The sequence below is a fragment of the Phasianus colchicus genome, chromosome 14 (assembly GCF_987193195.1).
Source record: "Phasianus colchicus chromosome 14, bPhaCol1.hap1.1, whole genome shotgun sequence".
NCBI classification, from domain to species: Eukaryota; Metazoa; Chordata; class Aves; order Galliformes; family Phasianidae; genus Phasianus; species Phasianus colchicus.
This window is the reverse complement of record NC_143449.1, coordinates 9,776,568-9,848,656: the sequence shown is the minus strand read 5'-3', so window position 1 is coordinate 9,848,656 and position 72,089 is coordinate 9,776,568. Positions and strand designations below refer to the sequence as shown.

At 40.5% G+C, this 72,089-nt stretch overlaps 1 protein-coding gene and 1 long non-coding RNA gene across 3 annotated transcripts; one reads left to right on the top strand and one right to left on the bottom strand.

Moving 5' to 3' along the window:
• Positions 1-44,709: 44,709 nt before the first annotated feature.
• Positions 44,710-49,016, bottom strand: LOC149916006 (uncharacterized). 2 transcript variants are annotated; one of them, XR_016471097.1, is made up of 5 exons: positions 48,054-49,016; positions 47,168-47,264; positions 46,317-46,399; positions 45,288-45,502; positions 44,710-45,186 (listed from the first exon to the last, which is right to left on the bottom strand). It is a non-coding gene; the product is annotated as an uncharacterized LOC149916006 (long non-coding RNA). The 2 variants fall into 2 exon arrangements; XR_016471096.1 differs by having other exon boundaries at positions 46,317-47,264.
• Positions 49,017-49,129: 113 nt separating this feature from the next.
• On the top strand, positions 49,130-52,266 carry LOC116229443 (transcription factor SOX-3-like). The gene has a single exon (XM_031593915.2). The coding sequence runs from the start codon at positions 49,325-49,327 to the stop codon at positions 50,273-50,275; it is 951 nt and encodes a 316-aa protein (XP_031449775.1). The 5' UTR covers positions 49,130-49,324; the 3' UTR covers positions 50,276-52,266.
• Positions 52,267-72,089: the final 19,823 nt, after the last annotated feature.

Genomic DNA, 72,089 nt, shown 5'->3' with positions numbered 1-72,089 from the left:
TATGGCCAGGCACTTGTTCCTACCAAGCCTAAGGGTTGGAAGTTGGAGTTACAAGGATAAACACAAAGCTTATTAACAAGCCCTTGGAAATCCCAAATGCTTTATCCTTTCAGATATTATTTTATGCCTGATCTATCAGTAGGTTCACTTTTTTCATCTGGCTTTGAGTGTGCTTTATAGATGACTTAGTGTAGGGTGTTGGTCTATGAACTGCTAAAAATGCACATCAACTTACCCTTGAACAGGTTCACATCAATGTGTTTTGTAAAATTGAACAGTTTACACAATCAGAGAAAGGCATGTCTTTCCCTCCAGTGTCTTTATAATGTCTTCATCAATGCATTATCATGTTGTTATAAAAATGGTAGCATTTTGAATGTTCACTGCATCACAGAGAAGAACTGGAGGACTTTTGTCATTATAACTGTTGCTGTAGGATCCAAAACCACTGTCTGTCTGTAAGCAGTCTGTAAATTCAAACGGGGGCAATTTTCTTTTTGTGTCACTTGTATCACGCTGAAAAAAAGTAAATTGGATATTGCAAGATAGTTGCAACAATTTTCAGAACCTCATCAAAGTAAATAATTGAATGAGCATCAGTTTGTGAAGTCGTCCCAATACCTGTAAGGTCTCCCCAGTGTTCGGGAAGTAAGGACCATTAGACACAGCTGGTTCTTCCTGTTTTCTCTATTATCATATCTCTTCAGGTCTTAATCAATGTTAAATTTTAATTTTAATAGGAGGAAAGAGGAGGAAAGAGGAGGAAAGATTACAAAAAGAATGGAGGGCTTTTCAAAGAAGAAAAAAGACAGAAGGAAAATAAATAAATGTCCAAATATTGAGTAAGAGAGGCATCTGTCAAACCTGGAGATGTGATGTAACTGCTTGGTGTATTACTTCAAATCTTCAGTAAACCTGTCCTTGTGTTTGTTGTGTAGTGGTTGGAGAACCCAGTGTTGCAAAGGTGAAGATGTGGCTCAAAGTCTGCAAGTTGAACAGTTATACAGGAAGTGGCCTTGAAGAGGGTAGATGTATAAGTAGCCTTAGCTTAAGTGCTCATGTAATATGTCTGTGGTCAATAGGATATGAAGGGAATAATTGAATGCTCTTATGGCATAATTCTAACCAGAACACCCTAATCTGAAGTTGTGGAAAAATGAGGTTTGTTGCATCAATTAAAAAGAAGAGCAATCAACATGTGTTCCTCTTCAAGGACGCTGTGATAAAATCTTCAAGTAGGGAAATGACCTTGCTGGTAGCATTTTGAGTGATCATTAGCAGAGAAGTTAGAGCTTGTAGAGCTCCCAGAGTAAATGATTTCTTATTAACAGCTTCCTGTGGTTATCTTCCCTGTGGAGAAGCTGAATTCATCAGCACTGAAAATAATTCGTTCCTTTCTCCTGTTATTTCTCATCTCCTTTCTCTCCCCTTTCCCCTTCAGAACAAAAAGCTGAGCCTCGCAAGCTCTGTTTCAAGAAATTAACAAGTTCAAACATAATAATGATAGCTAATGGGAAGTAAATAATTATCTGTTTGCCATTTTGGAAGGGCAATGACAGACATGTAAATAAGGTAACACAATAGAACTTGACTCAGACTGCTGAAATCAGTGGATCACTATTGGCTTTTCTGCTCCAAATTAGACCTCGGGCCAAGTAATTACATCCCACATCACTGACTGTCTCTTCTGCTGCTAATTGTTACTTCCTGGTTAGCTGAATTATTTAATAGGGAAGCAGAGCATCTTGTTGTATTGTGTTCCTTTTGAATTTTATTGTTTGTTGTTATTTACATTTTTGGAGAGAAAAGAAAAGCAAAAACAAAAAGACCTGGCTGGTAGCAGTGGGGTTATTAACATCAGCTTGAACCTAGCAAGTTCTACTAGCGTAGCTACGCTTTTGTACGGTGTAGGAAACCGTGTGATAGAACAGTATCAGCAAACATGAAAATTGATCTAATGTGAATACATGCTGACAAACAGTGCTTTCTACAGCTTCACAGATATAATTCAGGAAAGGAGTATACATACACCAGTGATTTACTTTTTTTCTATTGGTATGCGCTGCATCTCCACGAGAGGGCTCTCAGTGTGGTTGTACTGTCAGCAAAGTGGTGTCCTGTTGGCACAGAACTCTCATACTTAGTTGAGTTCATGTGTAAACATGAGCACTGGATTCGCTGTGGATGCAGAAGCAGGAAATCATTTTCATCTCTACAGTATGTGCATTCATGAAGTCTTACCTATGTATGTGAGATACCAGCTCTCAGCAAAGCAGGGACTTGTCAAGCCTCACCTATCTGTGCATCTATTCCCTCTCACCTGCCTTCTCCCATCCCATCTGGCAGTTTCATTAAGAGATGTCCTTGGTTGCAAGAGGGTTTGTTTTGTGTTTATTCTTCTTTATTTGCAAACAAGTGTTAAAGACAGACAAATGGATCTAAAAGTTTGGGAACCACTACTCTTGATAGACTGTTCTGCATTTCTCCTGACCCAACAGTCGATCCGTTTTTAACATTGAACTGCTTAAACTATTTTAATTATACTTGTCAAGTCTTTGTAATTTAAATTCCAGTGTCGTGCAGCAGAATTAAGGCTGGTTGTGTTGCTGTGATTTCGTTGCTGAGCTGCTCTTGCATGCAATCATCCAATGTGACCACCAGAGGTCAACAGCGAAACGCCGTGGCGTAATGCCGGCTGCTTGGGGGCTGGCTGAAATGCTGTGAAACGGGAAAATATCTGACTGGATTTTCTGGTTATTTTAGGGTTGTTTTTTTTTTTCATATCTTACGAATTATGATGACACAATTCTTAATCTGTTTTCCTGTGCGTTTGAATGCTGTGTTCTAGAATGCTAGATAAACTCGTTTGCTGTTTGCATTTAAAACAACTTTTCAAAAACTGTTTAAGTGAATTATCTAGAAACGTGTGCTTTCCTATATGACATGACCAGCGTTATTCAGGTGATAACACTTGCCTGCATCCATTGTGTGAATCACAATAGTAGTATACCATTAAAGAGGTGTGTTTTCTTCTAAGTTGTATCTGTCAGAGCTCCGTCCTGCCAAGTGGTCATCAGAGGACAGCATTTACTGTAGCTATTGGTGTCAGTGTAAAGGAAGCACGTACAGGTGTCTGACACTCGACTGGCAATCAGCCTGCACTATCCATGCAGTTGAAGACCACATATTTTCCTCACAACATTTTTGTTCTACATATCAGATATTGATACATAGAATCAGCTTCTCCTTTACAAATGGGTGTGGGAGCTCAGAATTAACTTCTGAATGAAGAAAAGGTTCGCTATGGTCATTTGTGAAGAAGGGAAGCAGAGGTCAGCAAAGAACAGCACTCTAATCTAAAATAAATAATATCTAAAAAATACCTACTGCAGATTGCCTTCTCATTAACGATCAGACTTTATCTGGATGAGAATATACCAAACTTATGGTAATATATCAAATTTTTAGTGGGGACAAGTTGTGCTCAGAGTAGTATTATTGAACTAAAATTACAGCACTGATTTCTTTTTTTCTTTTTCTTTTTCTTTTTTTCTGTATTTCTTTCATGTTTATTTATCTGCCATTGGGATGAAATATAGTCATGATCAAATTTTTCAATATCTGTAATGCTTTCAAATAAGATAAGAAGGAAAGAAGGGAAGCCCCAAACACAATGGGCAAAGTTGGAGGCCACGCATATGTCCCACTGAAGATAGATAGGCATGTATCTGAATTATTTTTCCAAAGAAATATGGCAAAACGTGAGCTCTTGGTGCAGCGACCAACTTTGAAAAATACTTAATAACAGATCAAAGCAAGTGAGGAGAAACGAGGAGTTTCCCTAAATATCCTTACTTTGATTTACATATGGATAAACCCAGCATAAAGCAATTGTTGCAGCTGTTTCCACCCAAACAGCACTAACCTGATATTTACTACTGTAACTAGTAGCTATTGTTGCTTATTTACTCCAACTAAACACGCAGGTAATACAGAAAGTTACTTTTTGGTTTACAAATGGAAAAGCTTTTCAGATATAGCTTTCAGAAGCTTAAAAAACAGAAGATGTTCCGCATAAAGAGAGTTCAATTAAAGGAAGTCATTTCAAAATATAATTGATAATTTTTAAGTAAATGTGGCCTTGTAACAGAATGCAGATGGCAAGCCCACTATCCAGCTGACCCCAGGGTGTGATCGAGAAACAAACAGGAGGTGCAATACATTCTATTAATTATTTTCACTGCTACAGTTGTTTGCTATATAATACAGGTCAACGGGGGTTAGCCTGAAGCTTCTCCTAATATATTAGTAAATAAATTTGAACAGATTTTAATTTGCTAATGGAAAGGTCTGAGCCAGTTGCAAATAAGAGTGGAGCTACTTTGTCTTGCTCATTAGTATGCAACATGGCTGCTCCAGCCATTCATACAAAATGTTACATTTCCATAAAGCAGGGTGTAATTTGTCACAGGGAAAGAAAAAAAAAAAAAGAGCAGGGAGGGAAACAACTCTGTAAACTATATTAGATTAAAGATAAATGTGTATCATGGAGCAATCATTCTTATGGAGTCTGTAAGATAATTACATGTTGAACACCTGCCTCTGAAGGCTTGCCAAGTAATGCAGCATGGGCAGTTCTTGGGAGGAAATACTTGGGAGGAGAAAGTCTGTGTTATTCGCACAGGGTGTAAACAAGAATGGGGAATCACAAACTTAGTCTCATCTAGTTTTGATTTAAAGACTATTTACATAAAACATCAGTATGCACTTGTATTTCCTAACTTGTTCTCCATTAGATTTTCTCAAAGAGATGATGATTTCCATATTTCTCTCGGTATCAGGAGTTTCCAAAAACCAAACCATATTACTGCATGGTGCAGCCTATGTACCCCATGGCCTTGAAGTGCCCACATGGCATCTGCACCTGCACAGAGGTTGCATAAAGTGCCACAAAGAATACCCTCCCGTTAAATACCAGGTTGGTTATGAGAACCCATGTTTCACATGCTTTCTAATGATGTCTTATCTCTTGAAGGTTTGCTGTGTTCCTATTCCTGTTCACGCAGAATCGTGAGATTCTGTGCTCACAGAGGTGTAACTCAGCACCAGATGCCACAGGTTGTTCGACTCTCATTTTTCTCCCTATAATAATAATAATTATTATTCCTTAGGTGTTACTGAACTACTATGCAAACGTTTGTAAATGTTCTCATTCTACCTGTGCAGAAACAGAGGCATTCAAGTCTGTATCTTGCCCAGCATTGTGATTGTTAGCAGCAAAATTGCACAGTGTCTGAGCCCAATAAGCACCATTTCGGTTTTCCTGCCTTGTTCTTTACCTCGCTTAGAAAACCACTGAAAGCAGAGAGAATGACTGCCCTTTTCAAATAATGATAGGTGATGAAGAGCCATAAGCTGTACACTGCTGAAGGGTGATTTAACCCAGCAGTGCTATCTTGTTGCATCGTGCTACTGCCATGTGTGCTCCGTGGCTGTAGCATCTCTCGAATCTCAACCTTTTCCAAATGGATCATGAAGCTTCGTTGGTGTGCATTGCTACCTGAGTGACTTTAACACCTCCCTCCTTCTTGAACTGTAAAACACACGGGCCTGCTCCTTACTTCTGTTTGTCTGCTTAATTCTTTCTGTGTTAAAATGATAAATAAGGCTCTACAAATGCTGGCGTTTAGAAAATCCTCTGTCACTGGTGGTTTTTAAGGAGGAATTCTAAAGGGAAGAATTATGCTTTCTTGTCCGGGAGGGTTTGTGCAGACAGGTATGTGGGGATCAATGCAAAGACAGCCCACGAACTGGCAGCATAGCATTTATGTCCTTGCGTTGTATTTGCCTTACCTGTACACAGAACTTTTCTTATAATCAACTGTTCTCACCGTATTTAAAATCCCTCGTGCTTTCCACTGGTTTATTTGTGAGAACAGGATTTCTGTGGGTTTTTTTAATGGCTTTCTGCTTTTAAATATTCCACCTGTCTGTGTTGCTCAGATGCATGAGCTGACAGGAAGAGCCGTTAATGTTTAAACCTTTGCCATTTTCACCTCCTCTTCTTCCTTTTGTGATGTAAGAAGCGGCACTCGATTTTAAAATGGGCACAAATTAAGAAGCATCTAAGGATTTACTCCCTTAATTACAATAATCCCTAAAGGATTATTCAGAGATTGGCCCTAACTAAAGTTTTAAACTTAGCCATGCATTTTAAATCAGGAACAGGCTGATCTCTGCTCCGGCAGCAGAAGGCGATGCTCAGGTTTGGGAATTCTTTGGTTAAACTTTGAGGTTGAGAAAACAGTCTGCTTCCGACAACACAACCACTGATACGTTGTTTTTATCGGTAAACTGCTTGCCCAGCCGTCTCATAGCAATTTTTTAATGACTTTTCAATATTCAGTCTCAGAAAAGGCTCAGGTAAGCAAAGAGGAGGAGGGGAGGAAGACAGGGGGGAGCTGCTGGCTGCAGGGTCAGCGGAGTGAGATTTCCAGGCAGATTTCTTAACACCATCCCACCTTGCATGTGAGAAGTAGGTAAAGTTCTGCTGTTTTCAGCTGAGGGGATTCCTACCATCCCAGATGTTTCAGCCACTGATTTTACTGAAGTATCGATTAAAATAAAAGATTGTCCAAACTGTATGAATGGCAGGGCTCGTCTGGTTGGCCCTGCCTATTTGATGGCAGCAAGAAGAAATTTCCATAAGCAGTGCTCAGGTTTCCAGGAATTGCATTCCCTGTGAGTCTTCTCATGGTGTGGCCCAAATCGATTCTGACCTGACTGTTCCACAGAGAGGGACGGCAGGAAAGAAGGAAGGGCAGAAGATGTGTGTGGGGTTGGGTGTCACCAAGCGTTCAGCTTCCCTCCTTCCAAAGCAGACAGAACTCCTCCTGTCAAATGGCTGAGCAGTTAAGCCAAATGAAGGATGTTTGTACATAATTCCACCCGGTTTGGCTCAAGGCATGAATAGTAAAATATTTAACAGCAGTATTTAACTCCTCTGCCCTTTTTAACATCCTTCCTTATTCTAAACTACATCTTCTGTCCGTTTGTTTCTAATATTAAGAACATAGGCAGTCATAAAATTGGCTACTTTATTGCTCGTGCTTTTTTGTTGTTGGGAAAGGCAGGGATTCTAAGACTAAATATTTGGTGAGAAATACATCGGCAGCATGTTGCACTAAATGTGGTATTGCAGATGACGCTCATAAAGGTTAATATTTGGAGGAAAAGTATTTTATTATTTTTTCAGTCAGACCACAGTGCTGTTTGCTCTGTCCTGCCACAACTGTTGTAGTTCTTTCAATCTGTAGAACTGCCTGGTTGCCAGAAAACCATTCAGTCTGCGTTGTCCTTCACAAAATGCTATTCCCAACCAAAATAGGGGAGCAAAGAATAATGGTAAATATCCTCAAGTATTGAAACTAATTTTCCTGCTCAGATTAATGTTCTGCTAGGATTCTCTTCATATGCTGCCCTATGTTATGCCAGAGAATTTTTCTGCATTCGTTTCCACCCAGGAATGTCTTTGCCTCGGAAAGAAATTATACTGTCCCTTTGTAGCTGCTGAATACAGCTACAGTTATTATAGAGCTTAAGCTGAGGGCTGTGTATCTACGATTTTAATAACTTCATTGTACAGGAGCAGTTTGTATTTTAGAGGACTTTCTATTTGCATTTCTCTGCAATATTTATGGGTAAAGCAGAGCAGAGAAAGGCAGCCACCTTAAAGTTTCTAAAGTGTCATTGTTGTATCTCAGTTCAATAAAACAGTCATGTGAAAATTAAACACCAGCAGGAATTGAAGAGAATAAAATTAATTTCAACACTGTGTTAAATATTAAGCTTATAAATAATTGTGTTCAGGAAACTATCCTGAGGACTGTATCTCCAATGGAAACAAATCATTGTTTGATCACAACTTTTTAATCACTAAGCTTGCTACATCCTAAACGCTGTGCCTATACACTTGTTCTGCTGCAATCTTGATTAGTTTTCTGCTGCTTTGATTATCTCCTTTGAATGCTTGCATGAAGAGGTTAGAAGCCAAGGATAGCAATACAAATTAAAAACAAAATCTGCACAGCTGAAGCTCAAGAATTTAGGTTTGTAGCTACAATAAATATTTTATTACAGGCTAGAGAGCGCATGAATTGTTTTTCTGAGAAAAGATTAATATGAATGTATCTGATGGTAGATACAACACATTGGAAACTCTTCCTTATATTATTGTACAATAAATACCAATTAGAAATACGGTGCTAAAACACTAAAGCATTTTTTGTGAATGGACTGAAAGTTACGTGCATTTTTGGCTTCTATGCAGGTTAGTAATAGAATTGTTTTGCTTATATTGCTCAAATCTTAAGAGTGAAAGTAATTACTTCGGTAATAAGTTTGAAGGAAGTTATTTTGAATATGAATTGCACATCAGTTACTTATTTGGGGCAAGATTTCAGCCATTGATACTTGAAACTAAGGAAGAATAATTATAGAGAGCATTTCCCCAACACGAAGCAGAAGTGTAGAAGAGAAGAGAAATATGTGGGAAAAGCAATAGGCTCCTAAAAGCAAAGGGAATGGGATTTCCTTGAGGGTTTTGAATTTCCTTGTAAGCTAAACAATAATATTGTAAGACCTTTAGTTCATTATTTTATGTATGTAAAAAATTAGTTACCTGCATCTTTCCCTTACTTAATAAATGAAAAATGCAATCTGCTTTCAGAATCAGGTTATATTTCTATCTCTTACTGGGGAGTTTTCTAGTTTCAATACATAAATATTAAAATAAAGTTAAATGATATCAACTGTGATTTTTTTTAGGGGAAAAAAAAATGAAATTTGTTAATTTTTTTTCGTATACATGTACCTAAAAGATTTTTCTCCATTTTAAGGAAAAGTATGTGGGGAAGGAAAAAAAACAAACTCATTTTAAAACAATGAAAATTATTCAGCCTTTTCTAATCATGCCCTTGCATGTAATAGGGCATTTTACACTAAAAATACATTTACAGGCACAGTATTGAGAGCTTTTCTTCACAACCCAGATTTCATCTCTCTGTTACAAGTGGTTGTTGGTTTTATTTGTCTGTCCAATTGGTGTCTGCAACACGAATGGAGTGGGGGGGAAAAAAGAAAAGTGAATCAAGACACCTCTAAACAGAAATGAAATGTGGATTTAAGCTTTTGGAACTTCCTTGTGAGGGTTACAGCATTGTGTAGGAAACCTGACTGTGATATGCATCCCAGCTGCTCTACCTGGTAGGATGCTCAGAGGCTCTTCAGTGCATTGAAGTTGCACCAGTTTACATTCAGAAGCAGTCAGTGCTTCTTTACTTGAACATACCATATTGAATAGTGTGAAGGGCTTATGGTGTGATTTTAGGACAGGCTCAGCTCTTTGTATCTGGCTGGAAGAAGAGAGAATATTATGTCTGCAGCTGCTTCTCCGCTGCATGCTGCCCTCGTGACCTTAAATTGAGACACTGATTTACAGCTCATCTGTAAGTAGCTGTTCCTTATCAGCAGCTGTATGTGCACTTATGCTGCAATGGTTGTTCTAAACAAGAACAAGTAGTTATAGAAGCAGTCTGTTTATATTTCTAGTGTGGGATACTGTGGAATATCTTCAATATCTGAAAAAGAGGACAATGATGACTGATCTCTTAATGGGAAAGAGAGTATCATCTGTTTTCACTGTGTTTTCGACATTAAACATTTAGAAATGTAGAAAATCTGAGAATTCTGTCACTGTATCAGATTTGTCTGAATTTCAGGAGCACAAAGGGAGCTGACCTGTTGCTTTTCTCTACCTTTTTCCCTTTCACTTGAAACTCCACACATTGACCTTAAGACTTATTACTTGAGGAAATCTGCCTAAAAATCAGGTAGCAGGAAGTGGGCAAGATGAAGAATTTCCATTTCCCAAACAATTAAAGACATTTCAATTATCAGATAGTCATTTGATACACTAGAGAAATACGTAAAATGTTGTGACTGTTATATTCATACTTGGTTCTTGGATATGGCACTGATCTGGGACATGGAGACAGACTTTTGTTCCTGTTTCACTACATGACTGCTGACAAACCCTTTCCCTCCTCGTGTTGGTGCCCTATTTTGCCTGCCCTGCACAACCCATAGGCTCTTCCATGACAGTCTTTCTCCTATTGTTCAATTGTATGGCATCATTCGCAGTAGGATTTGGGTTTTGGTAGGAGAATCTTTAGAAAAACAAACAACAGCAAAACAAATCTATTGTAATACCACTAAGAAGAAGAAATAACATGAAATATGTTAGTCCCTGGAACTAAAATAAGAGGTTGCTACAAATTCACTCCATTCAGATGTGTGTCCTTTGCAAATTGACAGAATACAAATAACACTTTTCCTGCTCTCTCTGACCTATTTTTTAATCTGCTTCTGCTTTCAGGAAAGACATAATAACTGTCTTATTTTTACTCACCTTTCTGACCTTGCTTCATCTGTGCTATGTCTTTTGTCCTCAACAGTCAGCTTTCAAATTGAGAGTGAGTTCTCAAAGAGAGGACATGTCCTGTATGTGTTGCTTTTTCATTCCAGGCTGTCTATTCTATGGGTTATTCTGTGTATGAGTGTATGTCTCCATCACCTTGTCTTTTAGAACAATTAATTACTTTTTTTTGTCAGCTGACATCAGAAATATCAGTGTCAGGATTTACAGGACTTATATCATTTAATGCTTCCCATAATTTTAGCTACAGCAGTTAATTGTCACCAGACTACTCATCTTTTTGAAGGCCATTTACTTTGATGAAAACATCATTATTTCATGGCACTGTCCTAAGTGCTGTGTGTCAATTTCCTCTAAATTTTAACATGTGATCCAAGAATGACAGTAAAATAAATAGGATGATGATGGGTGAAAAAACTCTGAGATGATTCATGAGGTGAACATCAGTGGTAAGACTTGGTCTGCCTTTGTGCAAAGGGAGGATATGCCTTTGTGCACTATTATTTCTATCTGACTTATAACCTATGGATAAAAAATGATTTTTTTTCCCAATTTTCCCTTATGCAATTAATTTTCTTAATTTTTATTATTATTATTGAATTCTAGAAAGTTACTAAGGATGTAGCAGTTGATTCCTTGCTTTGGAGCAAGAGCAAAAGGGTATGAGCAGGCCAGAAAAGATTCTAACTTGAATTTTCTTATGAAAGGTAGATCCCAAAGTACTCCAAACCTGCTGGCTGCAGTTTGCTTCCCATGGGGCTTTAAGGGAAAATAAGCAAAAGACAGAAATGTAGTAACAGCATACAGTGCAAAAGATGGAAGAGAGCTGATATTAAGATGCTTATCTTTGTGACTATCAGAGCTTCGAGGGGGGGGAGAGGGGTGGATATTTTAAAGAAATTTAAACATGGGTGTCACTGTTTCTGCTTTCCTGGTTACTGATTGTCTTTTGAAATCATAGCCTTATTCCTCTAGAAAGCACGTATGAGTTTATCCTTGGTCAGGTGTAAAAATGTGAATGTTACCTCCAAATGGGTGGAGCACAGGACAGATGCTTACACACATTGGCCCATAATCCTATATCCCACACTTTGTGCACAACCTAAGCTTTTTTTGAAGTGATCAACTAAGAGATCAGGTATGTAAATGCTTTGGAAATGGTATTACTTGTCATAGATTAAAACCACTGGAGAGCAATTAAAAGGAGATACCCTAGTTTTTACAGGAGACTTGAGGAAAATTGAAGAAACGTCACCAAAGTGAATTAATAGGTGCCTCATCAGATGCAATACCAAGTATTACGCTTAGGTGAGGCACATTACTGCAGGTGACACTTGAAATTATTTATCTGTAGGCAAAATTGAGGGGTTTTGGTGCTGTTCAGTCCTCATCAGCCCTGACACACTGCTTGTGCTATCTTCAAGTGGAAAGTTAATGGAACTAATGCATAATCCATGAAACCTTTGTACATCATTTCAGAAAGCAAGGCCATCAAAAAGTTCATGCTAAGTAGACTGCTCCATTCAACAACGAAGTCACGTAAAGCAGCAACTATTCATTCAATATAAACACTTAAAGCAGGGGTCAAAAGTGCTACAGAAATACATGTTTTGCTACAAGCAACTATAGCCACATTTTTCATCTTTCACCCAAACCTTTATCATCAGTATGAGTACTATTTAACTGTTATAGGAGATTGGCTCTTTCCTTATAATGTTTTTTCAGCCTCTTTGCTGATGTCAAGAACACTAAGCTGCAATATCTCTCTATTGCACCTTGGAGGAGGTGAAAGACAATAAAGGCTTGGAGTCAACCTCTTCTGGTGAAAAAGAAAAAAAAACCCAAACATACACATTTAAATAACCTTTTATTTTAAAATGATCTGTACTGTACTAATCACTGTAGATGTTTCAATTTAACTTTCCATTTTTTTTACGATAGGATTTTAATTTGACTTTCCTGCACTAGATCAAGTAAAAGAAAGAACTTACAAAAGGACTAGGTGACTCAGAGTTTCAGGGAGGTTTTTTTCTAGGTTTGTAGGATGGAAAAACTACATCTGAGTAGAATAAAAAGCAATTATCTGAAATGTTGCTGTGAATTGAATACCTTAGGTTCTCAGAGCATGTATCATTATGGGAAACCCAGTGTTCCTATACAGAAGCTAAGCCATATTCTACTTTTCACCCACAACACCCCATCAAGTAGACAGGTTGGTCATTTCAAATGTTCTGTTCAGCAATAGCTGAACAGCATCCCTCAGCTCCATTTTTCACATGGAGTCTGGTACCTTTCCCAACATCTTAATTGCAGAGAGAAATGAAGGGGATGCAGGCACTCCCACACTACAGATTTATGGAATGATTAGTCAACATTAATTGCTTTTCTGAATTAGCTATCAGCTTCTTTGATTTTTGCCTTGAGTCATTCATGTTTTCTCAAAATAGTTCAGCAGATATGAAAGAAGGCCCATTTCAAAGGCAGAAGTCACGAAGGAAGTCAACTGGCTAGAAAGAGAATCATCAAAGCAGTTGGATGGACGTCATCTTTGAAAAATTATTTTTCCTATTACTCTCTTAATAACAATAATAGTTGAATAAAATATTTTGCAGTCCTTAAGCTGCCATTCCCAACGCATTACCTAAGCTCTGGCCCTAGGTCAGTAATGCTTGAAAAGTCCTCACTTGTTAGAGTCTGTGCTGTGCCCCGTATAGAAAATGCTGGTGTTCCCAGTTCAGTTCTTAATGGACAGGTGTTCGCAGCACAAAACCCTCCATAACAATTGGCCCTAATTAGCACCTTTATCAGCAGCCTCCCCAGAGAGGCCAGAGAATGAACAGACTCGGAAACTGAGCCGCCAGCCTGGCTCATCGCTAGAGGTGAGCCCTGCAGGTCAAGGTTGAGGGGCAGTGTGAGGAAGATTTGCTGCTACAGCCCAGGCCTAGCTGCTCCATGAATAGAGGACTTCAGACTCAAAACTGTCAATCTGGCACCTTTCAAAAGCACTAAATTCACTTAATTAACAGAGAGGGAAAAAATAGCCTTCCCTAGCAACTCTTGCATCAAATGGTACTTATGTTACCTTATATTCTGAGCACCTAACCCTATTAGCATTGCATTGTGTGTTTCTGTTGGAGTGCCTTTATGTAGACACCAATCTTAACATACACACAAATGTATACTGGGAGATTTAACAACATTTTAAATTAAACCGACATCATCAAGTACAATTTATGTCTTTTTAAAATTTTATTTTCCATTAGCTGTTACTTAACATACTCTAACATACTATAATAGTTCCACAGAGGTTATTTTTCCCCATATTAATATGATTTTTAAGTGCAATTAAAATACCTTCTCTTTTGCATTTAACACTATCCATTAATTTTTTTCCTTTTTTTTTTTTTCTTGTCTTGACCCAAGGCAGTGTTTTGCATTCCTGTTCATGATTTGTCAGTCTATTGTACATTACACAGCACAAAAAGTCTATGCCTTTTTTTACCTTATTTTCAAGAGATATGGGATATGCTGATTTGTACAATTATGTAAAACAGAGATAGAAATGAACCGTTTTTACCCATACCCTGTATGTAAGTGTGCATAGTTGTGCCACTCTTACAGAAGTTACAGGGTTACCTTTATGGAAGCAGGGAGTTTGCACTCCACAAATATGATTCATCGGAGATGTATCTCTGTAGATAAATTGAGTTTCCCTGGTACAAAACTCTTATTTTTCCTTCTTGGTAGATTTTTAAGTTCCTATGTTTATTCAAGTAGATTAGGAAAATGGTTACCATGTGATACTTTTCTCTCCTCTGTGGGATAGATGATTATGCTCTATGTTAGCTCTCAGCTAGCCGAGCTCAGAAATTTTGATTTTTCAAGTCAGAACATTCTTTCACATCTCCATTTTTGTTTCATTTCTTAAAGCTCTCCTTGGATGATCAAGACCATTCCAGGCATCCCAGAAACAACTAATGAGGTCTTTCTCAGCTGTGACCTTTATTATGTTACTTCTTTAATCTGTGTCTCTTTCTCTAGACAAAAAATGGTACCACTCAGGTTTGAAAGTTTTAGGTGAAAACTATTGGGAGCACATAAAGTACTTTTATGAGGCTCAGTGGTCCAGACAGTAGGCATTCTATGAGGTAAGATTTACTGTGTAACTATGTATCTTTGGCTTTTCCTTCTCTGGAGTTTCTTTTTATAAGTTATTTTCTATTGGAAGTTCCATGGAGCAGAAACTCCCTTGCTATTTCTCTGTAGAGGCAGCTACAATGGAGCCTGGGGTCAATGGGCCCTTGGTGTTGTATAACCCAAATTCATCCAGTGGAACAACTCAGTAGATCAGATGAGATGTAACAGATTAGTTACCCATTTTTCTTTCTGTAAGGAATCCAAACTGGCAGCTTACGAGTATATTGTACCAACAACTCAGATATGCTTTTCTGATTTGTGGCAGATGGAGGTTTCCTCCCAAAAAAGCAAGGTTATCTCTCAGATATGTGTGATAGTTTATCTTAAAGATTAAAAAGTAATTCTTTCTCAGTGAAACTTTTTGCTGTTACAGCCAAAAAGCAATGTATTTTTTGCACTACTGTCTTTGATTTGTCAAAAGCTAGATTTTACCTCAAATTAGAGCAGACCTCAATCAGAAACAGTAAAAAAGGAGGAAGAGGAAACACGTAAGATGGCTAACAGACTTGCATGAAAGTTTTCTATACTTATGACTGCCTTTCAGCAAATAGCTCCTGTGTTTTGTGACACTGTCATCACAAATCAAGCAATCTACTGGCTAAGGTCAGTGGATTAACGCTAATACCCTGCATTCATCTGAAGTATCAGTTCATAATTTTAGATATGTCTACACGTGTGCCAGCTGTCTTTATTAATAACACTATAGCTGCTGTTCAGAGGGGACTTGTCAAGTGACAGCAGTCTTTCATGTTCACAGTAGTTGCCTGCATTGCAGCTAGAAATCCAACGTGTATTCCTGACCAAACTGCTCTGGCTCAGGAGCAGCACAAGTGGCTAACAAGTGACTTAGAGATAAGTGAATGAAAAGCAGCTGGGCTGGAGGCTGCACATTGGTGCTACCTTTGTTCCCAAGATTTATTGTTTTTACCTTGTAATACTTAACAAATACCTGATTTTGGGAGGTAGAAGACAAAACAAGGCACACTCATCTGACTGTGAAACAAACCCAGATATACCAGTAGACTGCCAATGAGTCAACTCTGGGATTTGCCTTGACCTAATTAGTCCCTCATTTTATTCCCCTTAATGAACTATATTCATTTTTTCCCCTCAAAGAATATTATATTAGCTGATATATTCATTACAGAGTTTATTTTGAACCAACGAAGAACGGCTTCAAACTATAGCATTACACTGCAGCTGTTGTCACCCATTTCCTTCCCTGGGATTTCAACACTGGAGATGTTACAATACTAAGAACAAAACTGTTTGAATTATACTGCAAAATACCACTTAGTGAGTTTTGGTGTATAATTCCTTAAATGATTCCTATGCCTCACAGTTTCAGTTGATGTTTCAGTAAATGGCTATCATAAGCTCGTTCTGAAATTTGGCCTTGTTACCCATTTATGCTCCAATTTCGTAGCTGATCATGTCATCAATATGTCTTTTGTCATAGAACGGGGTGACAGCAACATTTACATTTGCAAGAGAATGGTCAATGAAGTCTGAGTGGCATGCCGCAGTTTCCCCACAGCTCCCCACATCGCAGGCACATTTCCAGGGGAGGCAGCCAGTCTACCTGCCTTCCCCAGCAGCAGCAAGAGGTATGCATGCCCTGCAGCAACAAAAGATTTCCTGCTGAGTCCGAGGACTTGTTCCCTTCAGGCACAGCAGGATTCCTCTGTTAAGGTCAGTCACAGGCAGGACTTCAGGAAGGTATAGCTCTGCCTTCTAAGATCGGTCTTTTCTCAGCAAGCCCTTTACGTTATCTTCAGGCTCTCAGAGACTGTTTCTCTTATTCCTCGTTGTTTCTATTATTTACTATCTATGCTGTGTTCAAATGGGGCATGGTTCAGATCTCTGTTGCACTGTTTCCTTGCCTCCGTTCCTTATTCCCTTTACTTGCCTTTCACAGTTTTCTTTCTCTTCAGTTCATGTTAGTGAATGATAGTCCTTGGAGTGAAGGAGATAAATTAAGGCATGGAACTGAAAACATTGCTACTATGAGTTTAAAACATAATGACTATAAAACAGAATAAAATTTGCTAAAGACATGGTGTAATATCATTAAAAATCTCAAAATGAGTAATTAGACAAAGAACGGAAAAAGCGTTTTTCTGAGATATGTGGAGGGAAGATTATGAACACAACAAAGAAAAAGCAATGGTGATAAAGCATAGTGTTCTTTACCAGTGTCTGAACCAAAAATATATTAATAGGAAAACTGGAGAATTACCTAATGAGTATTTTTTGATGCACTACCTATTATCTAAGTAGCTGATAAGAACGTCATAAATGTACATAAATGTGGGCAACCACATCAGAGATACTATGTACTTTTGTTTTAGGTTCTTTTCTAAATTGTGGACTAATTGAGAGCATTCTGGACTCAATACCACCAATCACTTCAAGCACTTGAATTTTGGTTAATAGTTTTCTTTGCTTTTAACTTAATTTGTACTTGATGTGAAGATTCTATTTCTAGGTAACGTAATAATTAAACAATAATGTATAGATAAGTTGTTTATTACTAACATAAAATTCATATGAGTGACATAATTGTAGTGAACTGATCCCTTGCATAAAACTGGGAATGATGAGGAAACATTCTTCTAGCTAAAAGCACAGTTTGAGCACTGCAGATCTTGAGAGTCAAATCTTTGCTTGCTTGCTATATTTACTTGGTAAAGTCTAAGCTCACAGATGGTTAAAAGGAGATATATAAATGGTTAACCTAGCTGTTCAAGGCAAGGCATTCTTTTATATCAAAATGAACTGTGGCTGGTTATCTGTATCAAAAGCTGACTGATTCCTCTGTGTATTAGCTCTCCTAACTGTCAAAGACAGGTTACCTCCTAAGTCTGTTGCTTCATTCAGTACTGCAACTTTCAGTAAATTGGGAATGCAGTTGATAGCACAGGATATGTGCATGTTTAATCGTATCTGTACGCTGCAACTTACAGAAAAAGGGGTTCTGATTTATCTCTTGTAGAAGGATTAGCAGAATTCAACAGACCTGCATGTTGCTTTCAAGTGCAGCTCTCTTTTTCTTTAGAGCAGAGCAGAAAGTGAATGCAGTAACTGAATTTTATAACTCTGGAAATTATTAGAACTTTTCTTTAAGCAGGGAAGTCTAAGAGTGACCAATAAAAGATTTTGGAAAACGTCTGATCAGCTGAAATTACTTACAACTTTTGTACTGTAGAAACCCAAGAAATGAGATTTGATGCCTGCTATGGTCTTCTCCAGGGATGAAATTGGATGCATTCTCTGATTAAATGGGCCCAAAAGGAAGAAAATATGTACGCAATTTTGATAAACAGCTTATTCTTAAGTCAGATTTATGAATCTGAATTCACAACTGAAAACAAGGCCGTGCTGTGGGTCTGAAGATGAATATTTAACACAAAGTCAAAAATGGCTTTCTGAAAATAAGAGATTGTTGAAGTTGTGATGAACTTGTTCAAATTGCAAAATATCAGCAAGTCTTCTCTGCTGCAAACTGATCGAAAGCAGCTTTCCTGTTTCCCCAGCAACCTTAAGCAATGCTAACTTGTTTCTTTGGAAGTAAATTAAATGTGACTTTCAAGTAGTTCATTATTTCAGTAGCCACAATGCCTTTCGGAAGTACGGACATTTGATAAATCATGTTAGGATTTGCTGCACTTCTGAAGGGAGGCAGATAAAGGATTTTTGCAAAAACTTGTTTTCAAATCTAGTACATTTTTTTTAGAAATTACAAAAAAAATGTTTTTATTGATTCAGGAAGAAATAATAAAACATGTTTCATGTGTGTTAGTAAAGATAAATGTCTGGTGCTGCAGTATAAGCCAGCATGACCTAAGATTTACATGCATACAGCTGGTGCATGCTGGTGTGTGGCTCCTAAATACAGGTCTGTCTGATAGTTGAAACCTCTGCAAAAATGCTTTAATAGATGCAGTGTCCACACTCAGCCCAAGCTGTACTTTGTCAATATATTCAGAATTCCCCAGCCTCTTTCTTGCCCCAGCCTGGATACGTATCTCTGAACTACAGCACTGTACTCTTCAAACTATCCATATTGTGCACAAAAAAATGGATGTAAGATTTCTGTATTTACTTGTGATTTGCTCCTGAATGCTGAGTTAGAGAAAGATATGTATGAAATACGAAGTATGCAGATGGAGCAACTGTGCCCCATTCAGTTCTCTGCAACAGGCAAACAATCTCCCAGTGACTTTCAGGTGCAAAGGCACAAGCCTCTCCATTTCTTGACTACTCATCTTCTAATCTGTTCAGAAAGACTGCTTTGCATGTCCGCTTGAATATCCTTATTAGTTGCCACCAATCTGTAATTGCTGAAAGTCAAGCCGGTGCAATTTTCAGTTTATTTCACATTTGAATGTGACTGAAGTTGTTTTGGTTCAGCCCTGAGTTCAACAGAACTTGAAGACATTCAGGTTTAGGTTGGAAAAAAACGGGTTCAAACTGGGTCTTGTTTGGTTTAATCGGTTCACCTTTGCACTGATGTTCAGGAAGCTAGCAGAATCATCGTGGTAGAAAGAGAACTATCATGGAACCCTCTGGTTTGGTGCCTGATTTTAGTGCAATAGGAGGCTGTTAGAAACTAAACAGGCTTTCTGGTTTTGTTTTTGTCTTCAACAAACGTTTGTGCTTTGTCTTGGTTGTGCACGTTTGAAGCTAAGATACCAGGTAAAAGTAAGTCTCATTCTGACATGCGGTGGCTGAAGAGCTGTGTTCCCAGTGCACTTGACTGGTAAAATTCGGTCACGGAAATGTCAATGGAAACAGGTTCTCTCTGAATGACACTGACAGGTAGATGGCAGTGGAGCTGCCCTACTCCCTCCCTCACTCCTACAGAAACCCCAAGTCTAGCAATGTCCCAGAGTATGAATATTTTTTCATAGTGTTCTTGTAAGTGATTGCTTGTGGCATCTTTTAGTCTTATCTCAGCTTGTGCAGCTCCTCATGAATATTCTGTACATATGGAAGAGTTTTCTATATCATTGCCCATTAACAAGGAGGATAATCACTCATTCAGTTATCAAGAAGTCAGAGAAGGCCCTTCCTTGAGCCCTCAGTGCAAAGAATCATGGGAGATCAAAGGAGGTTAAATGTAGCTGACGTTCGGATCGTTACTTTCTTCTGTGTAATTATTGTGTTATAATAAAGATGGCTTAAGATAAGAAAAAGGTGTATTGAAGCCTTTTAGAGCTAAAAGACTATATTAGTGACTCTTTACCTTTATTTGCAATGGGACAAAATGCTTATTTTGGCTGATACAAATCAATGAGCATTCTTTCACTGACGGTACAATAAGGTTATAAGTGTACATATAAGCAGTGTATTTTTACAGAATTGATTTTAAGGGAAATTAATCCAAAAGGGAAATGGAAGGTGTAATGATACATCGTTAGTAAAAACAGCAATACTGAACTTTAGGTTTGAGCTGAAAAGTAGCTTTCTCAATTTTTAGAGAATCTGAATCTTTTAATAATAAATTAATTTTTTGGGTTTCTTTTCTCTGCATTTTCTTGGCTATCTTTGTCACAATTTAATCATACTTTCAATGAAAGAAGATGTATTCATGTGAATCAGCAAAAACTCCATGTTTATAAAAGAAGCGTGCCCTATGCATGTGGTATAAATGTGGCCTATGAAATGGCTCCTTTACTCTTCTGGTTGTTCTGAAGGTTATCATCATTGCAGCAGAGCTGCACCGTAGCTGGCTGCCCTAACCACTAAGGGTTGTAATGCAAAATCAAGTTTTCTTTAAATTCTATTGCTTGTTCCCCAAGAAGAGCAATAGTATCTTGTACATAATTATCCTGTAGTTATTCTGCATTTATCTGCAGAAAAGATTTCCATCTTGTGCTTATTTAAATTATTTTTTCTTTACTTGTGAATGACTGAGTAGAAATTCAGGTTTTGAAGTACAGCATTTGAACTCACTTTGCAGGATATCCCTATTCTACAGTCCTCAAGAAATTGTCACAGGATTTTAATTTGATCTCTCGCATTTGAAACAATTTTCCAGTTTACTTCAGAAGACAATAGGCTGCTGATTTCATGAGTCTCCTGCTGCAGCTGCCCACTGCCCACTGTTGCTATCTTTGAGAGCATTCTTTAGGGCACATAGGATATGCCTGATTGCATGATGCATGGATCATGCTGGCAAGAGGCAAATGGGAAAAGACAAGAGACAGCTTGAATTTGCCGGAATTGAATACTTGTAAATAACATCTTGGGGCAATATACATACTATTTCACTGTACTTCTTCATGCAAAGGCTTCAGCTAGGAGAGATTAGTCATGTGTTATCTCCTTTCCTGACATGTGTAGGTTCAGTAAACTCTAACTGCTCATAGTCTCTGTACACTTGCAGGGGAAGTGGATTTTAGTTTTATATTTTGTTTCACTGCACCCAAAGTGCTTTATTAAGTTTCTCAGATTTTCTAAATGTATGTTTTCCTGAAATTTTTCTTCTGGTTCTTAGGCCTCTTCTCTAGTTTCTAGTCTACCATTCCTGATATGAAATAATTCAGCCAATGAAAGAAAGAAATCACTGCTCATTTTCCTGCACATAATAATAATAATGACACAGCAACAACAAAAACCCTTTAGTAAGGTAGCAAGACCTTAGTTCAGTAAGGTAACATTTAGTAAATAGGGAAGGAAAAAGCATAGGACCGTTGAAACTGGATGAGCCAAAAGTATCAGCTGTCATTTCTTAGGAGCCCTCTTCCAAGAGCTCTCATCCAAGAGCTACTAAAACAAAAAAACCCAAAGTGAATATTATCAAGGCTCTTGCCATGTGAATCACGTGAAACAATAATTTTATCAAGTACATTGTGCCAGACATTGTCTGATCAAAGGTGAAATTTTCTGGACTAATAAAGTTATAATTTTCTATGTACTACAATTTTGGTGGAACTGTACTGCCCCTGTATGTATTCAGTCATCTCTCTGATAGAATAACTGAGCACATCGTGCAAGAGCCAAATTTTACAGCAGATTGAGCACTCCTATGCAAACAATTTCTGTTATCAAAATACACCAAAATCAGTTTTCAGAACTGTCTTCAACTTTGAAGATCCATGCATAGCTGATAGAAAATAGGACCCTTTAACCATGTTGGTAAGTAACCTCCACATTTGATATTCATCTGCAAAAAGTATTATTGAAGAGGTTCTTTATAAAACCAGGAAAACATGTACTGCGTGAATTGGCTAAGATTTCTGGCTAGAAAACAAGTACACCTGGACACAATTCCAGTTTGTAATGTAATTATGAGTAACGACTTTCTAATCACCATCATCATCAGATGTACACCTAACCCTATAGGTCTTCATCACAGCACTCTAACATCATATAGGTGAGGCACAGGAGCTAGATTTTTTTTCATTCACATTGAATCTTTCCTGCATTTCTTCACTGTTCTTGTTCTGGTTCACACTTGGGATTGAACTACGTCTCCCATCAAGCTACACAGTCTCCTCCCTGACTAAGGGAGCAGAACAACGGTCACTGAGAAGATTTTTTCAGTTCTTCTTTTATTAGAGATTGGAATTCACTTCAGAAATATTCTTGAGCTCAACAATGTATTTTCTGCATTCCTCTCTCTATTACAGATTTTTTTTCCAGCACGTCTGGGCAGCTACACACAAACATCTATTAAAGCAGGTGAGCTGGTCAGGGAAGCAGAATGGGTGCAACTTATTAATTCTGCCTTTAAAGTTAATGATGACCAGTTGGTATATTTCATGGGAGGATAAGTGCTAGAAAGCATATTGTGACAATGTATGCAATGAGTTTTTCAGTAACACTTCCATGGGAATTATATTTGATCAAATGTATGTTTGTCACATTTAAAATTCAGTAAAATTGCACTATCATGCAAAACTCCTGTTGTTAAGACAGTCTCGGCTGTTTGAAGGATATCCTAATTCCTCCAGTTTTATACCTCACGTTACATAGTAACCTCTGAGAAAGAATGTAATAAGAAAATTATTTGTCAATAACAATTTCATGATTTAGTGAGGATCCATTTAATCATTTATGTTACCATTTCTGTAGCACCAGTTGCTGTACTGTTGAGGTACATTTTATTACTGCTTGAAACTTAAATAGTCTAAACTATTTTCTCCCTATTTTGTCATTATTTGTCTATTTTAATCCTGTTCTACTTCTGCTGTACTTCTGTAACTTTTCAGCCTGCAAGCTGAGGAATACGTACAGCATTGTATGGATTCCTCACCTGCAGCAGGCACTAACTTTCTGGGGAGCTTTACTTTTAAAAGTCATAAGGTGGTGGGGCTGTACTCGTGTAAGTATTCCACGAAAGCAAGACAATCTGATGGAGAGGTCTTCTTCAAATTCTACTTTGAAACGTTAAAAGTTAAGAAACATAATTAAACTGCAACTGCATTAACATTTATATAAAATATAAACCAAGTGCTTATCCTGATTCACCAAACAAATTACAGTTTGAACATTATAGAAAAAAATACCCAGCTACTTATCAACGGCACCATTTGAAATTATTGCTAGTACTACAACTCTAAATGCATAAGATGCCTTAAATACAAACCCTGAACATTTACATACTGATTTCATGAGCAAAGCAAAAGGTATTTGCCAGTAACAGTACAGGACTCAGCATTTTTATTGTCTGAGTAATCCTGGCTCGCTCTGATATGAAAATTCAATTATTTTAGAACTGGCCGTCTCATTAAATTTTGACAAGGAGCACAAGCTCAGTACCAGCTCTAGCTCTGAGAAGCTGTGGGTGCCTGACAGCTCCACGGTGAATTTTAAAATGTAGTATTTTTGCAGGACAAGATTATCTGACAATTTTATATTAAAAAAAGAAAAAATTAATCAAATACATTATAACAACCAACACCGGTAACTTGGCCTTTCTGTAGATAGTTTTATGAAAATGCATTGTGAAAAAAAGACTCCAATGTTTATTACATCTTCTCCCAAAGCCCACCTCCATGTCTTGCACTCTGTAATTGTGCTAGAAAAAAATACTTGTGTCTTTATGTGAGCAGCACTATTTAGCCACTCATTGTTAGTGTTTTCTGCCTTTCTGCAATTGAAATGCATTTGTAATGGTTTTCACAAATACGATTTCTAAAAGCAGAAAAATGTAGCTTATATATTTACCTTTAGTACCTGCAAGGAATCTTTAGACAAAATATTTTTTCATCAGAATATGTCAGTTTGTTGAAATTAAAGCTTTTCACAGGATCATAACATTTTGGTGGCACTAACACTGAAAAAGGCTACTCAAGTTTAAGATGCCTTACTATGGAGCAACAGAGAGTCCCAAGACTGTTGGACTATTTAGACTTAGAAACTGAACCACTTTTATGGCCAAACATTCATGACCGGGACAATTGCAGCCTGACTCTGAGGCTCTTGCTTATTGTATCATAGATTTCTCCTACTCTTTCCTGTTGAAAGAGCTGCACACTTTATAATCCACACAAAGCAGCCAACTGTGGATGGACAACATAGAAAGAAACATGCTGAGGACTACATTTGTGAGGGTGTAAATAATTACATAATCTTTTGGTGCAGAATTTTTCATGCTGTGCTTATATCATTCTCTTGAGTTGTAGTAGATTTATGCTCTAATTAACATGGAAACAATATTTGATTAGTTTACAAAGTAGAGGAATTACAATAAGAAAGATGAAAGGATGCTGTTTCTTAGGCTGCTTAGTAACAGGATACTTACAATACTCAGCTATGGTACAACAGGCTAGGAAAACAAAGATATGAATTAAGTCTCTAGCATATGTAAGTACCCTAATACCACTGTTGCTTCAAAGTTCTGCAGTGTGTTTTTTTGTTTTGGTTTGGTTTGGGTTTTTTTTGTTTTTTTGTTTTATTTTTGGTTTGATAGGATTTTTTGGGTATAGAGGTTGGAGTGGACATTTGGTATTTGTTCTCTCCCAGTCTAGAATGTATAATATATGGATATTGAGCATAACCCCCCTGGCTGCAAATTTCCAACCAATTCCTTATCCATCAAACAGCTTACCCTTCGAATTCATATCTCTCCAATTTAGAGATAAGGATGTGGTGTGGGACCCTGTCAAAAGCCTTGCAGAAGTCCATATGGATGACATCTATCAGTCTTCCCTTGTCAACTAATGTCACTCCATCATAGAATGCCATAGGATGGGTCAGGCACGATCTGCTGTTGGTAAAGCCATGCTGGCTCTCTTGGATCACCTCCTCATCTCGTATGTGCCTTAACATAACTTTGAGGAGGATCAGCTCCATGATCTTCCCAGGCACAGGCATGAGGCTCAGCAGCCTGTAGTTCACTGTGTCTTCCTTTTTCCCTTTTTTAAAAATGGGAGTGATGTTTCCCTTTTTCCAGTCACTAAGGACTTCACCTGAGAGCTATCACTTTTCAAATGTGATGGATAGTAGTTTGGTAACCACATCAGCCTGTTCCATCAGGACCCTGAGATAAATGTTATCCAGTTCCATAGATTTGTACACATTCAGTCTCTTGAGGTAATCTTGGACCTGCTCTTCTCTTACAGGAGGGATTTTTTTTCCTCAATCTTTGTCTAGAGATTCAGGGATGTGACAGATGTGAGAAGCCTGACTGACAGTCTTGATAAACAACTTGTTGAGTACCTCAGCCTTTTCCATGTCTGTTTTGTGCTGTTTCTAACCACTGTAAAAGAATTCAGCAGACCAAAAAGCCTGTAAACTGATTGCTGCTAATTGAAGCTAGTGGAATGAGGAAGATAAATCAATCAATTGCCCTTCAAGGCCAACATAAATTTCCCACTTTAGATCTACCCACAGTGTCTTGAGAACAGATAAAATGAAGTGTCATATGTGGCCTAACAAGAGATTATTTTCTTCAAACATGCAAGAACCTGAGCAACAGAGGGCATCCTCACTCTGACAATCTCTAAAGGGAAATTATTCAAGGGGACCTTGTACAGTAGATAGCAGCTACATTGGACTGTCCCATCTATTAGTTAGGGTCAGGGACATTTGAAATAGAGGCTTCTTAGGAGGAAAAAAAAAAAATCAGACTGCTTTTCTCTATATTTAATTAACTTATGTGAAGGTCATACATATCTCTATCTCTAAAATGCATAGTGTGTCAGTCATTTAAAAATCTGGATATTTTGCATTATCTTACTGTTACAGTCCAACTTTTTTATCCAAAGTTTCATTTTGGTGATCAAATTAAAGAGATGACAAGCTCCTTGTCCTTACAAGCTAAGCATTTTGTGTGTTATACTCAGATATACTGTGTGTGATATAAGATGAGACTTCATAATGGGATTCAATGCAGTTGAGTGCTAAATTATAGCAGGCTTATATCACAGAAAATTATAACAATGAGAGAAGAATTCATATCGTGGCTTTAGTCAGAGAGGAAAATTAAGACTTTGAAATTAAAGTAGTAACCTAAAACTTTAAAATAATTTAAACATTTACTGAATACATGTAATGTTCCGTACTTATCTGGAAGCAGAATTGGAGTTGTTTGAAAGGATCCAAATGAAATGTGGACAAGGTGTATGTTATGTCCTCTGAACACAGATCTGTCATTTTCTTCATTGTTCATGAATACATTGGTATTGAATATCTCTTTCCCACAAATTCACAGGCTCCATGCAGGACTAGAGAGAAAAACAGTGTAATGTTATCGTTAAATTGATGTTGCATACAACTTTATGATAATCCTGACAACTGCAGCTTGTGAATTTGCCAAGAACAACCTAGTAAGTGATTTTCAGAGATGAACGTTGAACTACGAAGTAAAATAATCCCTTCCTTCAGGAGGACAAAACTGCAATTTTCTTGTAGACATAATTTACAGAATTATTACTGACAATTTTAGAATTCCATTGGGTGAAACACTGAGGGCTTGAGAACGGAATTTCTTGTCCTTTTAAGAACAAATTTTAAATGGACTGTGTCTATAACATCTTTCTAATAACACAGAAGGAATCCGACATGGAAAACTAGTGATGGATTCTTTCCTTTATTCAAATGCTCTGCCTGTTAACAAAAGCTAGGGTGTGTTGTGATTCATAGCTTTTGATAAGATATAAAAAGAGCTTAGGTTCATATTCTGATTTCCTCTTGCATACCTTTGGAGCACAGCATATAATACATTTTAAACTAAGTTTTTATGTGAGTACTACTTCAAAAAAAAGTTCTTGCCACAGCCGGTTAGCTTGTTTCCTGTTACTCCTTCAGAAGTTTATGAAATTATTTAGACTACAAATCTCCTTGAAAAGGAATCATTTTAAGTGACAAGAAGGAAAAAAGACTTAAAATGAGATGATGCTTTCTTGCTGAAATTTCTTTTAGCATACCTACAGGAATAAGAGAAACAGCAATAACGTTCAATATAGATATCATACTCCTAGTGACAGTCCTGTAGACTTACAGGTGTGTGAACATCTCACTTGACATGAGTGTTAACTGAAATTGATTGAAGCAATTTAAATGAAGTAAATATAAATATCTTTGTGCAACTTAAACTTGAATGTCAGTTGAAAGAGTCCTTAGTGATCACTGAGTTTCAATCCCAGTGATATGGGCTGGCTGCTCCCCACCAGATCAGGCTGGCCCCATCTAACCTGGCCTTGGGCACCTCCAGGGATGGGGCATTCAAAATTTCTTTGGGCAGCCTGTGCCAGTGTCTTACCACCTTCTGAGTAAAAAAATTTTTCCTAACATCTAGCAAAAATTTCCCTTCTTTTCATTTAAAGACATTCTCCTTTGTCCTGTCTGTTTTAGACTGTGTAATAAGTGGTTCTCCCTCCTGCTTATAAGCTCCCTCCAAGTACTGGAAGATAGCAGAGAGGTTTCCCTGGAGCCTCCTCTTCTCCAGACTGAGCATCTCCAGTTACCTCAACCTGTCTTCATAGGACTACTGCTCTAGCACTTTGATCATCTTTGTGGCCCTCCTCCGGACCCACCCCAAGAGCTCCTCAACCTTCCTGTGCTGGGGACCCCACACCTGGAGGTCATACCAGGCAAGGCCTGAACCCAGCTGCCAGTCCTTTAGAAATGTGTATTCAAGCCTACTCTTCCCTGCTGCCTTGCAGTCTGTGCATAGTCATCTGTTGATCAGTCCTTGTATTAGCCTTACTCACTGGCTCTGAAATGAGCATGGCTGCAGGAGCAGACAGTGTTTGAAGACTCATCATCATCATAGACATAGTGGTATGATCTCTTTTAAATGACTGAATAGAGGAGTAGGAGACAATAACAAAAATATAAATATTTTTTTCATAAGTATAAGAAGTATTTCATATGAATCCATTTTCTGAAAAGATGACAGAAATGTATGATCTCCTCAGCATAGCAGATGGATCTCCAACAGTTAATGAGATGATCTTTCAGAGATTTTTCAAATTCTATAATTTACATTAGTGAATGTTCTATATGAACCATGGAAGGGTATGTTTCAGTGCCAATGTTTAAAACTGCACCTAGACTTTAACAGATGAGGGGAAAAAAAGTCCATGTTTTATTCTTCATTTAAAAGGTGTGGAATTTCAGCTTTGTAAAGTTCAGTTAATTGCCAAGTACAGGGGAATTAAAATGAGAATTGCATATTTACTATCCATTTTTATGTTTTTTCCTTTCTGAACCCAGACTCCAGGCCAGCCTCCTATCCAAGTTTTCCTTCATGCCTTATTGTCTATTCTGTTCAGCTATTTAAAAAATGTTGAATATCAACAATGGCTTTCAGTAGGGTATTGTCAACTTTTGTATGAAGCAATCTTGGTTGAATGAGAAGATCCCAGAGCTTATAGTTCTATCTACTGTGCTGCACTGGGTTTCTGCTTGAATGTGTGTGACTGATAACAGGACAAATTTCTACCTTCGTTATTACATTTCAGCTACATAATTCATTTGCCAAAATCTTTTAGGAAATATCTTTATAACGTATTGCACGAGACATCAGGTAAGTGCTTGCAACATAAGAATAAGTAAAGATCCAGCAAATGCCTTGTCAAATTTGTTTGTTAATTGTAGATCTGCTTCTACTAGGTTGTTTTGCAGACTTGTAGTGTTTCGTGGACTGCTGTGTGCCCTGAGACATTTCTAGCAGAGCATCTTCTCTCACATAAAGAAATTCATGCTGGATCTGCATTGCTTTTAAAATCCAAAAACGATATTCAGAAATATCTGGGAAAAATGTTGCAAATATGCACATAGCTTCTGAATTTTCTGAAGTAACGGATGTTGCCAGTGGTATTGTTAATATAGAAGCTTGTTTGTGTCTAGAATTATAGTACTAAATGCTTTCAGAACATTTTTTTAAATACCTTGTTAGCCTTCGTAGTCTAATATAATTTTATTTTGTATATGTGGGAATTGTAATTTATATGCAGTCAGTCACAAATCTATCTTTGAATGAAAGATAATTTCCTAGATGCTGTTTTCAGGAAATCTAAGAATTCCTCAGCAGTATTCAGTTTATTCATACATTTGACTTAACAGGTGGCAAAACAGGTGAAACATAAGAAAGCATTTTCATTTTTTCAACTCATTTGTTTACAGCTAATGTCACTTTGAAAGTAGTTGAGAGATCGCATCTCTAAATATTTTGATTACTAAAATTAGATGAAGAGATAGTACTGTAGAACACCTCATCCTGCTGAAGAAAATCTCCATTGTAACAAGTATTTTGCTGTGATTAGGAAAGTAGAATCTGGCCCATCATCTTGTATAACAAATTAATTATATCCTTTACTCAAAATATGTTGGGTTTTTTTTTTCACAGAAAAATAAGTGATCTGAGAAGCAGCGTTCATTGAACAAATTTACACTACTGTGTAAGGGAAAAGACCTTCCTTGCCAAAATGGGTAGTGTAGTAATACTAGCTTTGTACACACACACAAAAAAAGCTTAGCTGTTGACACAGCATTATCAATTTCCCATTAATTCATTTACTTGTCTCTTTGTCCCAGTTTCTGGGCTCTTTTCAATGCCTGTGTCCATATTGTTTGGGTACAGTTTGTGGACAAAAAATGACCATTAAATATCTTACAATATGTGTAGATGTGCATATAATTGCAGTCTCTTCAGTAGACGTGTAATGTTATACTTCTTGAGACATACTTACGTTCTTATATTCCTGTCAAATACACTGAAGGTTTCTTTATTTCAAAAAGTATCTCAAAAACTTCTTAAAAATAAATTTATTTAAGCAGAAATCAAAACTTCAGAAGCAAAAACTGTCATTCTTACACCTGTCCTCTGATACTGGGGTGACAACGGAATTTTTTGGAGCAGCGTACTAACAATAAAAGTTTTCTTTCTCCTTTGCTCATTGATATCTGGTATGTTTGTAGTTTTAATAGTATTGAAGCATTATCCAGATGCTATTTCATACTACAGTTACAGAGGTTACTGTAAAAATGCCTCTCGTGTAAGAGGATTTAATGAAAAATTCATTTAAAAAATCTACTCTACCTGGAGGTGTTAGAATTTGCATTACACTAATGGCATAAGCAGTGTGATAGAGTCACATATAGGACTGATTTACATCACAAATTAGGAATTGACATCTTCCAGAATTTGCAGAGGAAAATAATTTAATTTCAGCTTCTAGTTTTGTTGCTTGCATGATTTGAACCAAGCTTTCCCTAGGAAAAAAAAAATAATTATTATTATATTTGATTCTAAAAACTGACTTTCGTTTTATTTCAGTCTTCATCTTTAATTAAAGAAGATTAAAGACAAGAAAGCCTTAGAGAAATGTTTGATGAACATCTTGAGGAAGATATGAAAGCAGCAGAAAACAAAAAGGTACAATGCACAGTACAATCATCAGATTTTTCATACACAATGTATAAAACACTGCCTTTGCACAAATGCCCAACTGACAAGCTAATTGCTACATTTAGTGCAGAACTGTCTTTCTGGAATTAAGTGATTAAGAGATTTACTAGTTTTTGAGTCAATATCTTAGCACTTACTTAGCACTTTGAAATCATTCATGTATTTATTGTAAAATATGGGTTTTCATTTGGTGGTCAGAAGGAAAGACTACAACCTCCCAGTGATACTCACGATGCAATTTTGATTCTTTGAATATTTACTATTTCTGATGTTGAAATAATAGCCTCTTCAATGACCTTCTGCTTTTACTGGACACTAGAACTTTATCAAGAGAGTAATATAGGTGCTCTTGTTGGTTCAGCTTTACTCTGTACAATATAAAATTAGGACAGATTTCTAGTCTGTTTTTCCACTGCTGTAAATCCTTATAGTTGTGCAGTGACAAGTTCATTCTATCCCTTTCAAAAAAAAAAAAAAAGTTCTTTATGTGGTAAATGAAGTTTAGGAGGTATTCAAGTTTTAATTATAAAGAGATTCTCTTGTCTTTGTCTGGAACCCTACGTGTGACCAATGTTAGTTGTCAGGCAATATACTCAAACACTGTTCATATTTAGATGCTACACATATCTAGAAATGATACTGTTTAAACTGTCTGTGTTGCCTCGAATATTACAGAAGTCCATCTCTCTAAAGCCATATAATCCATGTTCCCAGTCACGGCAGAGAGAGAAAATGTTGTATGCTGTAAAATTCCTAACGCTTGCTAAGACAAGGTCTCTTCACCAAAATTTGCAAGGAGCCTCAGCAGGGCCAGTATTGTCAGGGACAGCTTCTGGTATGCTGTGACATTTTACACAAGTTGAGCCAAACTTTTTCTGTTTCTTTTTCTTCTAATTTCTGCACCCTTTGAAATAAATCCAGTACAGTGTTTATTTTCATCCCCAGTAGGTGTGGCAAGCGGGACAACCTACCCACCACATTGTCCTTCTGATGTGGCTGGTCAAGGTTACTGTTTTGCTCTTCTGACACATTATCAATTATCCTGCCAACAGACTGATACCGGACCTGTAGTTTCCTTATAAAATAAAAAACTGAGTTTAATTAAACCATCAGTAACTTGGACCTAATTATTTCAGACAGTATTTAATTAATGTTTCATGGATACCTAATGTAATTAGGGTTCCTTTAGTAAGACCTTCTGTGACATTAAAATATATGACCTTTATCTTACTTATCTACCGTAGTCTGACAACTCAGATTTGTCATTTTCACTAAAAGGTATAGTTTGATTAAATAGAACAGAACATAAAATTAATCTAGCAAATTATACTTGTTTGTTTCTTTTTTTGCTTCTTAAAGACTAATAAGTTAAGTCTTTTAATTAGCAGTGTCGGTACAAATGTCCATTCAAGTGTTTTACCTTTGTGGCTTTTTTTCAGAGTGTTTCTTTTGTATATCAATTTTTATGACAAAAGTAGATAACAACCAGACTTTATTAATCATGGTGAAGGGTTCAATCTTTTAGATATGAAAACTAAGGAGCTATTCTTTATGGTAACAATGAGTAGTAATTGTTTAAGACAATTCTTAACTTTTCTGGTCACAAACTTCTCCAGAATAAGCCTGTGATTTGAATGGGAATGAACATCAGTGAAATTCTAGGTTGGTACAAATATTACGTGTTTGCTTTTAGGACGTACAGGCTCTCTCTCCTTTACTTTTGTTACTTTTTGGTGTAGATCCCATGCAAGACCAATTGTCATCCACAAAACTTTTATTATATTCTCTTTCCCTCGGGAATATTATAAGCTTCTTTGGAACAACACCCATCCAATCTTGTTTCCTCACTCCCTAAATAATTTTCATGTCTCACTTTCAAAATTAGAGTGGCTCTGATGACATCACTCATGTTTAAGTTCCATTTCTGAATAAGAACTTGCTAATGTGTGTAAAACTTAGGTAAGAGTTTTGCTCAATCATAGCACTGACATTCATACTACCATTAATTCAATTGAAGAGAATGATAGCTACCTTGAGGTATTAGACAAGCAGAGTAGAATTTGGCTATTTGATAAGCCAGCATAATTGTTCCACGTGCCTCAAAACTATATGTAGAAAGTGCAGAATTCTACAGAAGAAGTAGTTTCAATTTACTTCTGTTTACATTTTGGTTACTTTGAGTGTTAGATCAGTGGAACATGGATAGTTTCCAACAAATATGTGCCTTTAAAATAAATAAAAAAATTAAAATTTATTATTTTCATTTGGTCAGTTGAAGTTTTAGGTAAATTTATAAGTAGAAAAACAACACAAATCTTAAAATGAAATATAGCACACTTCTTTTATTACAATAAGAAGAAACTGAGGAGTGATCTGCAGAAGTGAAACTACTTATTTAGTTTTTCCTTCCTCTTCTCAGCAAAATCTGGAAGGACAAAGAAACCCCTTGGTGCAGAACCAGTACAGAGGCAGAGGTGGAATTATTTTGTTTTGTTTCCAGTAGAGAATGCAAAGAAATGAGCAGTTTGCTGACTCATACTTTTATTCTCTTCATAGCAGAGATGTTGTCCAGAGAGACCATATTAGACAAGCACTACAGAATAGATTTCAGAAATAGTCTTTGAGAAAGAGTTCTTCTCTGCTTCACTCCTGAGAAGGACACAAACACACGCTGAATTTTAAGCCTGTGAACAATGCCACCTGTGAAGATATTCCTACACTTAAAATTAAAAATGCACTGAAGGATTTTGCTCCACAGACAGGGAACAGACTTAGAGAGCTAGCCGATCTACCCATGGACTGCTGAGGTGATAAGGAAATATGAGGAAAGAGCAGTAGTTTTGGGAATTAAGAGCAGGAAAACAGTCTGAGCACCTAAAGGAATAAAATTCCAAGTTAACTCTGGGTATCTCATTCCCTAGGATTAATTCCAGTATTCTGCCCCAGCTACCTGGAGTGCTTTGCAGTTTAATGTGTATGTAACCCAGAATTTAACCCAAGGGTTATCAAGCACGTTCTTCTTCACATTGAAATTAAAACTGTTATGTTTGGCACAAAGTAAGCCCTGATGTTATATACTAAATAAAATTATTACGTTAATGTAATAAGTTTCAGTCATTACATACATGTTTTTGCTGATTGCAGGCTGTGATAGATGTTGCTAATACAGCCACCAACCAGGACACACAATATTCAATTAAGATTTTTAAATGTAATAAAGCCAGTAACCAAGATTCAGCTCATTTGCAAAAGTTCCCAGTATGGGAAGAAGATGTGAAGGGGTTAAGTTCAGAAATTTATCACTACACAAGCAGGCAGCTGCAGAACTCCACTCCCATTGCTGCAGTGAGTCTGTGCTGAGCAAAGCCTCCCACTGAACAGCATCTTATGGATAGGAGAGCAGAAAAAATATCTCCCCTGGCCCTTTCTGATTCACCCATCTTACAACATTTTGCATTTGATGTTGTCCCAATCAGCTGATGACCTGATGATCCTCTCCTGGCAATTATTTCTTTAATATTTTACATCCCAAATCTTTATAGTCACCACTCAGTTAGATTTCCCTTTTTTCTTCATTAACACGTTGAAAATTGAATTAAAATGAACCTCTATCTGAATAGAAAACACCTAATCGATCCAGAGGTATTCAAGAGAAATACGATTAATATAGAAAAATCTGGTGGATAAAAAAGATCTTGATCCAATCATGTAAAAATAAATTGATCTGATTACACAGATTACTGAGAACTGGTCACCTTGGCTACATTAGGGACTTCAAAAGCAAACACAGATCAGTGAATCATTTTAATCAAATTTAATTTAGATTATACACTTTCACATAAAATCTAATTTAGTTGGAATTACTCGGTCATGACTTGTCTGCTCCCCACAGGACAAGGTTAAAGAGATTACATTTGGGTTCATGTCAGCAGCATCTGCTAGTTAGCCCTCTGAATGCTGATTTAATGAGAGAGGTTATGCTTAGTCTCTCAGAAAGACTTCTGGTTTAGGCAGGTGCTTGAGAGATGTTATTAATTTAGTGTGATACAAGCAGTGATGTTATTGTACTCGGAAAAAACCCTGTATCATTATTTTCATTTGCACAAAATACCCTGGCATTTTCACATCTGTTTAGCTGATTTTGGGGGGTTTTCCTTTAACCTGTCTTTAATATACTGCTTTTGAGAGATAGAAGATTCCATTAGAGAAAGAACAGATTCTTTAATATGAACGATTATCTCAAGACTCATCTACAAGAGGCAGTAAGTGAGCTTCAAGCCACAGCATGAATATACAGAGATCTAGAAGGTGGCAGTTTGTTATGTAGGCAAATACTTACAGTCTCTCAGCTGTGCAGTATGTACTCCTGCAATCAGACCTTTCACAGGATCACCTTGCATACTCTCCTTCTTGCTCTGCAAACAGACTTTTTATTTCTATACATTCAGCTTATGCAGAAACAAATTTGGTCCTCATGCAATGAATGACACTATGTGAGCTTCTAAGTTGAAAAAAGTAGGATGTGTGGCAGAGTTTGATACTACTTGATAAAAAAAAAATTCTAAGGGAGTTCAACCTTTTGAGGGCAATATCCATTCTGATGAAGCACTACTCTACAGCAACAGAGTCTTGGTCACTGCTTATTCTTCAACTCTGCCGCAGAAAATAAGGTCAAAATGACTGTGAAAACCTGTTGCTCAGTTCCCCCCTTCCAATCAGATAATTTCCAATGGCATGGTGAATCACCAGAATTGTCAAAGCTACATCCGTGATTATCCAGGCTGAAATCAGTGAGTGTGCAAAACGCAGTGTGCATTAGGCATGCCTGCTCAGGTATCTGCTGCTGCTGTAGATGTGCAGGTATCAGAGAGGAAGCTGACTTCAGAAATTCCTCCTGGAAAGAATTTCCATAGGAGAGAAAGGACAGACTGAACATCCATGGACATGTGTTATCTTGATTGACTCCCTAACCCAGCAGGCAAACAGAGGACTTGGACAGCTTTAACTGTCCTAACCTAAAGTACCTCTCTGCATATCCAGGAGCCTTTCACGTTAAAATAGTTTTCTCCCACACACAGAAAAGACGAGCTAGGAATTCATTTTGGGTAAATCAGCACCATTTCACTGAAATCAATAGAGTTGCATCAATTTTAGATGTACTGCATGTTTTCTGCTGTTTTTTTAGCACTGTTTGTGGTTTTTCGGAAGAAAAAAGTACCAGAACTATTAATCCCCGAAGTTCTGATAAAGAATTTTGAATAACAATTGAAATTCATTACAAAATTTCGCTATTTCAATGCATAATTTCCCTGGTGGAGGGGCTTAAAACTCTTTCTGTAATTACCATAACAGCATAAGGGTTGAGCCATTAAAATAATCTCTGGCAATTCTGTGTGATTCACGTTATTTATGAAGAATGCTGCAGACACAATGTTCCTTGCTACACTGTCTGTTTCCTGTATGTCTCTCTACTCTTTCTCTTCCCCCAGGTATAAATGGTTAATTCTTATATATGTACTAGAGGGATGTACATCTCCAGAATTAATAAATCCACTCAGAAGAAATAGCATTTATATATGAAGTCCATAATAATATCAAAGAAAACTGGGCAAAATTGAGAAAATGGAGACATACCTTATTGCAATTACCTTCTATTCTAGCATATTTTTCTTATTAACAGTGCAGACAAAAGGTAACCCTCCTATTTTATTTTAAATGAGTCTGATAGAAGGATCTCATCCACTTCATTTTCATATAAAATTGCACTGTGGAGCCTGATCTCCCCGCCTTTCCTCAGCCAGAATGCCTACTGTGGTCCCTTGAAATGGCTGTGTCAAGCTAATGGGGCTGGGAGCTGCTATTTACACTTCTGCCCTGGCTAACCACTGTTACTCACTGCGTTGCACATGGCATTCCCAAATGGCCTTTCAGAGGGGGAAATGTACAGGTAATGCACTGAACTTGGTTGGCCTTTGCTAAGAACAAAGGTAGGCACACCAATGTTTCCTTTGAAACAGCATGGTTCTGTTGCAGTGACAAGATAAACAGGCTGGTTAAGCTCATGTGAACATCAGTTATTTTCTGAGGTGATACTAATGTTGAAATACCAAACACATTTTGCATACAAATCACTAAATTAAGCGTACAGAAGTTTTACATTTGCAGAATGAGAGTACTGAAGTTCTCTGTTAGCATCCTAGAGATAGACAGACAAACGCTTGGCGGGTGGAAATCTGAAGCACCAGCAAGGAGAACAGAATCGTGCTACTTCACATAGAGCTTAGGTATAGCAGAGGCAAAAGCTAATGAGATTTTCTAATGAAATAATACAAGTCTGAATTTGAGAGAGAGTTTAAAGACACGTTGCACAGGCTTAGTTAGCTAACACAGCTATCTAGCTTGGACTGATATGTATGGGAACAAACTCCAGATGTGGTGATGTTTGTGTGATCCTAAAATAAATGAACATCACCTACAGCAAGTCAATGCTGCCCTAAAATGTGCTTCTGCCCCCAGAGTTCAGCCAGGAGACATTCAAACAGACAAAATGGAAGTGAAATGCAGCCAAATTTCGTAATGTTATATTCCAGACTAAAAATCTGATTAACTGATAATCATTTTTGACACATTCTATGTTTAAAAAATAAATTTCTATGTTAGAATATGGAGAACAAAATGTAATAAATAAAGCCAAAATACTGACCCAAACTGTTTGAAAAATGAAGTTCGTACTGAGTTCTGAGCTTCCTGATTTGAATCTCCTTCTATTAAATTAATAGACAACGACCCACACAACAAACACACAGCATAATCCAAGATGTGTCACAGATGCCAAATATTCCTGATTAGTTCACACTCCTGAAGGAAAAATTAATAGCACTGCAGTTTATCAAAATTAAGGTTTTTAGAAAACTGAAAAAAAGTGCTGAGTTTAATTATCCCTTTTAATTAGCTTGCTAGATAGTTATTATATTCCTGTGACTATAGAACAAGTACAGCCCTTTGCATACAGTATTTGACAGAATTCTTCAGATACACAAAAATGATTTTTCCTGCTACTGCATTCATTTTTATTTATAGACCATTTTTAATGCAAATACTGCCCCAAAAACAAGTGCTGAGGAAGCTGGCTGGCTTGGCAATGGAGATGGAGTAGGAATGTAAAGGATTAGAGTGCTTAATGTACTGGAAAGAAGTTTATCAATACTGACAATTCTCACAGTGCTTAATCAAACATTTAAGACAAGTGGAGAAGCAGAGAGTAAAGACTTTGGGGCTTTGGAACAATACGTGCAAACAAACTTGTCTTGTCAGAACATGTCAGTATATGGCGGAATAAAGAAATGCCTATAATTTAGTTACTGTTTTCATACAGATAGCTCGTGGTTTTAGCCAGGTAGTTCGAGTGCAATGCCTGTACAATGACAGTAAGCAATTCCTGAGGGAAATGAAGTATAACTTCTGTTGTCCTATTTTAAATCAAATTTTACTGTTAAGCATCATTTAAAGCTTCAGGAGCTGAAAATAAAGGAGGATTATGTTTTGGTTGTTTTTGTTTTGTTTTGTTTTGTTTTGTTTTTGCTTAAAGTGATTTATTAACTTATTTATATTATTCTTAACACATATTAGAGGGTATTAGGGTCTGATCCTTCAGTAACATACCCTGTGTTACTGATCCTGGGCTTTCCTAGAGCTTGTCCCTCTGCTCAGATGAGGCTGCTCTGCATGTGCCTACAGGTTAATGTGGGTGAGTCTCAGACACCTGAAGCCCCTGTGCTAAGTCTTCTTATACAATAGTCTGCAAATTCCCTGTATGTAATTTTGCTGTTGATTCGGGAGATCAAAGTTCCTGCCTAAAAGGCCTGACTTAAATCTTACTCCAGTTTTGAGTCATATTCTTAGAGAAAATCTGGATTCTACCCAAAGAGAAACAGTCTAAGGTTTCAGATTGGATTTCAGTGGTGCTGAGATAAATGCTGAAGCAACAGCTGAAGCCATGTGTATCTTTGGCCCTGTGCTCATTCCAGAGTGCTCTCTGCATGGCACTGGTACCTGATACCCGTAAATATTTTGAAGGAAGCAGGAGCTCTAAGACCAGGAATGTTAAATTCCTGTGTGATAGAAGATTGTGATTATTCTGCAGACTATGTGAGCAGGCAGAATGAGAAATTGCTTCCTTGGAGTAATTTCAGCAAACGACTGAAAAATAGAAATGGCTGGTTATCAAACTGCTTGTTACATGGTGCCTACTGCCGTAGCATACTTCTCATCTGGTAACATCACTAAACCTAACTCACAGAAGAAAAGTAGAGCAGGACCCTGAGCTATAAAACAGAAAAGGCAATAAAAGATGTTCAGTTAAACGGTGAAATTAATTAGGAAAGAGTAAGCAATTAAAAGGCAATAAAAATTCAAGATGGCATTTTTACTGAGTTTTTCAGAACCTAATGAGTATAACTCCGCTGATCCCAAGTTCCCTGATGTAACCCACAGCTCAAAGCAAATCCCCTGTGCACTGCGCTACCTTCCCACATGGACTGAAGTCAGTGGAAGCCCTTTGACAAACTCCCTGAGAACACTTCTGATTCTGTCAGTGGCTGCCTATGTGACACATGAAGGCTTTGCTTTATTTCAGATACTACTGTTTGCTACTTGACCTTAACCTAGCAGTCAAGAATTTCCTGCTTGTTAAAAGACTGTGCTCCTGTTTGATTCGTGTTTTTCCACAAATTTGTGTGATAAAACTCCAAACATAATAGTTCTGATGCAGTTGATTCTGTTTGGCTACATGAGAAATGTCCTAATATAAAGTATTTTCTCCCAAAGAAAAATGACCAAAAAAAAAAAAGGAAAAAAATGCTGAATTTCCTTAAGGAACAAGATTAAATTCTGAGGCAGAATGCGTATTTGAATTTTCTTGATATTGCTGCCAAACTTTGAAGATACATGTCATACCCATTTGTTCATGGATGGCATGCAAGTTTGCAACTGGGTGTAAGCAGAATTCAGTAACAAAAAAATGCTATTCTGCATTTTGACAACCCAGCAGTAGTTGTGTTTACACCAGCTCTTACAGTTTGGAACTTCATACGACTTCAGGCAGGTCACAGTTGGACCTTGTAAGTACAATACTCAAAACTGTCCAGAATACATAAAGGCTGTGTAGATGTAAGTTTAACTTGTGTGTATATTTTCCATGATCACTTATGCAAATAGACAACGACCTTGTGGGCAGTTCACACCTGCTAATGATCCACACCCATCCACAGTCACAGCAGTTTCACAAGCAGATTCCACACACTGTTGCATATGCACTCATGTCTTGAAGACCCATTAATCCTGTGCATGTACTGCATCTATTGCACTGATGTACTATAAAAAGTAATGCCACAAAACATGCTTATTTCACAGAATTCATACCATGACAGTGACTTTTGCTTTCTTCTGTTCTTTTTTTTTGTTTTTAATTTCTGTGATAGGGAGTCCTATTTTTCAAAGGGAATATGTGAGTGGAGATATCTATCAGTTTAAATGTTTTTAAGCAGTTAGTTGAAGCCTCTTATAAAATCATACCATAAATTTTAACCTCAGTGACTTCAATTGTCATTTTTCTATCCATTTAGATAGAAGCATTGTGTATTTTCTTATGTCGTAAGTTGCAGGCACAAGAAAGTTGGTGATATAAGGACATTTTAAAACTTATGACAACAGAAGATGCTCTCTGAAGGCTCTATGCCATACTATCTGTGGTTTTGATGATGTATGTCTTCAACTGCCCTTTCCCCAGAAGCACAGGAGGGAATAATTCACAACACAACAGAGTCTTCTCAAACTGTCCCACCTCTATGGGGAATGGCTTCAGAAATTATAATGAAAGCCAGCCTGTTTGCAAAACAGAGACTCATAATTGCATATAACATTTCCCTGAATTTGTATTTTAAGTAAAAAGAACAGCAGAACAAAATCTGTTCTGCTATTAATAACAGTTACCAGTATCTGTCATCAACATCTTTTAGATGTTACATGACCTTGAAATATGTAAGCTGTCTTCATCATGACTCTGAAACAACTTATTGGGCAAAATGTGTGGCCTGATGCCAAACACATAATGAATAAAAACCAGAATTTTTAAAATCCTTCTTTTAGCAAACATATAACTGACCAAAAAGGTGGGGGTGTTACCAGCAGAAGCATTTCAGCTCTATTCTAAGCAATCAGCCCAAGGTCAGGTATTTCTTCAGGGTTTCTAAATAGTTGCTAGTTGTCTAACTACCTCAATGGAAAATTGATCGAATGTGTCCCTACAAAGAGATGGAGTACACACAGTGGTAGCAGGGTCAGAAGCTGATCAATGGCAAGGAAAGAATGAATTAATTATAATGAATTAATATTGTGGGAACTATATTTCTGATTTATTTCTGAGTGTGGAAATGTTACTTTTCATGTGTGTGATGTTGACTCAGCAATATGGAAAAATGCCTTACTGGTAACATTTTCAACTTGGAAGTCCTTTATTTCACCATTGATTTAATGGTATGAACAGAAACAAGACATGTGAATCTACACTTTCTTGGCAATTTAACTTGGAAGGCCATTTATGTGTAAGAGAGATATAACACTGTAAATTTAAATATTTTCTATGGGTTGTGATTAATTTTGAACAGGAAAAATAGCAACAATTTTCTCTTGCATGACAATGCTCTACCTGCAAGGAGTGCATCCTGTGGCAGCACTTGAGAAGCACCTGAGCACTGTGGGAAGCACAGAGTGCCCTCTCCTGGGTTAGGAAATAATCAAATCAGTGAAAACACACGGGAGCTGTAGGAGTTTTGCTGAGGAGCAACATCTGGTTACTATTCCCTCCCTCTTACTTTGACTGACACATGAAACTGTAGGGATAGGATGTAGACAGTAGTGTAGATGGGATTGATAACACTTCCTTCACATTCTGGATTCTTTTATCCCAGCATTTGGTTTGGACTTTTTTCAGTGAGTTACAAAATTTAGACCTAAATCTTCCCTCCCCAGAAATTCAGCGTTGCCATAGAGGACATAAAATGTCCCCCAGACTGCATGGTCTCCCATGTGGCTTCTCTTCTCTGCCACTAAGTTGTTCCTTTAGAAGCCTTTTTCTCCTGTAGCTTCTCCTGAATCACACAGCATCTTCTTCCTGAGCTGTACTTGCCCTACCAGAAGAGGTGTTATCTACAGAGTCAGTGGAGATCTTGACCACTTACATAGATAATAGCAGCCTTGAGCATATTCTTATTTGTTTGTAGCTCTAAGCAGTAATTGGTGGAGAAGTTTGATAGTGATTAGTCACGAATCTTTGCATTGTTCAGTGAGGGCAGTGATTGAGCAGCTGTTGGGAGTTACTTTCAATATCAAGTAACTGGCATAAGCTATCGTAGAAATAGAAGTTGAGTGTTGAATAGGGATTTAAATTGTGCAGTTATTTGTGACTCCTGCTAGATCAGAAATGGAGTCTGAGCCATTAAAACAGTCTATATAATAACTAATTCTTCAGTGAATTCCATTTCTGTTACTTTATGCCTATTGTATATGTATGGATATAGGTATATATACATATCTACTTTACAAAAGGCTGCTGAGTACATATTATCCTTATTGGTCAGTGTGTAAGGAAGAAAAAATAGAGTGGCCTAGTGTGTTGTTCTCACAGCCAACTACATCATCACCATAGTGGGCTGGAAAGGCTGAAGGAGTTGCAGGCTCTCCCTGCTAAGTGAGCATGTATTGGTTTCTCTTAGACCTGATCAGTCCCAAGCTCTCCAACACCCCCCACTTATCAACAGTTCACACTTGTACTCAAAGCTCTTTCAGTTCCCTACTTCTGCATTTGGAGCTTTGCTCCAAAATCTTGTTCTGAAACTCTGACAGCTTTAGGTGGCACTCTCAGACTTTGAGAATCAAGGAAGTTCTTTATCCTCCTCATGTTCACAAGGATTGAGGATAGTAGCAGAAGCAAAACACTGCTGTGAGGTCAGGGCTGAGAATTGCTGCATCATTACTGGGTTTTCACAGTTACTCTTCTCACTGATGCAGGTTTTATGTTATTAGCTGCAGAAGTCTCAATGACACTTAAGCTTTGCAAGGAGGGAAGACTTTCCCACTAGCTAATATGATAATAGCAATTTTTCTCTGATAAATTCATTTCAAATAAAATGAAATTTTAACTCACATCTTACAAAACAAATGGAAACTTTGCCACAGGCAGAGACTTGCATTAATTGTTATTTTCTATATACTCCAAAAGAAGGGGGATTTCTTCAAATTATTAGTGACTCCGTTTTGCAAGCTAGGAGATCATTCTTAACTGATTTAACTATTTCTTATTGTACCTATATTCTTATACGTTGTAGAGCCAAAGCAAAATTGAAAGGGAATATTGACACTGAATGAAGAGCTGGCGTTCATCTTTCATATCAAAATCACAGACAAGTATGATTAATTTTTTGGATCAGAGAAAGCAATTTTTAATTGAACACTTACTTGTCTGTGGGTGAGAAGGATAATTATAAAACATGCTAGCACAGCAAAATCAATTTGTGAAATTTGGTCTTCCATTTAAGTGTATATAGTCAGTCTTTGAATTAACCATGGAAACTTGTTTATAAGCAAATAGTTTTGAGGGGGAGACAAATGGAAGGGAAGAGGAAGGAAAGGGAAAGGGAAAAGAAAGGAGAAGAAAGGGAAAAGGAAAAGGAAATAAGAGGAAGAAACTCTGTGATTTCATGTTTTATTTCTAAGGAGATCTTTGTAGTCCCACAAGTTAATATGAGAACAGGACTTGTTCATAATAAAGCGTTGTAGCTGTAACCTGTTCAAATAATCACTGAAAGATTATTTCTGTTACAGTATCAATGAAAACTGTCATCCATTTGCATCATGAAGGTACGAACAGGGAGAAGTTGTGGAGGAGGAAAGGTGTGCTTCCATGTTTTTTTCCTAAGACTCATGGGAAAACATACATTTTATGTCAAAGAAAGAAAAATGGTGTTCAGAAAACAATATCCAAATGAAATAATTTGAGAGAGCATTCATTTTAAAGTTATTGAAGTTACTGTTAAGTTTTAAAATGAAAGTAAAAATAGGATTGCTAAAATAACCAGGATGCCTGAGTTCAAAGCGTTACAAGTCTAAAATATTCTTTCATACTGGAGTGTAACGAAAGAATGAACATTTCAATTCTCGGGAAGTGAAATTAATTTTTCTGTAACCAAAATGCAGTGGTGTTATTCAGCAGTTCATTTTCCCCAAGCTCTTCATTCTGGTTTTGTTTTTTGCAAGGAAAGAGGACAAGGATGTGATGCGTGTTCAAAACACATAGGTGTGCAGTTGGTGTCCAGCAACTCAAAATAACATTCCTTTACTGAATTTTGTCCATCTTGATTGCTTGTTTGACCTAGAGAACACTATACTGAATGCTCTCGGTGTTATAAAATATACAGTGTTCGTTAACTGATTCTACTAAAATGAAAGGAAAATGGGAAGACTCTCCCCATCCTGCCTCGGGCTTCTTGGTGCAACAGAGTTTATATTCCCCATGTTTTTCCACTTTTCTTCTATGAAATGAACAGCTGTAATTGAAAAGCAAGAAGCTCCATGGTTTATAGAGATAGGTGTTGTTAAGAGCCTTAGCCATCTAATTTTCTTCCTATTGCAGGGCAGGCTTCCTATTGTCTGTCCTTTAGAGCTAATTTCTTTTCTGATCAAAAGGCCCACATCATTGAAAAGGTAGTAATGACTATTCATTTGGTTGAAACCTCCATTCTGCAGCCCACAGAGCTTTATTTAGAAACTGCTATTTATTTCTAAAAGGAAAACCTCATTTGTGTCCTCTATAATGTCAATTAAAGGAGAATATATTTTAATTATTTGTCCTGAAAAGAAACCTTTCAGGATCTCTATTTACTGCTCCAGTGATACAGGCTGCAGTTTGAAACAATATATGCCTGCAAAATTGCGTGTCAGAGAGGAGAAATAAGATGTGTTTTGATTTAATTTGCCACTAATTAATAGTTTATTTGCAGCTAATTAGCAAGTTCGAGTTTTGCAAATAATGTCGCATTTCTAATATGACTCATTTAAAAAAAAAAAAAAAAAAAAAAAAAAAAAAAGCCTCACCATCATTGCCAGCAAATGAGGTGCGTTACTGAATCCGAACAGAAAACGCTGCGGGAAGGATTCACCAAATTATCGATGGGTAAAAAACATAGGTGATTGAGTGGGTTTGTTTTCCTGGAGAATGAGTTGTACAACCGCTCAGCTCTCACGGAGAGTGGGGGAAAGGGCCGCGAGTAGGGATACCCCCAACCCACGGGGCTGCTGGGGACACCAGCGGCAAAGGGCGCTGCGTGGGCACCAGGGGCCGCTCTGCTCCGCCCCGTGCCTCTGGGTGGGACCGGGCGGGACACGGACGGGCTGCTGCGCTCAGGAAGAGATGTGGGACTGGGAGCAGCATGGGGAGATGCACAAAGTTCCTGCCGCCGTCTTCAGCACCGGGTTTCGTGCTCTTTTTTTCCCTCGGAGTTTTTCTCGTTTCCGCCGGGCTCCACAGCGAGCCCAGGGGAGATGTCCTGTGCTGGTGGTCCGCTCTGCAGCTCTGTTAATTGGTAACTTGGAGATGAGGGGTCCTTATTAGCAATTCCCCCACCCCGCCGCATCCCTCCCCTCCCGCAGAACCCAACCCCATGAGGCGATTACCAGGAGGAGCCGTTTGTCAGAGGCTAATAAACAAATTCCTGGCGAACACCTGAATGAATGAGCGAGGGCCGGGAGCAGCCCAATTAAGACACGGAGCTCCTGGTTGTTTTTGTGGCGGTGGAAACAATCCGGGCCAGAAAAGAGTCTATTCAACGGCGCTCCGAGAGGTCTGTTTGCAGCCCGCTATTGTTGGTAGAAGCCAAATAAAAGTTCAGCTGGGGGGAAAAAGTGATAAAAAACAGCATTTGCTGCTGTCCCCTGAATGCGCTGGGAGGCTCGGTTCAAAGGAACTGAGCTGCACCCAAACGACTGCCTGGGTTTTATTCACGCTTGTGAGATTTTTGTTTTTAAATGTTACTGTTTATAATGATGTCATCAAAGGTATCCCTCGTGCTTTGGGGCAGATGAGCAGCAGAGATGCTGCAATCGCTGTAGTGCTCTGCAGAGGGCACGGGTGAAGAGGCAGAGGGGACAGGGAACCCGTTTGGGAGTGCGGTGGTTTGTGCCCCCAGCTGGAAATAAGAACTCGGTCCGAGGCAGCTCGAGAGGCTGGTTTGATGTGATACTGCTGGTAGGGGAATAAAAATAATCCTGTCTCAACCTATCGAGATGGGGCTGCAGCACCAGCCCGACGTGACCCACTTGGGAGCTGCGTTACTGTGTGGAAACTTTGGGGAAATCTTAAAACAGAGTCAGAATGCGGAAATATGCAAACCTTTCTTTTAAGCATCACATGGCTATTTTCAGGGAATCATCCAAGTGAGGGTCAGCAGGAACCAAACGAATGGGGCTCAGCTCTGAGTTCAGGCATGCTGTAAAGGCTGAGCCCGGTTGGGACTGATGCTCAGGGTTGGGGGGAATGTTTTAATAATGCGATTAAGCGGGGCTTTTTTGGTGCATAGCATTGCTTTAAAAGCCAGCAATCTAAAAGCCAGCAACCTTCCCTTCCAAGAACTCCTTCCCCAAGTTCTAAAGAGTTGCAATTAAAAGATATTAATGGCTATTGCTTATTAAGTGCTGATCACATACAAAGCAGATCTTCCCTTGTCAGCCATGGACTTTCTCTCAGGTTCAGCTCTCAGCGCGCTGTAAATTCTTGCTTTTGCCTCATGCTCCGTTGTCACCAAAAAGAAAAAAAAAGAAAAAAAAAAAATATTAAAAACCAAAACAGAACTGAGAGCTTTTCTGAGTTTGACAACAGTACTTCTGTACATGAGTGCCTCTGGCTCCGACTGAGCACTGGGGCTCTCAGCCCCAGATGGCTTCTCCTCATCCCAGCCACAGCCGAGGAGGGAATTTAGGAAAATGGCTCCATCCAGCCGTGGTGCTCCCCAGCCCCGCACTGGGCGCTCTCTGCCAGCTCTCCTGCTTCTGCCCCTTCCCTGCTTGGCAGCAACTCTACTCACGGAAAGGATCAGGGACCTGGCTGGGACTGGGATCGGACCTTTGAAAGCGCTCGGCAAGACGTTTTTGGAAATAACATCTCGTATAGCGGCACTTGCCTCGCTTCCCCTTCCTTCCCTATTGTGCCTCAGCAGCAATCTGTAGCTTCCAACCTAGGAGAGCATCCCTTGTATTAGCAGAGGGATGCCGGCAGCGGAACCACAGCTGAACCTCACTTCTCTCTGCCGGGACCTGCGCAACCTCCCCAGCTCTGCGGGACAGCACAGCGCTGAAGGTGGCCTCCTGCCTCTCCTTCGAGAGTTCAAATTGTGGCAGAACCATTACCAAGAGGTAGAGGTTCCGAGCTGGGTGTATTGCTCACTGTTCATTCTGCAAATAGAAAGCGGCCGCATTTTTAAGCATGTCTCATCAAAACCACAGAGCTGTGAGAGCACTTTGTGCACCCGTGAAATCTGGAAATACCGACCTATACTTACACTTCTTATTCATCAGTGAGGAGATGAGTGATGTTTCAAAAGAAACATTGCCTGGCTTTTAATAACATGGACCGTGAGATGCTAAACGATGTGTCTGCTGGGAAAAAACAACAACAACAAGAAAAAATGCAATTGACACCTCAGGCCGCGGGAACACAAACTGAAAGACTAAATAAGAGTTTGAAGCTTGTACTATTTATTCAGATGGCTGACATCGCTCGCAGGGCTGTCGGCATACACCAGTTCTGTACTCTGCCTAGTTGTTCGTTGCAAATATGCGTGCTCGGTCGCTCCGACAAACGCTCATATCAGAACATTTCAGAGCGGCCAGGACACAGATCAGTCCGTCTCCCACCCCTGCTTGGCAAGGTTTAGCCCTGGACCGAGCGGTCAAAACGTTCGGACGAGTTTGAACTTAAAATAGAACTCGTCAAAACTCTCCCGATGTGCTGCAGAAGTTCCTCCCGCGGCGCTCTTTGCGCGACAGCGCCATAAGAAAAACCTGCTGTCTCCCTGCAACGCATTCATTTCGTCCAACATTACTGAGCAACAAACCAGACAAAGCTCCTGTCGCACCACGGCTTGTCCGAGCGGCGTTATTTCCCCCACTGACTTTGTTCAGATGATTTTGTCAGTAAAGAAATGCGTACAAAACGAGCGACAACTTTGCACTGTAGTGCTCCGACCCACTCCGATAAAACTCCCACCCAGCACATCGTGTTGATTCCCCCCTTCCAGCGCGGCCGTTTGTTTGCAGCCTGCACATTTCGCGTTTCCCCCCGCGGGACGCGGGGCTGTCGGCACCGGCCCGGAGCCCCCGGCTGCTTTCCCGTGTCCTCCCACCGCCCTGCCAGCCAGCGCCGTTATCCTTACGCTCTTCTCTTACCGAGGGCTGCCAAACTGCAGCTTCCCTCCTCGCCTGCCCCCCTGGACGGGACGGGGCGCCCAGGCACATCTGTTCCGCGCCCCCTGCCCAGTCCCGCACCCCCGGGACAGTTTGATCGGAAAGCACCGGCGGTGATGGGATCTCCGCCGGCAAAGGACGCTGCCGTGCCTCTACCCGTGCGGAGCTGGAGCGGAACACGGCGGGAGGATGAGGAAGGAGGAAAAGCATAAACAGGCTGCGTGCCTTTCGGAGTTCCCGGCACCGGCCGTGTAGGTGCGGGCGTCCGCGCCTCCGAGGGAGGAAGGGAAGGAAAGGAAAGGGGAGGGGAGGGAAGGGACGGAAAGGGAAGCCCGTGATTGACAGCTGCAGGGAGCTCCTCTCCGGTCACCCCAGCCTTCCCAAGTTTTCTTTCACACGGAGAGAACTTCGCCGTTACCATGAAAACGGTTTTTACAAAGCGCCATCCCCCATCCCCCTCCCTCTGGGGCAGCCGAGTGGAAAAAACTCAAGTGGCCGAGGTTCGGCGAGGGGTGGGGGGCCGGGAGCGTCCTGCCGGCATCCAACCCGGCCCAGCAACACGAAGGGAGGCACAGAGCTGCAGCGGAGCACCCGCCTGGCACCTGGACGGAGCGCCCGGCAGCCGCCCCTGATGCCGACAGGGCAGGGCGGCTTCCCCCCGCAGAGACCGCTCCAGAGGCGAAAGTTTAATTCTCGTCCCCTTCATCCTCTGTGAGTTACAGGAACAGCTGTTCGTACAATCTTCGAGCTGGAAAGCTCATTTCTTTGTGCACACCGAACTCGTGGATCCGCTCGCCGGCTCCCGGCTCCCAGCCCCGCCAGCACCTGCACGATCCCCGCTGCCCGCTCCGCACCCCGGCGAGTGCCCGCTGCAGGTCCAGCACCTCGGGGGTTGCGGCGGGAGGGGCTCGGTCCCGGCAGTCTCCAAACACCAACTTTTTTGCCCATCCCCGTCCGCTCCAAACCGGCCCATTACCGGCGTTGGGGCTGTCGGGAACCGCTCGCTGATTGGCCGCCGCCCGCTCATTTATAGCCCGTCAATCAAATGCCCCCGGGAGAGGTGTGCGCATCGCTCAGCGCTGCCCGCGGGAACCTCTGCTGTACCTCGGGGAACGGCAGAGGAAAGCTGCTTCTTCCTCCTGCAGCCGCCGCCCGGACCGCTTCTTTCTTTTACTTTTATTATTTTGAACTTCCTTTCCCCGAGCTGTGCCCGCCCGTCTGCCACCCTGGCGCATCTCTTACCGGCCCCGGCCATGTACAGCATGCTGGAGACCGAGATCAAGACGCCACAGCCCACGCCGGGCAGCGCCGGGGGGAACCCGGCCCCGGGCGGCAACGGCAAAGGCGGCGGCGGGGCCGGCAGCGGAGCGGGGGCCGGGTCGGACCAGGACCGTGTGAAGCGCCCCATGAACGCCTTCATGGTGTGGTCGCGGGGCCAGAGGCGGAAGATGGCCCAGGAAAATCCCAAGATGCACAACTCGGAGATCAGCAAGCGCCTCGGGGCCGATTGGAAGCTGCTGAGCGATGCCGAGAAGCGGCCCTTCATCGACGAGGCCAAGAGGCTGCGGGCCGTGCACATGAAGGAGTACCCGGATTACAAATACCGGCCCCGGAGGAAGACCAAGACCTTGCTGAAGAAGGACAAATACTCTCTGCCGGGCAACCTGCTGGCCCCCGGAGGGGGCAACGCGGTGAGCAGCCCCGTCGGGGTGGGCCAGAGGATTGACACTTACGCCCATATGAACGGTTGGACCAACGGGGCTTACTCCCTGATGCAAGACCAGCTGGGCTACGGGCAGCACCCGGGCATGAACAGCCCGCAGCTGCAGCAGATGCACCGCTACGACATGCCGGGCCTGCAGTACAGCCCCATGATGTCCACGGCGCAGACCTACATGAACGCCGCCTCCACCTACAGCATGTCCCCCGCCGCCTACGGCCAGCAGCCCTCCACGGCCATGAGCCTGGGCTCCATGGGCTCGGTGGTGAAGTCCGAGCCCAGCTCGCCTCCGCCGGCCATCACCTCGCACTCGCAGAGAGCCTGCCTGGGAGACCTGCGGGATATGATCAGCATGTACCTGCCCCCGGGGGGCGACGCCACAGACCCTTCGGCCCTGCAGGGCAGCAGGTTGCACAGTGTGCACCAGCACTACCAGAGTGCCGGGACTGCCGTGAACGGCACCGTACCACTAACTCACATATAAACAAACTGGCCTCCTCCGGACGGCTCCTCATCGCAACCCCAGCACCGGGACGTGCGGCTCAGCAGACTCGAGACTAACTTGGGAGAAATTTTAAACAGAAAATCCGTTAGTTGTCTTTTTTTTTTTTCCTCCTTTTGTACAAAAATGATTTGGGCAATCTGTTCTTTTAACAGAGCACGACCGCCTCCTAAAGCCCCGTGAAGTTCTTAACCCACGGCGACTCTCCCGGTCTCCGCGGGTTTGGGCGTAGTTTTGTTCGCTTCCAAGTCTTAAAGATGGTGCATCTTCCCGTTCGATTTTAGCGTTGCAATGACAAAACGAAAAACCGACCCGGCGGGTGTTGTTTTCAAACTCAGTTGTTCCGTTGTTTACATTTTCGTTGTGGTTACTGAAAGTGTTGTTCTTCCCACCTTGCCGAACGCAGCTCGGTTCGTGTCCGCAATTCGTAGAGTTTTTGACTTTAGGGTTTTGTTCCTACGGAAAGGGGGCGGTGGGAGAGAGCTGTGCGGGTCGCAAACCCTTTCTTTTATTTATAGCAAGTTGTGTGTCTGGGTTTTTCTTAAGCTGTAAACTTATGTAAATCGGTTTGTGAATTTTACTGTGAACGATGTTTTGACATATCAGACGAAGAAACGTTTTAATTTTTTTTTGTTTGTTTACCGAATTTCTTCCAAAAAGAAAGAAAAAGTTATCGAAAATCTCCTTCCCTGTGCCTGGTTTTCTTCTATCTTTAAAACGAAGAGTCCTCCGTATGCTTTACACGGCGTTTGTGCGGGGCGGCTCCGCCGCTCAATGCGTCCCGTCCCGCACAGCCGCTCCTCGGCTGGGCCAGGGGCTGTCGATCGCCGTGTGACTTCGTTCCTCCTCGGAGCCTCCGCGCCGTTCCCGAACGGACCGCTGGAGCCGCGTTGCTCCCGCACGGCGGCCACTTGTTGCCTCTTCTGCTGACGGGAGGGAAGGGCTGAAACTGCGCCTCGCATCTTTTATTATACTTTTTTTTTTTTTTCTTTTCCTCTGGAGGATTTGCCCAGAAGCCCGAACTCATCTGAAATATTTACGAAAGTAAAACCCGCTGGGGAACTCTTAATTAGGTTCTATTAAAAATAAATGGTTACAGGAGTCCCCAGAGGAAATAAATAATTCAAACTTTTCGGTGTGTTTGACGAGTGTGTTTTGAGTCTGGACAACTTTTATTTTCCTAGCAGCCCGCGTTACCGGGGTGCATTGTTACGGACAGGCTCCGCTCCCGCTGGGCCGCATCCTTCCCGCAGCGCTCCGCATCCCGCCCGGCTCTGAGCACCGGCGCTCCCGCAAAGCGGCAGTGCGCGTCGCGATGCAACTCCCCCCGGTCCGTTTTTGCCTTTCGTTTGATACGAATGATGGTTTCTCTGTTTGCCTTTCTACGGAACGGAAGGAAAACGGAGGGTGTTTTCGCTGTTTGCTTTCGTTTTGCTCCGAGGGGCACCTCCGCTGCCGCTCACTGTCGGGAAGTGGAAGCCCCGTCCTCCCTACCCGCTGCTTGCGGCCTCCCGGGCCGGGCCCCCCGCCTCCCGCGGCACGTCCACCTCGTTCTCCGGCCGAGGTCGGTCAGGTCCTTCTTCCGGCTCCGCAGAGGCAAAACCGAGCGTTCTTCACTCCGCACCGCCAGTCTGTTCCTTGGTGCGCTGCCCGGCTCCCTGTCTCCCCGAGAAGAAGCTGCTGCGGGTCGGCAGCCTCGGGAAAGCCCATGCAGCTGCCACACTGCTCTTCGGCCCCTGTGCTCCCCACTCGGTGCAGTGAGCTGGGATGAGCCCCGGTAGCACACATCTTCCTCTCGGCTCAAGAGTAGCCGTGCAGGAATCCAGTGCGCCTAACACTCTGTTCAGCTCCTTCTTAACATTGCTGGTTACATCTCTGGCAAACTGAAGGCTGTGTTTCCTCGTGTTGGCTCCACCATCTCTTCTCCATCCCTGAGGAGAAGCGACCCTATACCCTGAGATAGAGAGGAGTGATGGGATGGGATGGTGTAGGTGGTGCTGCTGCTGTCCATGGAGTCGTGCAGGGCAGCACGAGGTACCGCAGCATCTCGGCGCCGGGTGAAGCTTTTCCCCAGAGCTCTCCCAACGGGCAGTGCCGGGGCAGCTCCGAGAGAGGAAGTGAGGCCGTCCTGTTCCACCAAACTGCTCTCCCGCAGCATTTCCAGAAAGATGCGCAATGGAAGTCTGACAAAAGCCAGGGCTTCTGGGCAGGTGGGCTGCTGCTGTCTCTGCTGCCTTCAGAGCTGAATTGCACCTGCATCACTCTAAGTAGTTGCTCTCTTCACCTGAGCTCTCTAGAAGTGGATTCTCTGCCACGAAGTGAGAGAAACACTGCTCTTCAGAAGGTTTGCAGCACGTGAGTTCAAGTTATCCTCCTTTCTGTCAGGGCCTAAGGGCAGCTTCTCAACAAGTCCCTGAGGTGTCAGAGGAGATTCCTCTATTTACTGATGTATTCTCTGAGAGCTCATGTCAGCGTGTGGCATGCAGGTGCTTTTCCCGAGCTGTTAGTTCTGAGAGCCAAAGCCACCCTGCAGCTTCCAGCATCCTGAGGCTGAACTTTATCATAATCCTCACATTGGCGGATTGTGAGAAGCGTTGGGAACAGGCACACACCTCTGCCTGGGGAGAGACCTGCTGCAGGCTGGTCCCATGAACCCATCTGTGCTCACAAACACAGCTCCAAACACAAGTGTGTTTTCCATCAGGGAGAAATTACCTGAAAGATAACTTCTTTTCTGAGACCACCACTATGTCCCTTGCTGGGACTCGAGGAATGTCCTGAGGAACAAACACAGAAATGTGCTCTTTCTAAAATTAATGAAGGTATGCTTTGTTTGTACTGCTTTTGATTGCAAAACATGTAGTTTATTCCCGATGTGGTGGGCATGCATCCTGCATCTGTTAAAGCCAAGAGCCTTTTGAGCAGTGCTTGTGAGGGATTTCACACTCCTGCTGGTGTGGGACAAAAGCAAATGGAGCCATGCTGGTGCTGGGGAGGGCAGGTGAGGTGGCAGCAGCAGCAGCCAGGTGCTGTGCATCAGCTCTGGGAAAGGACCTTTCCCTCCAGAAGCCCACAGCACCTGATAAGGCAGAGCTGCCAGTGGGATGCCCAGTTGTTATGTGTGCAAAACCACAAGCAACTGTTTGCACAACTGAAACACTGCAGCCTTATTCTGGAACACTTAGAATAGATGCAAGTGCATCGTTTTTCCTTAGAAATACTGAATTGGTAGCGGAGCTTAGCAGCGTGTTAACAATGTTAACATTTAAGTGTAAGGACAATATTTAGGCTTTTGTGTTCACACTTTTTTGAATGGAAGAGTGGGAGATCACACTTGGCGCTTGTGTTAGGCTGTTGTAAAAACAGCAGCTCTGGTTACACTATGGTGGTTCTTTACCAAAGACCATTAGAGATCATTTATTTCCACAGCAATTGGAAAGTAAAAATATTTTAAATCAGACTTGTGAGGCATTATGATTGGAGTGTCAATTCAAATAATCAGCAGAGAACTTTGCTTGTGTGAATATTTTTTTAAACAATTTTTTAAATTTCCTTTATTTTTTTACTACTTTTTTGCTATTGAAAGACATGAATTTCAAAAAGGCATACGACTGACACAAACACTTTGTGGAAGCTCTGATGCATCAGTGCTTCACTATATCAACGTGAGGCTAAGAAGGTACACTTTCCAGGAACATTAGAAAGACAGTAACATATCTAACCATCTCCCAGTGCTAATGGAAATAATTATTTCACAGGAACAAAGAAAGCTAAAAAGGTGAAGTGATGCTCAGGACTGGATGCTGCTGCAGCAAGCAATACCTGCAAAAGTTAGAGGTTCTATGTGACCTCTTTTCTACTTACATAGAGCTCCTTCCTCTACTTACTGCGCTTGGCTCCAGGTGGTTTACATGGTGCACTCAGATTCTTTCAATGATAATCCTGAAGTGACAAAAAGCAGAAATCTTAGAGAGAGATGTGGCACCTGGATTCATTTGCATTACCATTTCTTGGGAAGGAGAGCTGTTATGGCAGTTCTGCTTGCATTGGGTCATTTAGTGATTAATGCAGATAAAGTATTCCAGAACAGTTTTCTATTGTGACTTTTCCGGATGCCACTGGATGCAGTAACAAATGCAACACAGTGACTTTTAATTCACAACAGAATGTCCTCTGGATGAAGAATTAATTATTCTTTGCTGTGAATACCATTCACTGTGAACTTCTTTGTGCTGCTGGTCAAGCAAACAGGCTTTCAGGTTTGCTTCCTTGAAAGACATCCTCAGAAGCTCTTTAGCCATTTTATACCTCAGTCTTCTAGTTTTTAAAATGAGATCTATACCTGCTTGGTGCAGCAGGGGAGCATAGTACTGAGTGTGTGAGTATGAGGGGAGTACCACCGTGATTCCGTACTTGAGTAATTCCACTCTTGAGATGTATCTTGGATTCAGAGGTGTATCACACACATGTTATTTACATCTGTGTTATTTGCAGGATGCTCATCTGTATGAGAAATCTTTTACTGCTGTTGTTAAGTTCACTTAACCCTTCTTTATCCCTGGGCACTTCAGTTATACATCAGCTAAGAGGAATCCCTCTGCCCACGATCTGGTTTAAAAGATCACGTAACAGAAGTTTCAGATCCATCTCCACACGAGGAAGCAGTTGTGGGGTTTGACACATTACTGCCCCAGAGCTGTTTGCTCAGTTTCTCTCCTGGAAATCACTACATCTCGTTCCATGTTTTGGCCATCACAGCTCACACACTGATGGCTCTGAGCAAATTTTCCTTGGCTGATGGGGAGAAAAGAAGCATGAAACATAAACAAAAGCATAAGCTGCACTGCTTCCAGTGAGATGCAAACTGAGCCAAGTTCTCAGAGCCCCAAACTGCTGTGTGTGTGCTCCACATGCACAGCAGCCCAGAGCTTGATATGTATTAGGCATAAGGGGGGGAACAGATTAGGAATAAGAGGGAAATTAAGCAATGTTAATAACTCGTGAGCTTCTGTCTTCCACTTATCTCTTCTGGGGCTTCTGATTGAGACTTCTGCCTTCTGTGAGCTTTTTTCTTTGTCTCCTTGAAGAATATTATGCGTCTTTTCTGTATAGGCCACAGGAAATAGCATAGCAGTGATTGCACCCAGCCCTCAGGATTTCCCCTTTGTACTAGAGTCAGCTTATTCATTTCATGCACCATCATTCACAGCTTGCTGCACTGATTTCAAAAATTCTATACATCTACTTGACACAAAGGGGAGAGACAGAACATAGAGGTGGACGCAGTTCAGGTGCATCTAACGACTGTTCTTGAATATCATTTGCAAGGGAAGGAATCCTGAAAGTCAGTGGAAACTTGGCCCATTCAGAGTTCAGAATCTGGCAGTTAGCACTGATTCCATTTTCATTGTACTGTGCTGTGCTGCTGAGTCAGAAAAGCTTCTGCACCAAGTTAAGAAAAGGACTTTTACTCTAAATCACTTTTTTTTTTTTTTAATCCTTTAAGATGCATCATTAAATAGCCTGTAAACAGTACACATGTGATAGCAACAGTTCCTTATAAAAAGTAAATTTTACATTCATTATTGGGCAAAAAGTACCTTTCTTCAGACCACTAAACAGGTGAACATTTGTGAAACAGGTGTGGAATTTTTATGAGCATACCAGAGATGGGACAGTAACAGGAATTAATTGTCATGCTCTTAAAGTAAAAGGAAGTGAAGGAGTTGAATGTGCTAAATGGCAAACGTGTGTGCCAAGGCAATGCTGCACAGTCTCTCAGGCATCCAGCAGGTCTGCAGGATGCTGCAGTGAGGATTAGCCCTGTCTGCATTCCCTCAGGGAATGTCCTAAGTACAGCTGAGGGCTTTTTTTTTCTGACTTGGTCTATGTTGTGCACAGCATGCAAAGTTATAACAAAAGGGTTTTATAAACTATTTTCAAGGTAAGGACATTAACTTGGAAGTATTTTTTTTTTTCCAATATGTCTTCTGCTCTTTTTCTCCCAATAGATTTCAGTCTGCAATTGCATTCTGTGGGAATAATTCCAGCCAAGAATAAGCTGTTTTGGTTTGAAAGTCCTGGGTAAGCAGGGACTGATAACTTCAGTTGAATTAATGAAGGAAATAAGGTTTATTCTGTTGCTTCATGCTAAGACATCAGTATAACAAAAAGGTTATTTGAGAAATTAGGCTGTGCTGTCAATGGAAGATCTACTCAATATTCTGAAGTAGGAAATATTACTGGTTTGGCAGCTAGCAGGGAACTGTCCTGTGCACCTGAGAGCTGTTCTGTTACTCTGTTGCTTGATGACTGATGAGCCAATTAATAGGAGGAGTTTGGTGAGCTACACAGAGGAGAATGGCTCTGCCAAAATTTGTAAGATCATGTGGATTTTTCATTATATAGAAACTTCTCCTACAAACTTTTATTCCTTTTTATTCCAAAAAGGATTAGAATTTAGGTCAGCAACTTCAGGATACTGCTCTGATACGCACAGGCTTAAGGAATTTTGTTTATCCTACATTAAGTTTTCACCATGGGAAAGTCCCTTATTTTCTAACAGAACTCCTGATCTCTAGTTTTCATCAAATTACACTTGCAGGCAGCTTTCCCCTCAGCCGTGCTGGTGGCCCTACCTGGGTACCAGCATTTCTGCAGAATGATTTCTCAGATGCTTTCTTCCATTAAGATTAAAGACACAGCTGTCATCATGATGTTGTACAGTGGCACAGGACTTCTAGAGGAGAAAGAGGGACTGACTGAAAACAAGTCCAAGGAGTGGTGTTGGGAAGGCACTGGCAGACATTTGGTGCTCGGTCTGCTTCACTTTCAGTGCAAAGTAGGTCCTCCTGTGCTTGGTCACTTATGGGCAAGGCAGTTTGGATTGAAAGCACAGCCAAGTGCTTTCCAAGTGCTACCCAGATCCAAGTGAATCGGGGTAGGAGCCAGAAGAAGGACACCTCAATATTGAACTGAGGGCATAACCATCTCTGAAGTTATTTTGCGGTTATAACACTTGATTTCCTGTTATGATTTGTGACAAGGGAGGAGGTGAACATGGTCCTTAAGCAAGCAGCAGTCAGTAGAGCAGCTTCCTTGCTGATTTTCAAAATGGAGACAGCTGAGATCGTTACCAATACATGGGAGAAGTTCCTAAACAATAGCTGTTAAGAACAGCTGCTAGCTGTGGGTTTTACAATTTCTGCTTTGGTTTACTGGTAAAAGTACTGGAGAGAGAAGAACAAAATGGAGCAGGCCTTCTTCAGAAAGGAGAGGAAAAAGTCATAAGGAAATTGGAGTTATCACTACAAAGCTAAGAAGCTCAGGTGGCAGGGGGAGGATTTAGGGTTACCTTGCCCATATCATGAGAAAAAAGAATGCTTGCAAAGGGGAAGCAGGTGTCTAATAAATTGCATCACAGATTTTGTTGCCAAAGTAACCCTTCAAATCTTGATTTTAATATGTTTTAGACTGCAAACTTTTCAGAGGAGAAGGACTTGTTTTCCCCCAGCTTCTAAAGCATTAGATGTGATTCTGATAGTCACATTCATATACCTAAGTAGGTTTAATCACCGTTTGTGCCTGTCTTAATTCCAGCTCTGAAGACTGGCGGCCCAAAGGGAAGTGTGGGAAAGCAAATAGTAACCCACAGCATGGGAGGTAAGCGAAAGCAGTGGCTCTGTGAAATGCATTGTTCTGGCTAAACCGAGATCCTTTCTTTTAAGCCTTACAAGGCTGTGTTCGTGCTCTGCAGTGGTGCATCTGGAAGAAAGGAACTAAAGACAACCTCAGTTTAAAACTACATTTCTATAGTTTAATCACAAACATCGTTCTCTTGATATTTGAGCACGTAGATAGAAAATGACACTGTATTTAACAGTACCAAGAGTTTTGTCTAAATCTGTTTAGTGAAGGCTGGGCAGGGAGGTGAGATGTAAAAAGGCAAATGATAAAACTAATGGAGATGGAAGGGGAAGGCTTAAGATAATGGGGTGAGAGGAGTTTATCACCTTGAGATATGTATGTTTCACTGCTGAGGATTACTCAAAATTGTGATGAAAAGAAAATGCAATGTTATAGTGTATTTAAATACATCTGAATGTTGTATTCTTACAGTTACTTTTCAATATGCACATGACCAGAATCTTGCTTATCCTTCCCTTGAGGTGAGAACGCAGCACAAAAATCTGTTGTAGTTAATGAATGAAGAGAAACAATGAAGATCTACTGGCAATTGTTCCCAAAATCTCACTCAAGAAGAGGACAGGCGAACTCTGGGAGGGAGCTAGCTCAGATATGCTGAATTTTGATGAGTATTTATCATCTAGGTTGTCTCCCATTCTGGTTGGCTGCATTATTATTTATTTCATCACTCAAATTGTGGTAGGTGCTGCTTGCCTTACAGTATGAATAACAATCTCCTGGGCTCAGTGGAGTTCACTTATGCAGTAGGAGAGAATAATTCACTCCAGAAACCTCTGGGTAAGATTTAATAGTCTCAGCTATGTCACGGGGGCTAGGGTAAAGAATCATAATTGTTTCTTCTGACCTTAGCATATATAAGTAAGTATACAACAGTGTGTGAGCATATAACAGGATGGTATCCTAGCCTCAGTGATGTCAACAGAATCTGCCTGTGGCAAGATGTGGTCTAATAGCTTAAGAAAGGCACAGCATGCAGCAGCATGACTGCAGCAGATGATGGGGGGAGAAGAGGCAAACTATAAAGAGGTCCTGTGTTTACTTGAAGGTGTCATATAGCACACAAATATGAACATATCTCCTTTGGTGCATGAAGTACTGGTAGATGACACACAAATGTACTACACTTTTTTATGTACACTACCTACATAAATTATTGATAAAGTATAAGCTACTTCAATTGTATCAAAATGATGCAGAAAACAAAAATATACAGTCAGGTCTCTCTTTTATTCTACCATATTCTGCCATATTCCTACTTCTTTGTTCGATGGCATAATTCATTTAATTGTTAAATTTAAGCTGACGAGGGACGTTAGTAAGAGTTTGCTGGTAAAATGTGGCTAATCATAAAGTAAACATGTGAAACATGGGTTCGACCACATTCTCATTCCCTAGGTGCAGAGAAGTACATAATCTTCAGATTGGGATGTATGTCAGTAGGATCAGCTGCTAAATGTTTGGCAATGTTGATATTTAAGTGGCCTTAAGTACCTTTAACATTTACAGGCTCCAGAGTGAAGAGGGAAAGGGAAGATAACACCTAGCTGGTGCTAATGATCCTGACGGCCGAATACCAAAGAACGAGTTAGGATTGCTTTGTCGAGGTGTCTTTAGAGCCAATCGGCTAGGAAACTAGTTTTATCACAAACTTCAGATGATGTAGGAATTGCCTTGCATACCAGATATCTTTGGGGTCTGTGGGTTTGTGCAGCTTTGCTGGCAGGTAGGGAAGATGGCAATTTCACTGCACAATTATCCTAAGGGATCTCTGCCATGGCTGTGCTGGAGGCACTGTACAGGCACAGTGTGCACGTGCTTTTAATAAAAGAAAGCTAAATTGGCTAAATGGCAGGTAAACAGTATAGAGTTTTTCAACGTATCCGTAGCTGGGATATAGCACTGTGTTGCTGCCTCACGTTGCCAGTGGAGAAATTTGAGACTGGAGATTAAAAAAATGTATCTGGGGCAAGAGGTCTCCATGACCTCAGGAGAGATACAAAGAGGTGGAAGGTGGACGAGGTGATGTCCAGTGAAGGGAGGAGGAAGTTTGTATAGCACTTGAAGGATGTAAAAGGAAGAAAAAAACAGTTCTGCTGGGTGGTGCCCTGTGACACAACCAGGAGAAATGGGCTCGATTTGAGCAGGATCTTAGCAAAGGAATGGCAGGAAAATAAAAGACAGGCATACAAGTTTATCTCCAGGAAAATTTTTCAGATCTTAAAGCAGGGCTGTATCAAACACTGTGAACTGTGTGCTGGATGAAGAGAGGCCGGTGTTCCACGGATGTTCTCTGCATGTAATTGGTGTGAGTCAGCACCAGCTTGGTCAGTTTGACTTGGTCAGTTTGACTTGGGCTTCCAGTAAGTTTCTCTGTATTGCTCTCACTGGTGAACTCAGGCTTTGCCTGAATCAGAACACTCTGCCATTTGTAAAAGAATTGATTTGCTCTGACTGAAAGGTAAATGATCAGATGCACCCCTGAATCTCATGGAAACCCAGCAGCCCTGTGCTGGGACAGAAGTTTTGGTTCAATAGTAATTCCTGGAGATTTTTTTGTTGTTTTCTGGGTTAGATCTCAGGGCAGTTTACAAGGGAAATTGGTGCAACTCAGTTACAACCACAAAGATGGACACCCAGTGAGGCAGTGGCAGGGGGGAGAGGTGGCTTCTCTCAGATGGATGCTCTGCCCACTGTTTGGAAGAGAAAAACTCAGAGCAAGGCAATAAGCCTTGCTAGCTCTGTGTCCAGCATTTTCTCATGATGATGGTTCCTCCAGAAGAGATCTGGCATCCTGAAGAAGAAATTGCTCCCAATATGTGTGCCTCTGTTAATGATTGCTGGCCTTGGATAGGGAAATACAAACAGCCAGTGCCTACTAGCTTAAGCCTACTGTTTTTTCAGAGGATTCACTGGGCTGTTTATATGAAAGAGTTAATAACCTTACTGTGCCCTATGGAGTTTGTACCTCCAGTAGAGGGAGAGTTGAACTGATGCCATTTTCTCCCATTTTTCCAAGTGTGGTCTGCCAAAGCAGTGGGAGTGTGTCTGAGCCACTCAGCACTGGATCAGCCTTCCCTGGAGGCTTTGTGCAATGGCTTTGGAGATCTGAAAGATGTGGGCTGCTCTGCAGGCCCCACCTGGTGCTGATAACCCTCCGTGTGTTTGTAGTTTGCAGAAGGTGCTTCTTGCTGCAAGCTAGGTGGGACATCAGAAACCAATTGATACAAAATCAATTCCTTCTCTCAGTAAGCAGTGTCACTTAAATGGCTTAATTTCACTAAAAATAGAATCGGTGTCTATCATGCTTTATTTGAACACAAAAGGCATTTTCTTCTTTCTACGTTTTGCAGTAAGATATACGAATGAATCTTAAAGACAAAGAAAGATTATGAGGAATTGAAGTTTATTGTTATTCTTACAAAATTTCTTTATCATGGGAATTTTATGTAGTTTTAATGTCAGAGCAGTTCTATGCCAGGTTAAGTTGTAGCTGAGTTCGCTTGTTGCTTTGCTGCACGCGCTGAATCTACTAGCAGCTGCAAAATTCCAGGAGCCTGGCCTTTTCATGACTCAGTGACCATGTCATCGGCCATGGGATTTATTCAGCCTTTTCACTCTGTGTAACCTGTCCGTACTGCATCCTACCAACATGTCCTGGTTACGTTCTATGGCTTTATGCTGTGTGTTCTGAATTAACAGCTAACGGTTCAGATTCCACTTCTCTTGCATGTGCAACCAGACAAAATACTGGCTGCTCAGTTGTTAGCATCGTTAAAGCTTTAAAGCATAGAGAAATGGGCCTTCGTAGGGAAAAAAACATCAGATTTGTTTTCTGTGTCTGCTTTGGGTACAGCCTGGAGTCATCTGACATCAGACATTTCTGCAAGCCAGTTACCAAATGGACCATCAAGAATGGACACAAGCATGTGCATAGGCATAAACAGAGAGAAACGTACTCAGACTCCCTGCAAAAGTTGTGACTGTATTATTTAGCAGCATCCATTGAGGGACTGCAAATGTAACTACTCTCGGGAGCCAACTCCCTTCTTTTTATCTGCCCTCTGGCTGGGAGCTGTGGGTGTGGGAGGAATGTGGGATGGATGCTTATCTCTTCATCTCGTTTCTGCCGTGTTTTGAGTTGCTAACCAGAGTGGTGGTGTGAGTGGAGAAGATTGGCAGGGAGAGGTCAGCTAGTGGCTGATGGACACCAGCTGGAATGGAATGGAGGTGGAGATACAATTTTTAAATTGTTGTCTTTTTTTTTTTTTTTTTTTTTTTTTTTTTTTTCCCTAAAAACGTGAAATAACTGAATTTCCCTATTTTCATACTTTGGCACAACATCGTCATGGAAGTGGTGGGTCTCAGTTAGGAATATACCCGGAGCTTATCAGTTGTGTGAGAGCTGTTGCTGCCAGCACTAATGGTCAAGATTTTGATCTCTGCTATACCCACTGGTGTGGAACAACTAGTTTTACAAAGGCGGGGCTGACATCAAAATTTCCTATAGGTTTCACTATCTCTTTCCAAGGCTGATGGTGAGACAGGATTGCAGCTGCAACGTCATCCTGCAGAACTCTGCAAAACTACCTGCAGTGTATTTTACATGTGAGAATTAAGTTGTTGCAGGTTGTTCTGGGAGAGAGGAAAAAGTATCTTTAAATGCTGATATTTTTAATTAAAAACAGAAATAGAAGGAAGAAGTCATATAGATGTTTGGTTCTCATACTTAATCTAAATTTGGGTTGGCTTTTTTTTTTTTTTTTTTTTCTTGCAGTAGAAGTCATCGTGTAACAGTTGTTGCTCACTCAATAAGGAAGAGGTGAAATAGAACGATGTTGTTCCTCCCCTAAAGAAGCACTGTCAGTGTCTGGTGGGCACCGACTGCTGTGCTGTACAAGGGTTGAGGGGTGAAGAGGAGCTTTGCACAGGTCTTTAGTAAAAGGATAAACAGGATTGTAGCTCTGGCAGCAAGCAGGACTGCCTGTATCAGGATGGGGTCTGCCACTCTTTTGTTCTTTTCTGTACTTGTGGATCCACAATCTTTGGTGAAAAGAACACTTTTAACCCTTCAGCCTTCGTGATGGAGTTCTCACAACTGCTTGGTGCCTATGTACGAGACAGTTCTCCAGCCACCATGTAGTGCTGAGCACTTATAAGTGTCTGATAAGCCTGGAATATTGTAATATGGGTCATGTGGAAGGGCTTGTTTGAGTCAAGGCTGAATGCTGCTATATAGCTCTTCACCTCCACCCTTGTTTTCTAATTCTGTGGGCTTGGAAAGGAGGGCAATAATCTATCAACCACAGGAGAGCTAGAAAAACCCAAAGGGATAACTGTAGCTGCAAGGGATCCATTGCAAGATGAAGTAGCTTCATCAGGGAACGCACAAGCCTTGTTATTTTCCCTCTTAAATGGATTTTCAACATTTCAGGGTTAAAATGGCAGACACTGCATGGTGATAGCAGAAGCACAATGGCCTTATTAGCACTGGGGTAACCTCAGGGATGCCAAAGTGCCCCATTAGTGGTAATAAGCACATGAGACATTGAGGGACTGGCAGCTATCAAGTGGCATCCTGCATGTGCATTGGTATCTTAACAGGTTTTGGTTTCCCACATTGCATTCCAGCCAGGAGTGATCTGAAATCAGTGTGCAGACTGAGTGAACTCAGCCTCAAGTACCTGTATTCCCCAGTACCCAGAATCCCAGCACCCTGACAGCATCCTTGCATTAGATTAGAAATATATCACTTTCCAATGGGCTTCAAATTGATAAGCCCAAATTGTTTGAACCTGAATGCATAAGGAGAGGATGTGTAGGTGCACAGAAGATAACTCTGTTTAAGGTCATGCCTTTAGTTGAAGTAATACAACTTTGGATAAACAGCATTTTATTCAACTTCTTTAATAGATCAGGCAATCAGGTTGTTTTTTTTTTCTTTTCCCTCCTACAAAGATAGACTCTCTCTCTCCTTCTCTCCTTCTCTCCTTCTCTCCTTCTCTCCTTCTCTCCTTCTCTCCTTCTCTCCTTCTCTCCTTCTCTCCTTCTCTCCTTCTCTCCTTCTCTCCTTCTCTCCTTCTCTCCTTCTCTCCTTCTCTCCTTCTCTCCTTCTCTCCTTCTCTCCTTCTCTCCTTCTCTCCTTCTCTCCTTCTCTCCTTCTCTCCTTCTCTCCTTCTCTCCTTCTCTCCTTCTCTTTTTCTACAGACGTTACATACATACATATATATGTATATACATATATATCTCACACTTGAGAGCTGGGCAATTGATTGAGACCAAACAAATTTAGCTATTCAAAAACTTTGTCTTCAAAAGCCTTTACCTCGAGCCAACTAACAGTCTGTGACAGATTTGAATTAGAACAGTTGTTTGTTGGCTTTCAGACTCAACATCAAGAACACGATTTCCCTTTCTTTTCAAGTTGAATATATACATATTCTTCTCTATCTTTCCCATATCTGGTGGATTTTCACACCAATCTCAATCATCTTGTCCCCAAAGACAGAAGCCACGTTCTCCTAGGCTCCAAACCTCTGGTAAATGTTCCTCTTCCATTTGGAGGTGACTTGCTTTCTGAGCTTATTATGACAGGTCAAATAGTGATGAAATTAAAATACTGTGATTTTTTTTATGACGCATCAAAGGCACAATTGCAAGACTGTCAACATTTATGTAGTAAACAACAACCAGTGGCTGACTCATTTAAAAACTCTGATAAACGTGATAGATAGTCTTAAGTGCTAGAAAATATGTGAGGAAGAAGCTGTAAATAAAAAAACCCATTTGTCTTACAAAATACATCAAAGTCCAGTTTTTACTTTCTTTTAATTTCCTTCCTCTGGGCAGTAACATTTATGTGGAAAATGAATGTCAAGTATTGCAATGAAAAATATACATGTTATTATGTTATTACAGTTTAAGTGATTAACGATTACATTTAATTGCACAAATATTGACCATATGCAGTGACTCCTTATCTATGTATCGAGCACTGTCTACATCAGGCCAGGCCACCTTTCCTGTTCCTCCACCTGAGGTTGCTGGCTGCTGAGAGCTGCACTGCAGCAGGGATGTGCTCCACAACTGCTGCCATTCACAGCTTGGTTTATTAACATAAACCACCGTTATCCCACCTTATTGTTCACAGACCAGGATATTTACACAGTGTTTGGGGGAAGTGATCTCTGTTGCTTCCACTGCCAAATCCAATCAGAATTGTGTGTCAGAGCCCTCAGGGACGTAGAGCACTTTTTCTAATTCCCAAATGAACTGTGCAGGATGTAACTCTTCAGAGCTTATAGCAACACATAACGTGGATACAGTTTTGTTGTTCTGAAATCACTCAGGAGAGAAGAGTTGGGTGCAGATCTTACTTATTTCATACCAGGCTTTGGAGTGATCATCATAGTGCAACAACTCCAGCTGGCTGCTCAAAGATGTGAGACTTTGACACTGTCACATGGTGCACTGCTGGACACAACCCTGATCTTGTTAATTCCCAGATCTTATGTGGTAGTTCTGTAAGGTATACCATGGAAGAAGTTATCTTTGCATTTTTGATTTTAAAGACTTGGTCCAGAGAAGCCATTAAACATTTCATGGTGTTGGCTTGGATATCAGAGGAAGACAGTGGTGGTATGGCAGTAGAAGTCAAGCTTTCCCACTGACATCCCAGTGCAGCCCCAGCTGCTTTTGAAAATTGCACTGGGAGTGAGGTCCTGTGTGCTAAGTAAATGTTGAGCAGGTATAAAAGATTTTTCTGGCTTGTGGTTTCCATGCTTGGTCCATTTGTGAGATGCTGTTGTTTTCTCCTTATCCAAACACTTAGAAGCACAAATCACAGTTACGATCTGGACGCAAATAGTCCAGCTCTCAAAATGAATTACAGGCAGGATCTGAATGAAGGGAGGCAGCCACGTGTTGATGACTGTTTTAAGTGAAGGGAACGAGGAGGGGATCTGCAGCTCCAATGGTGAACCAGCTTACCTATCCCAGTTGTCCACCCCACCCACATTTCCCAGGCCACGTGACAAAACTGTGATCTCTAAATTAAAAATGTGACAAACCTACTGTTGAGCCCTAAAGCAATCTTTGGTGTTACTGATATCAGTGATGGTTAGAAGCACCCTGACCTGTGAAGTCCCTGTGAAGTGTGCTGGCCAGGATGGGGGAGGTGGAGGGGAAGAGGAGGAGGTGATGAAGGCCCACCTGGTCTGGAGTTTGGGAGGGGACTGCATTCCTCTACTCCCTTCCACCCAGGGGTGGAGCACAGTCAGAAGCAGTGTGTATGCTTTTATCTGCTCTGTGATAAGCAGACAGTATCCAGGTACCCTGCAGCACGCTCCTCTGGTCTCTTCTCTGGAAAGGAGACATCCACAGTTCTTCCTCTACCTGAGATTAATAAAGATATGACTGAGAATATGGAAAGGAGATGCTCAGGTTTGGACCACAGATGATTTAACTTTGCCCTGAGATGCATCAGAAGAGGCCTCTATCTGGTAACCCAGACTTAATTTAACCCTTCACTAAAGTGAGGGAAGGTAGTAAGGACAGATTTCTCTGTAACAAATATATGAGGGCTGCTACAAAATGAAAGCCTCCTATCTTATTGGTCCACCATGTCAGAAGTGGATTTTGGTAGTGTGACAGTAGAGGTTGAATCTTCCCACTGATATGCCATTACATTTTGTTGCCATGTGACAGATGGCAGCTGTGAACTTGCTCTATCAAATAGTGTTATTGTGCTCTTTGTATCTTTTGTAGTTTCCATAGGAGGCATTACTTTCAGAACTACCCATGTAAATGGCTCCTCCCATTGTTTTAAAAGTTTGTCTGGAGACTGACTTGTCCAGTGGCTTGGAAAATAACTTCTTTGAGTGCTATATTTTTAAAGGATCTGTAACCATACTTAAAATCTCTTTCTCTTTTCCCTGTGATACCTAAATGCACAAACTTAGGTCTCTTTGGAAAGTAACAGCCTGGACAGGTGGGACTGATTGAACAGGAGCATAGGGAAAAAAAAAAAAAATTGTGGAGGATTTTGTAGAGCTGCCACTGCAGTATTTGTACAATATTTGTAACAGATAGCTTTTCACGGTGATGTTCTTAGTTTTCACCTCAGTTTTCCAAGGATGAAGATTTTCTGAGTTTGGATACATACATTGAATTGGCATTTTTTGCAAATCATGGGCACCTTTTCCCTATTTTTTTCCCTCCTGTAAGTGATGGTAAAATCACTGGAAGAAACTTGATTTTTTGAGGTCCTGAATAGAGATGTGCATGAATTGATCCAGAATATACTACAACTATTGAACTTAGAGATCACCACTGCACACATTGGGTGGTGTGAGTCCAAGCATAAAGGCATGATATATTCCTGCCTAATACCCTTGAATTTTGGCCTGGAGTTTTGTTAATTATATGTGATATTATGCTGCCTTAAAGTTCATGCCATGGCAGTGCTTGTTGTTCTTCTCAGAGAACAACAAGTCCAGTTTCATTCCTAGTTTATGCTGTAGCCAAAGTTGACTTCTTTCTTGAGCCATGGCTAATGATCTTATGGTCACCTGCATCAAGGAGCTGATGTTGCTGGAAAGTAATTTCTTTTTCTTCCAGAATGATTTTTTTTCCAGCTGAATTGAACTCTAGCTGAGACCAGAGCAAGAGTAAAATGGTTGTAAGCAAGGATTGTGGTGTGTGCTGCTTTAGTGTAGCACGGATTTAAAGCAGTGAAATCGTAGGTGTGACACTCTCTGTCTCAGATTGCACAAAGCAGTCAGAACTGTGTGTTTAGGGGATTTGGTTAAAAGATATCAGTGTTTTGCCAGATTTTAAAGGTAGCCAAAAGAATGTTTTACCTTCATTGTCTGTGCCTGTTCGTATCACCTTGGGTTACAAGCACTCTTTGCAGCAAAGATTGGCACATACATCAGGCTGCACAGAACTGGGGAGAAGTACAGTTCTTGCTGCAAGCAGGTTGTCTGGGCTATGTGAGTCAGTATCCTCATTTGTCCTTATCAGGAGGTTAAAGCACTCTTTTTCGTATATATATATATATATATATATATACACACATTCTTTCAGAAAACTCTTCCGCTTTTGAAGCATTTTGGGTTTGAAAAAACTTCTAAAGAAGCAACTTCTATTTATTTATTTATCAAAACTTCTTTTCCACAACGGAATATATTTTCCTTTTCTCTCCCTCCTTTAAAAATACTGGGAAGTACAGGCTTGTATTCATTGATCTAAGCAGTACTGCTTTAAAATCTTCACTGAATTCAACAATGACGTATACTGGCAATATGTAGATCAGTTCCTGTTGCTGCTTTCATTCACCTGTATGTATTTTTACCCAAATGTATGTGCTGATACCCACAAACAGTCATGAGAACACGTGCTGACAAGCAGCTCACAATTCATGTGTGAGCTGAAAACTTTGCTCCACCTTTCCCCTTCCAACTATGATAGGTTAGGGTACAGCTGCAGTCTCTAAAGGAGGAGAAAATGGGAGAGGACACACCTCAGAGAAGAGGGCAGCAAACACCTGCCTGTTGTATGTCACATTTCATGGAAAAATGAGAAGATCTGTGAGATTGGGGCAGTGCAAGCATTTGTGCAGCTCATTCTCAGGCAAGTGCTTTACTGGTCCAAAGCTTGGCACAGTGTGGGAGGACCACATTCCTTTCCTTTTTGTACCTTTAATATCAACTTGTTTCATACTGTCCAACCTGTGATGAGTGGGTGTTTGAGGACACAGTTTTTGTGTAAACACGTATTTGTATTTCCTGAAAATAATGGCAGTGATCAGTTGAACTGTCCTTAACAGCACGTCTTGTAGATTTAACGTGTCTATCTCATCTGTCCTTCTGAGTGTGCCATGCCTACATGCAAATACTGATTGGACATTTCTTCTGTGCCATTTGATTTTTTTGCAATCTGCTTTTTAAGAGAAAGCTTGAGTTTATTTTAGGGTTCCTCGGCTGCTGCCAGCTGATGATAGAGGAGGTACGGTACCTTCAGTTCCTCTCCAGATGAGCAAACGAACAAAGCACATTTCCCCAAATGCACCATTTGGGCTGATTTGGGTTCTTTGTATCCAGATTTGCTCCAAATGATCAAAAAAGTAGCAGAAAGGAGAGCCTGCACCATAACTCCTCTGCTGCAAGTCACTCCACTTCTTCTCTGGTTCAAAACTATAAAACGAATTTTCTTCAGATTTTTTTCTAAGGAAAGTTTTTGTGCAAACCACATCACGAGAAATGTCAGCCTGCAAAGTTTAGATAAGTCTCCAAAGCTAGTAAAAAGAACACAGTAAGTAATTTCAGACTTCCCGGTGTTATTGCTGAAGTACTTTAACACAGCATTTGACTGCAGTGAAGGAAAATCTATCTGAAAGCCAGTTTAATCTTGAAATATTTTAAAAGTTCTTCCCCAGATGTCAGTGCTGTGATAGTATTTTCTTGGTGAAGCAGGGAAGTTAGGAAGTTCCCTTAGAAAAGACAGATTTTCACTTAGTGTGGTGATAATACTCCAGGTGGGAACTCTGAAGCACACTGAATTGCATTGAAGGTTGTCTCAGGGCAACCACACTTTGTAGATGAATTATTAAGGGCTCTTTTAGGGTTAAAAGTAGTGAGGTTCAGAAGAAAAGAGTTGCTGATAATTTTAGAGCTATGATCTATGTATTTCCAGATACATTTATTATTTGTCATGGGGGGAAACCAAGTGGAACTGAGGCATCTTTTTGCACGCGTTTAGCTTTGATAATTTATTTTATGAAATGAGAGAATTGTGAGGTTGCATTATTGGCTTCACGGATTCCATATTGTGTCATTTATTGATTAGGTGCCATTGCTAATTTGTCATTTTTTTCATAATTTTGTCCTAAAGCATTACCGTTAGCCAAATTTGTCAACTGGACTCATGTGACTAGACATGCTGTCAGTTCAGACATTTAGAAGCAGAGTTGATGCACAGAATAAAGGTGTAATAATTATTGGCATACACATTGCATTTTTCCACAGGGGAGACAGATAAACAGTCATACTGAAACATATCTGAGCCATTCTGAAAACCTGCTTTTTAAAGGACAATTGTGTACTACTGATACCGTATAAATTATACAACTCACCATCTATTTCTGGGCCAAATATCATTTCTCTTTTCTTCTGTGTCACACAGGAAATATGTAAGGTGTGCGCAGAAGTGAGAATGGCCAAAATTCCTGTTAGTGATGTACTGAAGATTTTATTGTTCTCTGGTTGATACAAGGTTGTTTGCCCACCTTGTATCCAGCTGGGACCTCTGAACAATGCTGCACAAAGCAGAGATATTTGCTCCAGTAAAAACTCTACTGATGTATAAAAGAGTGCACAGGGCTATTTACTTCAGCAAAGGAAAGCATTTAAATGTCAGTTGCCTGTTGGAAACCTATGCATGGAACATTAGTATTGTGTGCTGCTTTTAGTAATGCCATTTTGCTTGTCCTTTTAAGGAGTGGAGAGTTCTGGGAGACCTCTGGAATTCTGTCACAGCAGTTTAGGAGACCAGATCCCATTTTTACCTCTTCCCACTACTTTGCCACATGTTGCTGCTCTATAGCAGGATGATTTTCTTTCTATTTTTTGTACTTGGTAATACTAGTTTCCTACAGCCTCAATTATGTGGTATTACTGGGATCAGGTAACAGTCAAGCTTCTCATGGAGTAGTGTTTATGGAGTCCAGACACAGTGCACTGCTTGGCACCAGCATACCAGCTGGTAAGGAATTCTGTTTTCTGTATTGTCAACACAAGAGATACAGGTGCTCTGCCTCAGAAGAGCAAGCATTGTGCTCAGGTGGGAGATCTGACAAGGAGATGTTTATAGGGAAACACAGAAACATTCTCAGCTGACTACACTGAGTATCATGAACTTTCACTCGTGTCAGAAAACTTTTGCTTCTGTTAGGTTCATTTGGTGATACTACTGCAATTCCAGCAACAAGCTATCCACGAGTAGTCATGCTTTCATTTAGCCCATTTCCTGAAATACTCATTCTGAGAAAATATGTTACCTCTGCATGCTTTCCATCCTCAGCTGTGTAATGTGCATTACTCACAATGCCATCTTTATCATGCAGAGCCCCTCAGAAGGACTGCTGGGCAATGTGAGGCCACTAAGACCAGCAAGTAATTACTGAGATGAACAGTTTCTTCCACAAACACTGTGCTGTCCCAACAGAAGGTTTTAAGAATGGTTTCCCTACTCTGTACCCAAAGTACCTTAACAACCAACACACAAATGCTACGATAACAGGAGGTTAGGAGGGCTTTGGCAGAGCTCTGCCTCCTACCACTGGGAGAAGTGGAGGTCTGTGCGTTGCCTGCTCATCCTACCCAAGCACGGTCCTTGATTTCTGTCTATTTGGTTGCCAACGGGACCTTTAACCAGCCATTAAGATCCCAAGAGCTGATGAATTCTGGCAGGACAATGGCACTATTTCACAAATTCTGCCTCTGTTGTAAAAATTTCTTCCACAGAGATAGCAAGGCAAATGGCCACCACTGCTTCTTTACACTTGATGACACCTGTGGACACTTATGTGCATTGACAGCTGAACTAATGGCTTTCTTCTAGCTTCCTCACTTCTATTTGTCATTACTGAGCACATGGCTAATGGGAAGCATCAGAGCCAGTCAGCTGCAGTTGAGAGAATCTCTCACTGACTTCCCTACCTAGCAACTTTTTTTTTTTTTTTTTTTTTTTTGTACAAGACATGCTTTTATTTACAAAGCTATTAGATGAATGTTGTAGTTATTACAGAGAATAACATCTGAGACGTTGTCATATAATGTCACCCTGTACAGAGTTACTCTCTGTTTTTCTTGAGAAGCTGCTCAAACATTTCCAGAGAAGGAGGGGTGGACAGATTAGGACCCTTTTTTGCATCCAGAGAACAAGACTGTATTGTGTGGCTGGGTCTTAGCTGATAAATCCACAGTGGGTTCACAGTTAACAGCTTCATGTGTACAAACTATAGAAAATCAAAGAAAAACTATTCCCCTGTGAATATTGCTGCAGCAAGCTTTCCTTTGTTGAGTGGGAAAGA

Coding starts and splice junctions, on each gene's coding strand:
- LOC116229443 (XM_031593915.2), top strand. CDS start 49,325: ATGTACAGCATGCTGGAGACCGAGATCAAGACGCCACAGCCCACGCCG.